The following is a 72,089-nucleotide window of genomic DNA, read 5'->3' on the forward strand; positions in this document are numbered from 1 at the left end:
TTCCTCCTGAAAACATTTGATAAGCGCTATTTTCTCCAGATATGTTCACATTGGCTTGCATCCCTCTGGCTAAGAGCTTAAGATTTTTACCAGCTTCCAGGGCTTGTACACACAAACATTATTCTTTTGGTTCTCTCATTTTCTTTCCCTCCAGTTGTCCATTGTTTACTGGGTCTTATTTTTCTTGGGAGCCATATGTACTGCTGCAATAGGATGATGGATCGACATCTCATCCACACCTTAACTTAGATTTTTTGCCACTAATTTTCCCTGTTGTTCAGTGAAATAAATATTGTGGATGCTAGTTCTGTTTGAGCTGGGCACAAGGTAACTGCAAAAACAGTCACTGTCCATGATACTTTGGGTTTTTCAGCCTTTATATAGAAAGATACATTTATCTTTATGTACAGAAAGGCAACATTTTTCTTAAATAAATGAATAATCATGTATTCTCTACTACTCACGATGGTCTTCTAAGACACAGAAAAAAGATCAGCTATACTGAATAAAAAATGATAGTGCCAAGCAATGCATGGCTCGAAATAACATATATCAATCTTGTATTTTCCTAAACTGAAACATTTTTTTCCCACAGCACCGAAGGGACTTAGGAGTACAAGACACATTGAACGTCACACACAGTCCATTTAATCAAGTTAATTCCAGACCTGACTCAATGACTAGAGGCAGTTGCAATGAACTCCCATGTGTTAAAAGTACTTGAAAAAATTGGAGTGGCTCCGGTGGTGGGTAGAGCTGTGACTTTTGTTTTTCAATCACTTTGCTTGCTGCAGAAGTTAGCTTTGTCGGTATTTTTTAGGCACAAACTGAGGCTAAATGTGGACTTGTGTGACAGAATACTTTAATGGGTTAAGGGACATTTCAGGTTCATTTCTGGCCGTGTGTGTTGGTTCTGGCATTTGTTGGTCCCTTGCTGGGGTAATTTGACTTGCTGAGCTACAAGAAAAGTAACTCCTCCCACCAAAGTGTATAACTTTCTGCCAAATTAATGAGTTGAATTACCTCAGAAAAGTGCCTGACAAGCTCGAAGGGTGGTGCAAAGAATGAAGCTGGAAGAGGTGTCTGGTGCTGGGGCAAGGAAGTGTACGGAGAGGCAGGATGGAGGAGTGGGTCCATTCCTTCAGGTAGCACCAAGCTGTTATGTCAGATTGCTCTCAAACTTTGGCCAAGCAGAACTTGCCTCTCATTTTCTCTTTTGCCAGGTTTCTGCCTTGAGTGTGCCAAAAAAAATGATATGTGCATGAAGTTTGGAGTTTCACGCAGGCACAAATGACTGAGTTTTATTAGTTGTTTTGTAGCGATTTTCATATAACTTTCTTTTTCTTACAACATCTCTGAAGACACCTTCACCCTTCCCCTGCAACCAGACCGACAGGCAAGGCTCTTGCTGTGCATTACTGATTTATTACATAGGATCTTTCTGTAGCAAACTTCAGTATTAATATTTGAATAGAGATCCATCACATCTCTCCAACAAATAAAGAACAAATGATCCCATTCTGATTTCGCTTACCCTGGGATAAAGCTGAAGCAATTTCACTGGATGCAAGCATTACACTGGTGTAAAATTGCTGGAGTGAGATGAAAACTGGGTATGGCAGAAAGTAATTGTATAATAAAAAGTCACAAAGTCATCCTTTGAATCGTGAAATATTAAAAGAGTGTATTGTTGACATGAAATTTTTCGATAATGAGTGTGCGGGCTTGGTTGCTCTCCCTGCCCCCGTCAGAGTGACACATATTTGAGAGGATCTCGCTCAGTCTGTGCCCTGGATTAGAAATCAGCTGTCATTAAGGAGCGTTTCGCAGTGTAAAAGGTTCCTGGGTGCGATGGTGCGCACGAGAGGCAGCCGTGGGGATTAAGCTGGCTGGTGACAAGCGGTTGTATTTACCAGTCTGGTTAACTTCAGATCAGCCTTCTAAACATTTCCATGGAAACAAGGGAAGTTTTGGTTCACTGTAAGTGGCTTATTTTACTTTCTAACTGGATTAAAAATAGAATACTAAACAGAGACAAAACTAACTCTGAAATGTTTTTTTGATAATATGATTTTAATCAGTCGTGGCATTCAGTGATTGCTTTTCCAGAAGTTGCTCCTTGAATCTGCAAAGGCATGAGCAAAAATAAGTCAGGAGAAGAACTGTGGAATAGTTAAGGATCTTAAATCTTTATTTTTGGTAGAAAGCAATTCAATACCTTTGTTTGTGAGCTTTCCTGGTTTTTTTACAAGGCGTGAAACTTGGGAGATTGGAACGTGCTTACATCCTGGAAATTTTTTTTATATCTACTATTTTACTGAAATGTCACATGTAAATTTGGATGTGACCGAATAGTCACCCATCCAGTCAAAGAGATAAAAGACATATTGATGTACTCACAGAGAAAAGTACTAAAAATGTGCTTTCATTTTGCATTGGCATCTTTCAAGTCACATTGTAGAAAGCTAGTTGTAAGTCGATTTTTTTTCCTGGATTTCTAGGAAGACGTTCCCACTTCCGTACAAGTGGGGATGCCTGCTGTAGAGCAGCAAAGTGAGGGAAACGGTAAGCTGGCTCCTGCGGTTCTTGCTCAGAGTGCCTGTCTGTCTCTCAGGATGTGTGCACCCGCAGAGGACTTGTTCGTGTGACTCAGGAGGTGTTTTCCAGTAGAAGTGATTCTTACTCCTGTAATGCTGATATTTCATAAGCGTATGAACTGCTTGAACAAAACCAGCTTTAATTATGCATGAATGCCCATCAGTCTGGAAATCAATTTGGCTGACTCACACTCAAAATTAAGCGTCATCCTCTGAATTTCAATAACTCTGAGTTTTTATCTTCAGTGATATTCTAAGAGCAATCAGAGGCAGCAGGGAAATCGGCGTTGAAGTTTATCTGAGCTTTGGAAATGAGAATAGCCTCGCATCGATAACATCAGGGAGGAGCTTTTGCTTTCCCCCGCGGTGTGGAGCTCGCAGCGCAGTCCGTATAGCGCTGAAGCCCACACAGTGAACTTGTGCAGCTGCAAAAGGGTAAGGTCACCCTTTTACATACAGGAAACTGAGACAGTGAAATACTCCATGGTTTGTCCAATGTCACCAAGGCTTTTTGTAGTTGAGGGAATTAAGTTCCTGTTTCCTGAAAGCTTGATCTCAAACTTAACTTTTCACACTTTTCCTGTTGCTCATCACTTTCATGCACAAGGGATGAGCTCCGTCTATCTGGTCTACCTAGAGAAGCAACCAAATGTCATCTACTAAACTTTGGGGCGTTCTGGTAATAACCCATAACTGAGATTTTCAGTTTTCACAGACAATACAGTCAACCTTAGTTCTTAAAATATGTTGTAACAGGTGGCTGGGCGTCCAGCTCTGTTCCATACCTCCCTGGGCAGGAAACCTCCCTGGGCAGGAAGGCGTGCAGCTGACTGCCAGCAGCTGTGTGTGCACTTGGAGAGCTCTGACGTGCCTGCAGCTCTGCACGGGGCTGGAATCAACAGCAGAAGCAGGCAGAAAAATGCAAAGACAATATGACCGAAATACCTGAACAAACTGGACTCTGATCCTGCTGGCATATGCTTAAAAGCAAGCATATGTTTTTTTTGAGTTTTTGTGTAAACTCTACTCTGGCTGCTGGAGTCTGACTAAAGAGCAAAAGGTCGTTAAGTTTTGTACAAACCAAAAGGTGGGGTGCTTGTCCTCATGAGTGTAAAGAAGAGGTTTGCAAACAGGAAAGCAATGTAGAAAAAAAGCTCAGAAACCTGTAGTGTGCAGTGACAATGTGAGTATTCCCAGATGGGACCACTGATGTGCTCAAAAGACGCAAGCTTACAGGGGGAGACAATATTTTTTGAATAAAACCCCCTGCTGCACTTCTCACCACAAAATATGAATTCTCCTTTTTTTAACGTGTGTTGCTATAGTGACTTGTTCCTTTGTTAAAGCTTCTTTATGTCCTTACAAACTGAGGTCCTAAGCCTTCCCTGATAAGTGTGTGGGTTTGGGCTGGGACAGAATGGAAATGATTTTCTGTGTACTGGAGTCATTGGAGTAGTGCTGCTGAGGTAAAGGAGAGAGTCAAACCGTAAGCTTTCGTTATTAAATTGTGTCAGGAGAAAATCGAGCTAGGGAAATACTCTGAGGGGAACAACAGAGCACTAAAAAATTATAATGGTCCTCAAATAGTTTGGAAATAGAGAGAACAACTGGGGAATGTTTAAACTGCGTTTTTTTCTGTATCGACAACAGGTGCGAGCAAAATGCAAGTCAGTCAGAAGGTAGCTTTGCTCTTGACAATGGGTTTGGAGGCTCTTGTGGTTTTAATAATATCCAGATATCTCCAGCGGAGGCTGACTGTGAAACTATTATATAGAAATCTGAAGTATATTAAGCTCCAAGGGAAACGATACTGTTTCAGAAGTTGCTGCAAAGAGGGTTTTCTTCCTCTTAGCACAGACCACAAAGTGACAACAGGAGCGTTAGACCTAAGGGCTTTTCCATTTGGGCAAGGGGTGTGCTGTCCATTTGGTGAAGAGATGGAGCTCATGTTAGTTTTGAGTTGGACACAGGTGAATATGCAAATGTGGCCAGGGGACTGATGAAAAAAAGTCAAGACCGAAATGGGGGTGCACAAGTATGCATTGAGTGCTGGTTTGCGACCTGCCTCCAGCATGATGCTCTAAACATCTGCAGTCTTCAGAGGTGGTGTGGTTTTGACCCCGGCTAGCAGCAAAACGCCACAACAGCCGCTCGCTCATCCTCCCTCCCTCCCAGGAATGGGGGAGAGAATTAAAGGGGTAAAGGGAAAAGAGACTAATGGGTTGACATGAGAACATTTTAATAACTAAACTACAATAAAATTGAAAATATTAATGATAATGATAATAGTAATAGTAATATATACCAGTATACAAATGAGTGATACGCAGTGATACTGCTCACCACCTGATGACCAAGGCTCAGCTCATTAGCTCATTCCCGGCTAATGATCCCGGAGCAGGGAGAGTCCTGAAACCACAATCCTGGAAAAAGACCAGGCATCCAAGAGATCAAGAGCTGACCAAGAGAGTGAGACCCCAAGAGAGGGGTGACCCCAAGAGAGAGAGATGACCCAGAGAGAGAGCACTTCCAGACAGAACCTCATCTGTATACTGGGCATGATATGGAATAGACCACTGGCGAATTTGGGTCTCAATCCTAAACCTAAGGTTGAATCCTAGGCTGGTAATTGGTGCTGTGCTCCCTCCCAGCTTCTCCTGCCCCTGCAGACACTGGCACAGCAGAGAAGCTGAAAAGTCCTTGACTGTTCTGGCAGCAGCTATAAAAATCAGTATGTTATCAGCGTCCTTCTCAGCACAAACCCAAAACGTAGCCTCTCACTAGCTGCTATGAAGAAAGTTACCTCTGCCCCCGCCAAAGCCAGAACAAGAGGGTTTTGTGGGATCCAATGCCACTGGGAGAAGCTGGATGGGAAAACCTGAGGGACTATGAGGGACTTCTTCGCCTTGTCCTCTCATGGGTCTGGGCGGTTCACCATGGGGCCCCATCCACCAGCTCCTTGGAGACCTTCCAGGACCAGGAGGTGCTTTATCCAGTGTCTGCACTCTGGTCTCCCATCATTCGATTTTTGAGCCTATAATATCTGAAACCTACCTTCCCCTCCTTCCCCCCAGCTGGTTCCACCAATAGTAGTTATTCTTTCTTCTCGTTGTTTCTTTTCTATTTAGCCTTCCTGGAAGGGCTTGGGGATTTTTCTCCATGAGAAAAATGTTCACCAAATGTGACAGGCATTTGAAACCAAGCAAACTGTGGGTTAGTCCTCATTGTTGCTCAAATCACTAGATTATCTGCAAATAAATAGAAGACTGAAACACCTCTCTTTTAACAAATTGGTGTCTGGGATTTTCTCTACTACTGGAATTAGTTTTTGATGGTAGTTATTGTTCCACTTAATTATCTTCTACTTAGAAAATATAAGTTAAGAAGTTTTCTGGCTAGATATTCTCAGGAACACAGGGAAGCTAAACTCACTGGTATTGAGAAGATTTCCTATTTATTAGCTTAAAAACTACTTCTTTAATCTGCCTAGGAATGTCTGGGGAAAATAACAATTTACACTTATAGAAAACCATATATTTCATTTTTTAACAAAATGCATCATTTAATTCTAACTGATCTTAAGCATGAATTTCACATGCAGGGATCCCAGTGCTTCCCCCCCCATTTAAAAAGGCTTTTTGTTGTAGGCCCCTATTTGCTGTCATCAAGTGGAAACACAGCTCTTCCAATTCCCTGCTTCCAGTATCAAACAAACTCAATTGTGCAGGTCCCTTGAATACGTACAAAGTCAACTGTTACAAAAGCTGAGAGTCATGTTCAGGTACTTCAAAGGCTTCTTTCAAATTTGTTTAAATGTTTTGAGAGCTTCTTTAATACAAGAGGAACCTCTGGCAAAATTTATTAACCTTTGATTTGCATTCCTCATTTGATTTGCATTCCTCATTTGATTTGCATTCCTCTTCTAAGTTATCAGTTTCAAATTTAGTTTCTCAATTTGAACTTCCTAAATAGGGAAGGGCCAGACTTTCAGCTGATGCAAACTGACTTGTGTTACTTCCCAACATCTGAGAATCTAGCTTCTTACATCTTCTATAGATTTTCCCAAATGAGATGTTATTGTTTTCATTCTAGAACTTTATTTTCAGTTGTATTAGTAACATCTGGCACTAACTTCATCTTGCTGTGACAGGCAATTGCGAGTTCTGAATGCAGCTGTGAACAAGCACAATATTGTTCACTTCGGTTGAGCTACGTTTGCTTTTAGTATGACAAACTGTCAGCAAAGAGTCCGAAAATGATTTAGACTTAACGTTAATGAGGTGATGCTCTGTATTGCTTCACAGCTGTGGTCTGTTAGGAAGCTCCTACCTTCCTCAAACCCTACAAAGCAACACAGCCCATCCTTCCTTCCTCTGAAAAAATGCCGAGAAACAATGAACTAATACAAATCTGACAAATAGGGCAAATCTTCTGTATTAACCATTAATCCTAATGGTCTCTGCCCACAGGAATGTCCCTTCAAAAGGCATGGCTATACTCGGAAAAATTGTCTTGGGGAAAAAAATCAGGCAGCAACCCTTCTTCTTCGCAGTTCCAATTTTTGTATGTCGGGTCGTATCTGCCAATTGTAATGCCAGTATCTCTTTGTCTTAGTGATCCTGCTTTGAGAGAGGGAATGGAATTCTAGTCTTTTCCATGTGCTGTTAGCAGAATATTTTCCTAAGTGTCAGGTGGGAGGCCAAGCATCGCATGATGCCATCACTGATCTTGTTACTCTAAGAGCTTTTACACCTGCTCAGAGGAGTTATTACGGAAGAGATGCAGACTCAGTTGGACTGTGTACTGAGTTTCAGGGATGACTTTAAAACCAGTGATACACAGTTGTGAAAAGGAAAAAGAAGGAGGACAAAGATGAAGGAGCTGAAGAAACGTGTGAAGTGATCCCATGCCAGGCACTGACTGCTACCCATGAAGTTTTGCAGAGGCTGGGTGAGGCTGAGATGTGGTGGAAAATGGAACAAAATGAGCAAGGAGAAAACCCAAGGGGTTAGAGAAGATGATCATGAGAAAAATGAGAACTCAGATGGGGGCATGTAGATAATTTTGTAATATTATGTTCAATGTAGCACTTGAGGTTTCTTACACTGAGACTTCAGAGGAAAGTGATGTTGCAGCATAGCTGAAAGCTACAGAAAAAGAGCAGATGCTCTGGGTGAAACCCCACTACTGGAGCTGCCATATTTACCATGGATTCAGGTCTCTGTGAGATGGAGTCTGTATCCACTGTTCTGAGCTGGGCTTATCGTTGGCAACGTGGGCTCAGCCTGGAGCAACTGAGCCAGGGTGACTTTTGCCACTGGGTGCTGGGAGAGAAGAGTGAGACCCATACGGCCACCCTACAAGTTCAGAAACGGAGGTTTTCAGCCTAAAACTTATTTTCTCTTTTGCAGTTAGGAGAAGGAAGATGAGTGTCTCCTTCAAGCTGGAGGCCTGGTTTTGTTCAACAGTGGGTTTAAATTAACCTCATTATAAGCGAGAGCTTAATGGGTTTTTTAGTGCAGAGATTTGTCTGTTTAGTTAAGATGGCTTCTTCTGTTCAACTGCTGCTAATTAGCATCCATCATTAACCGGTCCAGAGCTTGCAGCTCTATTCATTTAAATGATTGTTAATGGGAACTACACCCATTGAGACATTGGGTTAAATGCCAGTTTAATGAGGGTGTGTTGGTTATTTCACTGTAACCGAAGCTCTGTTCATCTGTTGAGAAAGGTAAAGGTTTCTTTTCTTTCTTGCTAAATTATTTGCTGAAACTGTGATCCTGAGTATATTCAATTAAAAGAAAGCCCATCAACAGTAGGGGAATCCATTAAGAAAGTGGGAGTAATAGAGAAATAGAATAATAATCTTACAAATTAAGTTAGGAAAGAACACAAATATTTAGCTATTAAAGCCAATCTTTGGCTTTATTACAATTTTTCAAAAGCTGGTTTCTTCTAAAAGGTGCCGTTTCCACAGCTCTAGAAAATGAAGTCTTTATCTACTGAGGCAACGCAGCACAGAAAACCAGCACCGCAACTGCAACAGCCTCTGGTTTTGAATGACATCTTGCATATTGATCCAAGGAGAATCCTCCAGAACTGAAAGCAAAAGTTGCTGTCACACGAGCAAAAGATATTGCCAGCTTGCTTTGCCTGACTTAGTGAACCAGTGACTTACACAAGGTCTCAACCCTCCGCTCCATGAAAATAAAACTTACCCTGGTGGTATGCTCCATGGAGAGGAAGGGCAGTGCTGCTGGCCGGCTGCAGTGTTCCTATAAGGAATGTCAACAAGTGGCAGTGGGGACGTTATAACTGTCCGGTAGCATTTATCCATCCATAGGGCCACAAACCCAATAATTCTTCCCCATCTGTACACTTCCTAGGAGTTATATAAGTAGGAAAATGTAAGTGCATGGAGCCAAAAATGTGAAAGAATACAGAACAGACGAAGTGAGAGATTTTGTCTTAAAATAAAACTTTCTCTTCTGATTCTGATTCAGGCTTTCTTCAGTCCAACTGGCATTCCTTATCTGCCTTCAACAAAGTCTGTGGTGGCTCTTACCAAGCCAAGTCTCTTTATGTGCCTCTGTTTTCATTGACCTTCAGCTGCTCTTGATGCCATTGACCTTACCCCTTTCCTAGGATATTCTTTCCCTTTAGTGGCTCTAATGTCTTTTGAATCGTATTTTGTGATCTTGTCACAATTTGTCATATTTTGAATCACATTTCTCACATTTTGTCACTTTTTGTCACATTTTGAATCGCACTTTGTCATCTTCTGACCCTCCTCCAGCTTTCTGTGAAGATGCCATGAACACCTGCCCTTGATCTTCTTTGACTCCTTTTCTCCTTGTTTCTTGGTATTGTTATCCACAAATACAAATTTGTCTTATCATGAATATGTTGATGGACCACAGACTTGCCTGCCTCTTCCATGCCATTTTTATTCTGTCCAAATAGTGGTCTGGGGTTGCTTTTCTAACAGGTCTGACTGATATATAGATATTGTTTCAAGCCACCACAACGTGTGACTCTTGTTAATACTTTCCAGTATTGTCTCTTTTGGTCTCTTTTTGAGGGAAAAGTAATGAAAGTGAGCTCTTCCATATCCAGTTTGGTTTTATCTTGCAAATCCTTCTGCATACCTTCTTTTAAGGATGTGGTCTTTTTGTAGCTGTAACATAGCCAAAAGTCTTATCCTGGCTCTTATCACCTGGCATCTCACTTACTGCAAGATTCTTTTCTCCAGCTTTCTCCCACTGAAATGAATTAAAAATTCATATGCAGAGGCATTTTATACCCCAGTACATTGACAATTGTCACCACCTTCCTGCATTCTTCTATTAGTTCCTCTGTTTACACAACATAATCGTGTTTTCGTTTTGAACAACCTTCTTGCCTCATCCCCACATGGCTTGTCATCTCTTGTTAGTTTTTAAATGTCAGCTTCCACCTTTGATGGGCTGATGATGCCAGCTCCCTTCCTCTTGTTTTTACATCTTCAGATCATCACCTTTCCCATGCTTAACTTCACGTTTGGAAGGAGCTCTCTGAAACAGCAACAAAGCAACTTTCAAGTCATTTTAGAAGTCTTTCTTTCCTGTGATGCCTTGCAGAAACCTTGACAAGCTGGTAGTGTGCCAAGGCAGATCCTTTTCATGCTGACTGATGTTTCTTGTATTCCCTGGCTGTTTGGAAGCCTCAGATGTTTTCTGTTTCAAACAGGAATCTTCTTTTTGAGTCACCTATCTCACCAGGGCTCTGGGCCGTGATCTGAGGGATGCTGGAATAAATTTTGCTTCACTCTAGGCAAAGATGATGAACTATCTCAAGCCACTCTGTCTTTCCCCTTTCTTCCTCCACCCCAACTCACACTACACCTCTGTTCATCTCAGCTTCATAATATTGGTGATATAACCAAGAGGAGACCGTGTCTCCTAGAAACTATCAAGCTGGGTATCACCTAATGGTAAATGATATATTTTGTTTGGCTACTATTTGCCATGGCTTCTGTTGGTCCTGAGCCAGGTAGAAGTGAAAAATGGGTTTTGCGCAGCAGTGAAGAAGTCTTTGGGGCTTAACTGGTTACAACAAATTACCTCTGAGGGACTGGTTTTCACAAGGGCCTTCCTCTACTTGCCCTCCAGTTGTGGGAGAACAAGACCTAAGCATAAGGACATTCTGTGCAGACTGAAAAATAAGTTTCTTTTCAGAAAAGTCTGTAATTGTCTGGAGCAGTCAGAAGAGCACGAGCGTGAGGCGGATAGATGACATTACCTTGAAAGATTTATTGCAGGACCAGAATTCCTTTTTGTTCTTCATAGAAGAATATAATCTTTATTTTCTTTGTAAACTTTATATTCTTTGTAGAAGAATATAATCAATGTAAACCCCTTGCATTTTGTCTTAGGTTCAAATTAAAGTATTTTTCTTTCCCTTAGATGATTATAGCCAATAACGGATCTGTCCATGGGAATCTTGCGGCAGACCCCCATGTCATGGCAGATGCCCTCAGATTCATGGTACAGTCAGAGCATTCATCCAACAACATGCTGGTGGGTGTCGTGGCTGAGGGTGTCTTGTAAAGGTGTTGATGCTGAGAAAGTCTGAGGTTGAATGTCTGTATGTCATATTTCTAAACAAAGCAGACTTTCACAGGGAGTTGGTTTTATAGGGGGTGTGAAAGAAGGAAGAACACCTTGATTAGGTTGTTTGAACAAAAGAATTAGGAGGAAAAATCTCCAAAATTGATACAGGAATACAGTATTGCAAAATGCAATTAAAACTGAACTATCAGTCCTCTTGCTTTTTTTTTAAAGTTAAGTCATCTCTTTTTTATTTTTTATTTTTTTTTTTTTTTTATCTCCAGAGTGACAAAGCCATTTGGGTTTTATTGACCAGTGTGTCTTGATCTGCCTGATGACATTTCCAAAGATTAATGTGTCTGTTTCTTGACAATGCCTATGCTTCATGATGCATCACAATTAACCACCGCTACTTGGTATGATAAGGAGGGACTCTTTTTATCTGCAACTGCATGACTTCTATCTGCATTTCAAATGGCAAGTAAACAGACAGGTCCCCTATCCACTTCTCTCATCTACCTTTTTGAAGTGAAAAAAAATTGAAATTCATGCTTAGGTTCCCAGTAAGATGCAGTAATATTTTGGAGAGCAAATTGGACTGGAAATATAAACAATGGAAAAACACTAACTGAAACCCACAATGCATAAGATACGGAACACACAAGCATCTCCCGGTATTATAAATGCTTGAGTTTATAGCTTTTATTTGTGTTGGAAGAAATTCCAGATTAATATTTATGAGCTCTCTTTAGTGCATTTGGCAGGGTTCTTTTTGTTTGTTTTCAGTATAAATTGTCAAGGTAATGCTGTTATTTAAGATTGTCAAAGTATGTTTTTTTAAACTCAATGGGAGTTGCACATTTTGACCCAGTTCTGCGGGGATGTACTCTTGTCCTTAACTTGAGATTGTGAGTGATCCATTTGTCTTCAGCATGAATGTTCACATGCATAAAGTTAAACTTGCATGCATTTGCCTGAAACCACTGAGTTTTTGTCATAATAACTTTACAAACATCTCAGGAGCGGGCTCAGCTAGAAATTTGTTACTCTTCTAAGCTCAGGAGCTAAACATGAAATATTAATACAGATTCAAATTTGCCTAACTATTGTAAGTTTGGCACAATTTCCATTTTTTTTCGATATCACGTAGCATAAGATTAATTTTGATTTTATCAATGCTTGGTTCCTCTAATGGGATTGCCGGCAGAAGCTGTGACCAGAAACAGAAATGTCCTTGACATATATGTCTCTTTTCTTGTAGTGTTTTGGGTGCAGATTTCTCCACCCATGTTATGGAGACCTCAAATAGCTAAGAGGTGATGATGACTAGATATCTCCATTATTAAACTGGAATAGACATGAAACAGTGATCTAAAAATGAAATATACTTACATATATGTTGAGAGAGAATCCAAATTTGCAATCCATTTAGTTCTTTATTGGAAAAGTACAGGCAGAGTTTAAGAAATGTTTTGAGCTTCACTTTAATTTATTTTCTAGCTTTGTTCTTTGTTTCCTCCCATATATTCTCCACCCCCCTTGGTAATTTTATTTGTTTTATTTGCAAGGTCCCCTGCTGACAGCTAATTTTCCATTCTCTGGGGAATATTTCAGCTGAACCTTGGTATTCTGAGTGTGTCTAATATATCTGAATAATATAATCTATGTCACAATAAAAACAAAATTAATGTCACAACTGGTATATCTTTAACAGGCAAGGACATGGCATCGTTGTAGGAAGTACAATGAAGACTTCTGCTCCGCGCACATTTGTAGTAAGAAAAGTTGACAGGATGTGAGAATTCCTAAAAAATAGGGTGGTAAACAACACAAAGGTTTTTATAAATCCTTTTACATAAATCAGTTGGTGAAGCTTATTTTAATACTGTTCAGGACTGGCCATTTTATTGCAAAAAAGAGATATCAGAGCTCGAGGAGTGTGATAGAGCTGAATGAGGTGAAATATTCAGACATGAAAAGGGATTGAATGAATTAAGATTTTTAATTTAGGAAAAGACCAATAAGAGGGAAATGGATAAAAGGATCCAAAACCACAAGAAATAAGTTGGATTCTCTTTTCCTTTTGGCATGAAAAAGGTGTTTTACATAATTAGGAACTGAAAATTCTGAAACCATGCAAGCAATTCTTTTTCTAATGGAAAGTAGCCACAGGAAGAAATCCAAGCCAAAAAAAGTAAACATTTTTTTGCATATTTTATGTGAGCATCAAAAATATAAAGACATTATTGAGGGAAGGGATCTGAAATTTCATGCCTAGTGGCTTGAGTCTGCCACCTGCAGAAACAAGGATGGGTACAGACGATGCCCCATCTGCCCATCGAGAAATTCTTATGCTTCTCCCCAGTGAGTCTCTCGTTGGTCACAGTCAGGTCCTGCAAAGTCGGCACTGGACTAGCAAGTTGGTGGTCTGACACTGTATTGTAGTGCCTGTGAATGATTAAACAAGAAATCATAGACTCATAGAACCATTGAATGGTTTGAGTTGGAAGGGACCTTAAAGATCATCTTGTTCCAACCCCCCTGCCATGGGCAGGGACACCTCTGACCATCTTGGTGGCCTTCCTCTGTACTTACTCCAACAGGTCCATAATGTGGTGTGAAGATGCTTTAAATGAGTGCTGAAATTTATTTTCCTGTAGTATAAATTAATAAAGCAGAATTGAAGTGTATGTAAATTATTTATTATTTTTGGCTGGGTGTCAGGATAGCCATCTTCTGAAGGAAAACAGAAACAGACAAAAATCTCAAACCTTCAGTGCGATGAATTAACTTACTACTCTGTTTAACCAATTATTAAACTCAGAAAAAATACTCTAAATAAGTAAAGAGCTTATTTGATATATATTGTCTATCTCTGAGAAGTGGGATACAAAGACAAGAGCTTAGAATCACAGAATAGTTTGGGTTGGAAGGGACCTTAAAGATCATCAAGTTCCAACCCCCCTGCCATGGGCAGGGACACCTCCCACTAGCCCAGGTTGCTCAAAGCCTCAACTTAACCAAGGACTCTGGGATTTCAGTTCTGACTCTGCCTTCTTTGTGCATCTTTTTCTGAGCAAATTGCTTAGTCTCTGGGTCTGTCTCTATAACATGGCTGGTACTTCTGAGGCCTGGAATCCACGATGCTGCTTTTTAATCTAGGCATGCCAGGTGGAAATCTAAGTTTATATCCACAGATGGGTTTTTTTTTTTTTAGCATCCTGTTTTGATAACTTTCCACAGACTGTGGATGATTTGCGTTCAAAGTGGTGTGCTTAAATTTTTGCAAAGTGTGTATACTCAGACCACTCAGATTGTGACCCGTGATTTATCATTAGCACATCTGGTGTGCCAGGTCCAGGGTTTTATATGCAAAGTCTTTTACATGCTTATGTGGGTATATAAAACTCGAGATTTCATTTTCATATTTTCTAATAATTCTATTTTTATATAGTGGCAATAGTCATTCCAAATCAGCGCATGAATATTTCTGCCATGGACAAGCATCTTAATAGCTACATAAATCTGCAATTTCTTGAATTATCATCATGGGGTGTATTGTCAGGTTGTTTTCCTTTTTTTTTCAAGACATCATAGAATTGATTTTCTACCTTCATAAGCTTCTGTCCTACAGCATAAGCTCTCATAATGAGCCTGAGCATATGCCGTGCTTTCAGACCTTGAATCGAAAAAAGAAACAATTACAAACCTTATCTTTTCAAGATTTTCCTTTATCCTTATGTCAAACTCTTATAAACCTACAACTAGAATGATTTCTCCACCGCATTATCTGTGGTTACTCGTCTGTATTCAGTGCAAGTACGTTTTCTCTTCAGATGGTTTCCTGTAACTTCAGATATCACATTAAGCTGCCCAGCCGTAGTCAATTAATCCGTAAAAACTCACTGCGGACATTGGATGCAAATGTGTCTTTGACAATGCCATGGTAGAAATTTGCTTCTTTTTAGTACATTCTGGCTTCTGTTTCTTGCAAGGTCTTTCCAAAGGTGACATATAGAGCTTAGGACTGGTTTTGATCTGTTCTGGTCCAGCCCCCCCACACTGGTTTTGCAAATTCCTTCTATTTGCAGTCTGCAGATTCCTCCAGAGGGAGTTTTCTAATGTTGTCCACTTTATCTTCCTTTCCTTCCAAAACCTACACTTGGATTTATTTGTGGTCTGAAATCTTGGAAATGTTCTCTCTTTTTTTCTGGAGTTTGGATAAGGAATTTCTCACATTCTTTTTCTTTTTCCTTTTTTTTTTTTTTTCTTTCTCCTCAGATTTGCGGCTCTTATTCCCAATACAATCTGATTTCCAGAATTAGAAATTTCACTAACCCTCCAAAATTGCACATTTGCCTCAACAGCATCAAATTGGTTATAAATTATTCAATTATTTTCTCTTTCTTCTGAGTTCTTTTATGAAACAGATCTCAGTAGCTTCATTTGTGTCTAGGAGCTCAATATTCATGTTTGTGCTGCACATTCTGAGAAATTATTTTCTCTGCCTCAGTCACAGGCTAATGTACAATCTAGTACATCTGTGATTGAAGTAATCTAAAGAAAATCTGCCTGTTCTTATCTCTGCTTGCCAAACTCTTGCTTTAACTTCTCTGTTTCCTCCCACCTTTCTGGAGAGCTCCAGTTGCTCAGGAGTTTTTACTGCTCCTTTTCTTTTATTCACCACTTGTGTTAGGTGTAATCTTCAATTTCTGTAGCTGTGCCCCCAATGTCAGACTGCAAGGCGGGGCAGGGCAGGTGTGTATGTGATCAATTTTAAAATCTGAGTTAGGCTCTTAAGTACTGAATCTTGAATAAATAAAGCAATAAAGTTAATAGATGCCAGAGAAAATAGCTTCTGGAGAAGAAAAAAGGATTATATATGGTTTTATTCCATACACTAATCAGTCTGTATCAGAGGTTTCAGGGATGTAATTTCTAACACTGAGAAACTAAAAGGTCTAATTATCACTACAAAACTACAGAACAACAAAAAGACTATTTACTCATCTTTTTAATCTCAATGTTTATGCATGGCTTTATGCAAATATGTTCACAGCACCACGAATGAAGCTCTTATTCTCACAAAGAGAAAAATTTCCAGGAGAGGTCAATAGTAGAGAGCAGACTTGCTGGGAATTTTCAGGAAGGGAAATTTTTAGATTAGACGGGATCCAGATGAGCCAGGTGCTTGCATGGGGTCTGGCTTAGCTCTCTGCAGCTTGAGCAGCACCTCCCTACGCACTCATCCCCTTCCTCACCTTCCGTTTAGAAGTGCCCTGGGCAACAGCTGGTACCTGGCAGGTTTCTGGTTTCCCTGTGCCACCAGCCGGGTTAACTGGCAAGCAGCTCATCTATTATATGGTTCCCACTGTCCTGCCAAAGAAGCATTGGGGGACTTCAGGGAATTGTGCCTCCCACCTGCAGGACAGCAGAGAAGCCAGGAATTACATTTCGATCCTTTACATTTTGATTTTCTGCTACTCCCAGCATTATTCTGGCAGTCAGATTTTTGGTGCCATTTGTGGTGAGAAAACATTACATGTGATGATGGATTTCCATTTTCCAGACAGCTAAGTCTGTGATTGGCTCCTGGAGGCGATATTTGTGGTCTGGCTTTGGGAAAATATTTTGGAAACATCTGTAAAACCCTATTTCAAATGTCTGGGTTTTGGCTCATTAAAGATGAATACATTTGCCAAACTAAACTGAAAAAACCTCTTAGACTCATAATTAGAAGACATGTTCGCAAAAAAGCAAAAAGGATTTGCCTCTATTGGTTAATGTGATTTTTGGAAGAATGAGAGCTTTTTACAGGTATTTCTTAGCAAAACAATATCATGTAAGGTTGAATCATCTTGTTGAATACTCCCATTACATGGCAGAGTGCTGGCTGAGTTATGGACAGTCACTGACAGGGCATTTAGAAAAAGCTGTTAAAGAAAAATCTCTTTTTAAACATGAACTGACGGCAACTTTCGGGCCATAGGTACTAATAAATGAACAGTGTATGTCAAAGATCATGAACTGTTAATAATATCTTGTCCATAAACTTTGCTATTTTTCAGCTGAACATGTTTCCAGTGCTGTCAGTTTATATTTAACTAAGATTTTTGACAGCTTGTCTTTTAGATCACATTATTCTAGAAGAAGCTTATTTATAATGGACATGATCTGAAATATTAAAGGCATGATAACACCAGGAGTTTTGGAGATTTTGAGTCGAGTCTTAAACAATAATTAAGGAAATAAAATGTTACAGCATGCTCTTTGTTTTTTTAATAAACATTTTTCCCCAGTCCTGGCCAGGTCAGTAAAGGGCCACGTTCTTTGCTTGTTGTAGGCAGGATCAAGGCACCCAGGAAATAAATGCAGATCTGCAGTATGAACACCAAGGGGAGAGAAGAGACCACTCATCCCCTCAGCTGACTCTGTGCAGTTTTTGTCAGTGCTTGATTTAATTCCATCTTAGCTCCATTCCAAAGATTCTGGGTTTGACGTGGCTGCTGCTGTAGTGGTGACATTTCAACTTCAGTTTGGAAAAGCAGACTCCAGTGTTAATTAAATAATTGCCATTCCCGTACTCAGTTACACCCCCTTGCTGTCCAGCTTCTTTCCATCCATTGTGAATGCTTAATTTATTCACTCTGACTCCTCTATAGATGGGTTCTTCTGCGCTGAATGTATATAGCACTGAGAAGACTATTTACTGTTATTTTTAATCTGAGCAGAACAGCTTTGCAGCCCTTTCACAAGTGGCAGGGTTAGCTGCATCCCTTATGCATACAAATGCAGCTCTGTGTGAATTAGCCTAAGGTCGTAATATAAAGATTCTCCGTGGTTTTACCCGGACACCACTGTCATATCGATATTAATCTCCAACACGATGGGTTTCCTCAGAGTGAAACAAGATTCTGACCAAAGAACAAACCAAGATTTACTTCTCTATTTTTACGAGTTTAAGCATCACAAGCCCTTTGCATGAACACCAAATATAGTCTGAAGGAGCTCCCATAATCTTAAAATTTATGTCTAAAGCCATAGTTTAGTTTGCTTCAGCTAGTCAAAAACTTCTTAACGATTTTGTCTCATAAAAATGAGTTCAGGCTGATCGTATTACTCACGTGCACAAATAGCTGTTATAACTTTGCCTTAAGATAGTATCACGTTAATCAAATGTGACAGTTTCTGTTATTCACGTTATCTATTATGTCTGTCTCTCGTGGTGTCGTTCACAAATGCACTGTGAAAGTGAGGGGCCCAGGTTCTGTTATGATTTGCTTAAAACAAACCCCAACCCCCTCCTTTTATCAGTTTTAAATTTCTCAGCATTAGGGACCGCAAGCTATTCCCTTCTCTTAGCAGGAGAAATCCATCACTTCATTAATCATTCAGCAACCTGAGCGCGGAGGTGGCTGCCGGCAGGCTGCTCTGTGTCCGACCGTTCTCCCGCTGCCCTTGACTGTTTCACCAGCAATAATAACCCCACTAATATTTGTAGGGAGGGGGGATGTGGTTTCTTACAAGCATCAAAAGTCCAATTCTGGGTCGTATTAGAGCAGTCTCTGCAGTTTAGCCTCTCTGTCAAAATATCTCAGGCAGGGATAACGGGTGTAGATTAAATGGTCACAGCCTGCAGGCACGTCCTCCTAGCTCTTGCCCCAATGTTTGGACCTTCTAATGAACATCTGTGGGGCAGCAGGGTGGGATCTGCTCCTCATGGGCAAGCAAATGGAGTTGGCAGCCCCTTCAGCCTCTCTGGGTAGATCTTCCCTAGTTCATACCAGAATGGCACGGGGTTTTCTGCTGGACTTTGCATACATGGTCCTCAGGCTCAGAAACTTGCTTAACAGCTATGTTGCTGTTCTGTCCCATCAGTCAAGGCTCCTGAGCAGCCATGTGGGTTTTGCTGATTGATCAGTCGAGCTTGTTCCTGTGACTTAATGACCCGGATTATGTCACTCGGCGTTTGGCTCACCAGCATCAGCCTTCAGCCACAGCTTCTTTTGGGAAACAAATCGCTGAGAATAGTAGTCCAACGTAACGCACCGCTTTCTGTAATGTCCATTAGGTGTCCCCACATGCTGGTGGCTCCTGGGTACTTTAATTACAACTCCTCAATTAACAGCGGTGCGCTCTGCATGGGTTCATTGAATGGAGTCCCAGATTTCCATACTGAACACAACGCTGTAGCACTTTTACTTTGCACAGGAAATTCTCATTACTCGGAAGAACTTGTATACTTGCAGCCCGCTTTGTCAGTTGCCGCGTGTGAACCTTAATTAACGTTGCATTTGTAAGTAGATAATATATCCAAAATGGTAATTCTGAGCCCATAACCACCTGGCATGTTCCTTCCTACTACTGTGCAGCTACTCTGTTTGCAATGCAGAACCGTAAGAGAAATTATAAGTAAATTAAATATACAGGCATAATGCCATCTTTCAGCTTTGTTGTTTGCAGCCAAAGCCGCTGCTGGATCCCTTGTTAGAGCACTAAGTTTTCTCCAGTTGTGTAACTTGTTCTGTCCTGGGTTTGTAAATATGCCTATGGATTATTTGCTGCCTGAATCATTATCCTGCAATTTGACAGAGTCTCACAGGGAGGAGTCAGCTTCTCACAATACCAAGGACAGGTTTTTCTGTGCATGGGTGGGTGGTAATAGGAATAGTCTCAGTCTCCTTTCCTCCCCTCCTCATTTTTGTCCTCACTCAGCCTTTACCATTACAGTGTTGACTAGCACCTGCAGACCTCCTGGCAATACCCCATCTGCACTCTTCTGGCCTAACTCACCTTTAAAACCTGCTTTCACACGGCAAGCTCCATTTTTCTTAGTTATGATGGACCTTCAAGGTAAAATGACAATCACATCATAAGCAGGTGAATTAAATCCAGACTAGGTCCTATTACTAGAGCTTGGCCTCAATTTTCCATGCCTTGATCTGTACGGTATACCTTTGAGACATCCCCTTTTTGAGACGCTGCAACACGAAAAGGACTTAGGTGTCCACCCTGGGGGTTTTCTGGAGTCCATTTTGCAAAACAACCTGCCTTCACCTTGGCAGGGCTCACATATTAGCCCAGTAAGATCTTGTAAAGTGTCTGCACGCTCAAGGAGGTTTGAGCATGGCTAACACAATCTGCAAGGATAACAGCCTGTGGGGCAATAGCTCTTTCATTGCCAGTCGATGGTGATGCATTTGGCTTTTCTTCTCTCAGGACAGTAGGTGAGAGCACTCGCCCAGGCAAGAGGAGGTGAAATATTAGTTAAAGCTTAAGCAGGTTCTGTCACTGGGGGAAGCTCTCGCCTTCCAGGCTACAGACAGTTGCAGAAGGTGCTGTAGGTATAGAAGATCTACCTCTGTCATTGTCAACAAAGGAGACAAAAATCTGGTATTGCCTTTAAAATGTGTAACCTGAACATGGTGAATTTGAAGCTGGTATCTGGAGACAGATTTGCAAGTCCTTGTTATGTTTGTCTGCCTTCAGAGAGCTTTTCAATAATTTATTTCAGATGGTTAGTACTTAGTAATTCTTTCTTTCTTACGTCCCAGATATAATTTGAAATCTTTCCCCTTAATTTTAAAAAATGAAGTTCACTTCCTGACATGATTTTAAATGATGGATTGAATTGTACTTTCTGACATGATTTATCATTCCAAGAACTGATGGAATATCATTATCTTATTAGAACAATGCCTGACTTTTTCTTACAGCAAGCTTAGCAAAAGGTATATAATAAGACAACTTAGCCTATCATGTTTGATTTCGTCAAAGCATGATAAAAATACTAACAAATTGATCTTCACAACCTTAGCATGCACTAAATAACTGTGTATAATATGTGGAGTGAATTACCAAGGGCAATATAGTGAGTTAGTAGCAGAGTCATTGTTAAGGCTCTGTTTCCCTAATATCTGTCTGCTTTGGTTTTTTAGGGACAAAAAGTATTTTTTGTATCAATGTTTGCATTTCTATAAACAACACTCAAGGAAAGCTCATTGTCTTCCAGCTTTTATGAGTGTTTTTCATGTTCCACTCCACGGTTTAAGATTGCTTTAACAGCAAAAAGAAAGCAGACTCCTGTAGGCGCACAGGCGCTGTCTTTCTGTACTGTCCTCAGGCTCCAACTTTGACTTCAGATAATTAATTCAGAAGCTCTCTGCAAAAATTGTTTTGAAATAAAATTTGCAAAATTAATTTTGTTCAGTCATCTTTACTGAGACGTTGATGTTTTCAGAAGGCTTGTTAACAGCGCAAGTTCTTTAAAAGCTAATCCTGTATTACTGGAGAACTATGGAAAGAGAAGACCGACAGCACTGAAATCAGTCCTAGATCTTTATCTACCAACAGACGGAGAAAACGTACCAATAAAAATATAAAAAAATAGTGCAAATGCAACCACCAGGCCTTTGCCCAACAGTAAGTTTTGACTGCAAGGAAAGAAGTGCCATCAAAGTCCCCAGAGTCGACTCGGGTTTTCAGTATTACCTTCTCATATGAAGGATACTCAGACTGAGATGTAGTGCCAGGTTAGGACACTTGCCTTTAAGTGTTGACACATATGCTGCCTCAAGCTCCCACTGTCATGAATAGAGGTTGAGTCAACATACTTGCTGGAGCAACCAAAGTGGCTGTGTTCCCAGAGACGCCCTCTACTCTCCATGGAAGTCAAGGGTCTCATGCCATCAGAGATGCCTGTCCAACCTTCATTCACATCTCCAGAAAGGCCCAGATCTGTGCCATATCTGCCAGCCCTGTGGGGACCTCTTACAGCAGCAGACGTTTAGGGCATTGACACTGTCTATGGGAGCTCAGGCACGTGGCTCGCATAGGGACACAGAGGTAGCTGTGCTTAGGTTACTCGATCTTTGACTGAATCCATCTCTGAGCTGGGATAGGATCGGGAGGCATGTACAGAGCTTCGGTGGTGAGTGAGTCCATGTGTGCGGTGTGGCATTGCTCCTGGGAGCCTGCGGTAAGCTCCCATCACTCTGCAAGTCCTGAGTTGCTCCATGTTTCTGGGGATTCTCACAAAGGGCTTTAGCACATACAAGGGCAAACCCGCCTCTGCTGGTCCAGCTGTCAGCATCCTTGATAGCCAGACCAGCCTGTGCAGCTGGGATATGACAAACTCAGATTATCTCCAGAACACATCTTCATAGATTAATAGAAAGGCTTGGTGGAAATCCCTGAAGTCTGCAAACTGTGTTTAACTCACCAGCTGTTTTATTGATGTTGGCCTTGTCCGTGTTCTCTGAACCCAGCTTGATTTACCATTTCTGTGTCTAAGATGGTCGTTCTGAGCCCCTGCTGTGCCTTAAGTTAAGATGGGATCTTCCTCAGGCAGCAGCCCACCATTATGTGGAGCTGTACTCATTTTTTCTTTGTTTTCTGTGATAAGACACTGGGGCATGACATGCTAATTCACAGTCTGTGGGTCACTTCCTTCATTAGCATTTATATAATGCCTTTTAATTAGCATGTCCCTTTCTGCTTCCTTCAGTTTTGCTGACAGACATTTTTAAAGATGCTGCAGTAAAACTTTACAAATGATTTATCTTGAAAAATTACATTTTATTAATAAACATGATACTGTGCTGATAACCTGAATCTCCTCATGCTAAAGATAAAAATTGGTATAAAAAACAGTTAATTGGGAAATATAATTTTTTGTAAAACATTTCTTCCTGCTATCCTGATGCCTATTGTAAATTTTAGGAGGTGAGAGGCCGTCTTCAGGACACATCACAGAAGTTGTTCACTGGAAGAGTGAGGTGAAAAAAATTTACAAAATTATTTTGTTCCTCTCCACAGCAGGAGGCTTGGACTGGATGATCTTTAAAGGTCCCTTCCAACCGAAACCATTCTGTGGTTCTATGAGTCGTGAATAAATACATAAGCTCATCTTGAGTGAAAACGCAAATTACCGAAGTTAAAAAGAACTTGTATTGAGTCCATAAAGCAATCAATTACATGAGAATGAAGATAGTGAGAGCAGTAAAGAGATTCTAGACTTGCAAGGACTTGTGTAAGGGATACAAGATTTTCTTCTTCCGATGGGGACCAGCAAATGTCAATGAATTTACATGAAGTCTCTTAGTTGTTACAAAACCCCTGAGAACATAAAGGGAAACAAATTCAAGCATGACCAATGAAGTCTTTTGATGTTCATGGAAACCTGCAATTCAAGGTTAGACCAATTAGTGCAGTGACCGTAAATGTTAACTGTAGACAAGTAAAGTCACGGTCACTCCAGTGAAAGGGTTCATTTCAAGTATAATTTATGACATCAGAGTAGCCATCTTAAGGGTTGCACTAGACGTTGTGGCAAATATGTTCAAGGGTCGTAAGACAGAGTTTACAGAAGTGCAACCTGTAATAATTTAAACTTGTACAGAAATATTCATTCAAAGTGTTTAACAAACATTAATTAATTAAGCTGTGCAACGCCCCACTGTGAGCCGATGGGTAAGTCAAAGCATTCATATCTCAATTTTACAGAAGGTTAAGCTGAAATGCAGAGATTGATTTGCCTGAGGTCACACAGCAAGTCAGTGGAAAAACTGCAAATAGAATCCGCAGCCTGAAGTTCTCCTTTCCCTGTTTTTACCACTTACATTACACTTCCCACTAGTAAAATGAAGGGGAAGAAAGAGGCGGCTGAAGTGAGACTTGGAATATAGTTAACCCAGTTTTCTACATGTGTTCTTGCTTCTTTTTTCTGCGGCTTAGGCACATATCAAAGGGGTAGGATGGTCTTAAATAATTTGGAACTTTATTCCTACACCATCTATCCCTTGCATGCTTTTTGCATGCTTTCTTTTTAAGTGCAAACATTGAAATACTTGCATCTTCAGAACTAATGTAGCTGGGCAGTAAGAAGCAACCTTCTTGAGTTTCAGGCATGTAAGTCCACACAGCCAATCTCTGTCCCCTGCAGCTCATGTGATGCTCTGTGTTTGCTTGTTCCATGGACATGGTCCTTTGGTGTGCTCATTGCCTCTGCTCAGCCTGGCTTATGGGGACGCAACCAGGGGCACCAGGAGTGTGGGTGGGAGATGAAGATGGAGACTGCAGCCCCGTAGTCATGTATGTTTGCCTTTGCAAAGCACCTCATGAAAAACAAGGTGAAATTGGGGTTGTGTGCATTGGGATGAGAATAAAGTTGGTTATGGAGTACAGAGGGTGGTGCCCCGCTAAAAGGCAGGGCTGAGCAGACAGGTACTGTTCCACCAAAAGGAGACTGTGAAGTGTTTGCAGGGAAAAGGTAAGAGAGATGCAGAGGGGAAGATGTTCCTAGGTGAGACCTTGACATGGAGAGATTAAAGGAAGAGCTGCTCTGAAAGGTGAAAGAACTGGGAAGGAAGGTTGTATTTCAATGCTTTGTCTTAACTTTATATTTAAGGTGATGTTCAGAAGGGGTTGAGTATGGAGATGGTTCTTTGCAGGTTGAAGGAAAAGTCCAGGAAGCAATTATTACTATTTCCTTATAGATTGCCACAGGGTTTTCCTAAAAAATGCTCTTACATTGCTTTGGGAAAGTATATCTGATTTGGATTTTGTGCTCTTGTGGTTCACACCCTGAAGCCTTACACAAGAATAAACCAATTTACCATTACCCCATTCATCAGCATTTCCTTACGGTAAGGGTGGGTACCTGAGATTCCCACACCACTCAGTGACAAACTCAGTGGAGTGAAAGAGCAAAAATGCTGGGAAAGGCATGAGACCAGCATGTGACGTTTCTTGTGCTTGGAGGTCACATCAGTTCATTGTGACATACTACGTGTCCAGCCTATCCTCAGCACAGACAGCATCAATTATATAAGCAGTTGGAAAAAAATATAGTTTACCCTGAAATACAAGCCCTGTGCAGGTATCTGCTTTATGATGGCAAGTTTTGCACGGTATGGGATTTCAAATTAGTTTGGAGAAAGGAAGAATGATGCTAACATCCATGGTAAATGGGAAGGCAGAAATTCAAAGCGTAGAGAGGCTGATGCAGCCATTCCTGTGCTGGGTTTGTTACCAGGCTGGGCTATAACAGCAAAGTTGCAATATGCCACGGGACTGCAAGTGTTGGAAAGTAAAACATGCAAGTACCTTTTGAAAGATTGGGTCCTCAGGATATAAAAGGTGAATGATGTGCATTTAGACAAGCCACACTCTTCTTGGGCTCCTTGGATGGCAGCTAGGGCACTGTGTCAGGTAGGCTGGAGGGATGTCCTTGCTGTGCAGTTTTGAGGGCCTTTGCATCATCAGCTATATTTTAAACTGATCTGGAAGAGCCTCTCAGGTTCCTGCCAAGCTGTTGGTACCTGCATTAAAGCTGTGGTAGTCTTCATGAGGCAGAGAGGGACACGGTGGTACTGCATTGCTGTGTGTCTGAATGCTCTCCTGCAAGGACAGACTCATCTCTTTTTTCTGGCAGTGGCCAGATCTGATTAGAAGAGATGTATATATATATGTACATGTATATACTCCATGCTCCACTTCTCTTTTCCTGTTCAGAAGATGATGCTTTAGTTCTTTTTAAAAACAAATTGCTTCCAGCAGAAAATATTAAGAATGAAGGGAATGCATAGGAGGGATTACAGTCACTGAGTTGAACCTGTGAACAGCTATGATTAATCCTGACGTGCCTTAATTGCTCTGTTCCTAACCCCACCCAGGATTTCTGTGCTTGCCCTAAGGCTGCTTCAGCTCTCCCTGGAGGAACCCCAGGCATGCATGTTGTGTGAAGCTGCTGGACAGTGCTGGCAACCTGGGCTGGCACCCAGGCTGCGAATCTGGTCAAGTGCCATAACCTGACCACTTTGCCTTCTGCACAGCCCCAGCTGCTTGTGCTGCCTCGTGCATTGGAGCAAAACACCTGTGGGGACAAGATGGGGAGACAAATCTTTCTGGTTTTTAGAGTTTCAGCAAACTGGATGCTGCTGGGAGGTATCTAATGGGGTGACCTCTGCACTGATGAGTATCTGCAGCTACCCCAAAGCCTGTGCTCTAAGCACTAGATCTTCCATTTACCCTACCTACTCCCAACTTATTTATGTGCAGCTGCAGTGGACAAGCCTATCTAAAAGTAATCTGATTTAGGATTATAGAATGATGCATCCTTTTCTGGTTCTGGTCTGGTATATAGTATTTCCCCTCCATGTTCTGTGGGAGATGATTGGCTTTGTTACTGGTTCCTTTCCAAGATTTAAAAAAAAAAAAAAAAAGTGAGGAAATATATTTTTTTTTCCTATTAGTCTTGATTCAGAGATGAAAATGAACCTGCAGTCTTGATATCGTATTTTACAGTCAAATGCTGACAAATTTTCCTAATTATCCCTATTTAAAGAAATCATATCTCGAGCACTTGAGCAACAAACGAAACCACACAATGAACAAATGATATAACTGAACATCTTTCCAGTACTGAACAGTCAGTTGCCATTGTTTAAGTGCATTTTGGAACCGTTCAAATGAAAGTCTGTTCATAACTTCTGTGACCCACAGCGGGGCTGCGTGGTCCTCCGACAGGATCAGAAATGCGCAGTAATAACTGTGAACTGCTGCACAGAAACAAGGGAAAATCTCTCCAGTAATGGCTTTGCAACCAACCCTCCACACAATGAATAAGACCTCTTCCCGGAGGTATACATTATTGTTGTCCGTAAATAACTTCCACAATCCCTGGCTGCTACACGCAGAGCAATACACAGGGCTGAGAAAAGCTGAAGGTTTGTATTTAAGCTTATAGGAAAAGAACTTGAAACAAACCGTCATTTTTCAAAGAAAACTGTCATTTTGTGAAAGGTTTGTTCTGAAGCATGGGAAACTTTGCCTTGGCTTCTTAGTGCTTCCTTAGCTGTCACTTCTGAACACTTAGTCAAATTAACAGCACTTTCTGTTTATGTAGATCTCTATCCGAAAAAAACGAAACCTCGTTGCAGGATTTGGCATTTGCTGCCCTGCTCTTCTGCAGCTTAATCTTCAGAAGCAGAAAGAGCAGAGCTGAGTGCGGTGTTTACTAATTTAATCTACTGTCCCCCCTTTCCACTGTGTTTCTGTGCGTTATTGAACCTGTCTCACTGTTTTTTTTCTTGTTCCATTGGAAACACAATTAGCAACCAGACATGTTAGCCGTAACGTATGGTCAATGGCGAATGCTCAAATGCAGGCTGTGATGCTTATTTATGAAGAAGAGGTTAGAACATATAGGCAAACCTGTAGGAATACCGTCAATATCATCACTGAACAGGCTTAAACACTGACATTACTGTCTGACCTTCGTTTTCTAGTTTTCACTTGTTAACATAAACCTCGCTCACACAGAGAGGGCTGCAGCAATTATTTTGTCTTCTCCGTGCACAGCAATCTGTGCTGAATATTTTATTCTCCCTGGATTTTGGACAGCTGCCTTTGAGGCAGATATTCCTAGCTGAGAAGTTTAGGAGAACTCTGATTGTATTTTGGGTATATTGCAAAAAATAATCATGATACTCTTGTAGAGCAAAGCCAGAGTACTCAAAAATGTTTCTTTTATTCCATACATCTAAATAACTATTGCAAAGGTCATTAATTACTAACCATTTAGTTATTACAGCATGTAGAGTGTTGCAGAGCTTTTTTGATAAAAAGATATAATTTTGCTGAGGTATGCACCTTCTTATAAGGGTTCCTGCCTCAAAGTGCTGACAACCTAAATGTGCAAAGGATCATAGACTCCTTGGATAATTCAGGCTGGAAGGGACCTCAAAAAAGTTATCTAGGCCAAACAGAAAGGATTTGCTGGAGCTCAAGAATCAAGACAGGTTAATAACAGAAACTGTATTTCTTGCTGCCTACATTGGTACATGTTCTACCGGAGTATGCTGCTTTTAATAGATTTAGGAACATTTATCAACTGTAGGCATTTGGCAGAAGACTGCTTCCCTGGCTTGCACCGCACCGTTTCGCTGCCTGCATGGAATAGGGAACCTGCTCTCTCCTTCTGCCATTACTCTTGCTGTTGGGTTGGCACCTCTGTTTCTCATGCAGCAGAAACTTCTGTTTGAAAACCTCGCCACAGGGCTCCTAAATTTCATTTTGACTTGACGCATCTTGGCATTACCCCTGCCAATTGGAAAAAATAAGCCTTGAGCTTTTCTGTTATTGTTGAATCTCACACCACCTTTATTAGCGCAGACCCAAGGCAAGTATGTGTGTGGAGCCCCCGGGATGAGATACAGCTGAAATGGGAAAGGCATTCTTGACTGCTGCTGCACCAGAGGATGCTAATGGGGGCAGGTTTGAGCTCACCATGACCATTAAGCCGTGTACCAGCTTGATAACTGGAGATCTGCCATTTCTCACATAGGGTCTGAGCCATAAAAACTCATCCAACTTCAAGTTAAGTTTTTTTTCCTCTCTTACTTTTTGTTTTCTCTCTCTTATAATGGCTGTTTTACTCAATATGGAAACATTTTGCTTGAAAAAAAAGACAAAACATAGTCGTGTTTGGTGAAATATGTTATTTAACCTTCCTTTGGACTGCTTCTATGGGCAGGACCTTTAAAGCCCTTTACTGGCAGGGTGGTACGATCTCCGATCACCTTCCTGCTACTTCTACTGCCTGAATCAGTCTTCCTTCTTGAACAACATCCTGCAGAATCCTCCTTACTCCTACCTAATAATTCAGACCAGATGGCTGAAGCTGACCCAGCATAATCTTCTCCCCAGGATATAAATTATGCCATTTAGACGTACGCTGTAATGCTCCCTTAGTTAAAAAAAAGGACTTGCAGCGAGAGCCTGTAACAATTGACTTTGTTTCGATTCTCGGTGTTCTGCCAGACAATAACCATTCATGCTGGGTTACACAACACTAAAAGGTACATATCAGACACTATCCTACACAGAGAAAAAAAGACTGTCCCACATTTCCTGGAAAGGAAACAGCTTGTGTTTGCATGTTGCCATAGACCCCCATTCCACCTTGTCCCTGAATGCCCTGGAAAAACAGATGGGAGTTATACCGCAGAGCAAGTCAGGGCACCGGCACAGCATAGGAAAAACGAATTGCATAGCTAAGGACCTCTAGAAGGAGGAGGAAAAAAAAAAACCCTTTTCTTTTTATCGTACAGAATATTAGTTCTAATTCCCAGTTTGGGTCTATAGAAATATGATGCACAGAGAGCTCGTGTCTCGGATAATGGGATTCTACGATGTTAATGACGTTACAGTTAATTGCAAAAATGTACAGCTATCTGCAGAAGCAACAGACGGGTACTGCAGATAGCAGAATATTGATGCCATTTCTAAATGGTCTCAAGACGTCACCTACACAGAGTGAAGAGGGGTGGCAGCAAGATGTATGTCACAAGGAAATCCTCTCTCATTGCTAAGCACGGATGAAGGTAACAGCCTTTGGAACAGCTGTCAGCACAGCGTACTCTCTTCCTGGAGGTCAGAACATGCTGTGGTGGGTAGGTGTCCACAAGTTCAGTGGACTTTGGATAAGGTTTGGTGTGTGGAATAGTTTGCACTGCTCTGTTACAAGTGGTCGCATGTATAATCGAGTTACTGGGGAGGCAGCATTTGCTGACACATGCAGCACAACTTCAGGCTAAGCGATGTACAAGATTATCCTTTTAAGCTTAATTGTTTGTCTTCTATAAAATATAGATGGTATCAGAAAGCCTGGCATCAGCTTGTTTGTCACTGAAATATAGACTTTCCTCTTCCTCCTCTCAGTTTTGTAAATGCAAAAGAGATACAAGAGATTTTTCTCTCCGCTCCTGCTCTGGTTTTCTTTATGACCTCCTGTCTTCTGCATCCTGAGTTTGGCACCCAGCAAATCTATCCTCACTGTACAGCTGTGCTGTAAACCTGTACCACCTCCAGTTGAGCCTCTCTGCGTTTTGCACCCTATTACCTTGGAAAACCCATCTTTTGATATTCTTGCTTCCTAAATCAATCATCAATGAGGTACATGCAAAGCGCAGCTACAGGTCAGAGATCCACCGAGGTAATCCCAGCTGCTCAGTGCACTGGGATGCATGTGCCTTGATGGTTAAATTTCTGAATCCTGAGATGAATTTGGTACCTGCCAGTGTTTCTCTGTGTAGGTGAAAATCACACAGATGCCAAAGCTGTCTCCTATACTTCATTGAGCCCTGGGGCTACCAGCTGGATTATGCTGATTTATCACAGCTGAAGATGGGTCAGTAGTAAAGAGGGCACCAAGATGCATAAATAGGAGCAAATGCTGACCTCCTTTTTCTTCTGACTTTAAATCGCACAAGTGAGTTTCTTGCACAAAGGAGAAAGCTTGTAGGAGTGGGTGGCTCCTGCCTTATTCCTAACACACTGGGGAATCATTCCAGATTTGCTCGTGCAGCTGCATCTGCCCTTCCCTGCAAAAAGGACTTTTTAAAATGGAATAACATTGTCCCGAATCCACTGGTGATTCTGAAGCTGCTGTAAGTGGGTTACTGATCACAAAGGGGTGGACCCACCTGATGTGCTTGTTTGTGGGCTTCCACGGCTCAGCCCTGCTGGTTTTCTTCTCTTTGAGGTCTTGTGCAATTTTCTCAGCCAACACTATATGGTTCTTAATGTTTGTTTTGCTTTGAAATGAAAGGAAATATGAAAGTGTATGTTATTATTATTCTCTTCCTTTAATCTTTGCTCAAAAGTTAGTCCTCTCAGACCTTTAATCATCTGTCTTTGTCTGAATTCCCTTCAATTTACTTCTGTCTTTCTGGTGCTGAAGTGCTTACAGATGAATGAAGAATTGTATTGCTTTATCTTATTTTTTCCTCATTAGAATGCTGGCGAAAGCCCGTGGTCACAGAAGGCAGACAGTAGTTTAGGCTGTTCAACATTTTTGCCTTTTCATATTGTTTAACCCCTTTGCTATGAGAGTTGTAAAGCGTTCCTATAAGGAATGGTTACTGTGATGCATATAAATTGGAACAGAAACTGCACTGGAATAATGGTCGTAGGGCTGCAGCACCAATAACTCGAAAGTCAGGAAATGGCAGAGTCCAGGCAGGCTGTTTAGCTTTGTCTGATCACAGGTTTTTCTTTTTATGTAGTTCTTGTCTCAAAGAAAGGTTGCTCTTCTATGTGAATATGACTTTGTGTCTTCTCCAGTTCTCATTTTTTGTCCAAATTATTTTTAAGTTTTATTAAAAAAAAAAGACTGAGCACAGCTCAAATTTGAGCCTAAATAATTAATACATATTTTTTAAACAGTAGTAAAGAAAACAAGGCTTCACACTGAGAAGTGGATCCAACTCTAATAAGAAAAAATGCTCCCTGGCATGTCCATAAAGGTTAGACCCTGCTCACTCTTGCCCAGGTCTGTAAGACAGGAGAGGTGGGTCCTTGCAATTTGCCTGCAGGGCACAGACGCAGTGATTTATGGTGTACTTGTCCATGGGCATTTGCAAAGTGATACTGATGTGTTCTATACCATGCTGATGCAGAGAAAATTTGTTTTCCCACTTCCCCGGCGATGAAATTATCCAAAATAAAATATAATATGGTATCTAGGGTTATGCCATATTAGAATATCTACAATTTCTTGTATGCAATTTATCTTTATGCAGCAAAACTGACAAAACATTTGGGCTAGGCTAAAGGAAGAGCAAGAGGAGTTTATTAAATAAAGTAAGTAATCTCTTAAGAAGTAAATGAACAAATTCAGCTGGACTGAAAATCCAGTGAGGTTCAGAGACACTTTAAACAAAACATGAATTCATTGCTTAACAAAACGTTTGGAGTGGTACAGAGATTCAAACAGTTCATCTGGAAAGATGCTTTGTGCTTGCGGAGTTAGTCAGTAGTGATATTGCCATTTCTATATGAAATCTGAACTTATTTTCATGGGAGGGAGGGAATATAGTGCGGAGAAATACTTGGTACAGATTTCATTTGTGTAAGATTTCAGTCTCTTTGTTGAATTATCTTCCCTACTGGTCATTTTACATAACACTTGCTGTGCTCTCACAGCTACTTATGACCTTGGCTCCAAGTTTGATTCCACAGCTGGTTGATCCCATCACCTCCTTTACACCTCTTTTCCCACCCTCAAGTAGCATTCAGCCGTTTTCCCCTCCCAGTATGATTGCACCTCTCACGTAATGGAGAGAACTCGATAGACCAGGTTTTGCCCAGGGCAAATTACAGATCCTATTTTCTGCTAACCTTGATTGACTGCAAGTTGCTGGCAGCCCTTGTTCCGTAGAAATGGCAATTTTAGCGTATGGAATAACGAAGCGGCCAACTAAGTGAATCCTCTGTGCTTTCTTCTGTAACCGCCCAAGCACACTGCAATGCTCTTCTCTGCACACCAGTGATCGTTATTCCGGTGAAGGCAGCCCACGGCCGCCTTGGAATAGATAAAGACCCTCCATATTTAAGTTTTAATATTTATTTTGCACACGTGCATACACATGCAAATGTGGCACATGCATTATTTTTTAATGAAAACACTAGGGCAAGGCAGTCTTTAAAGTTAAAGCATGGTTCTGCTGTCCCTTGACTGACTACTGTCAACCCAATTAATACTCCGATAATGACAGCTATGCCAGCTGAATGCCACTGCCACAGGGCAATTTCTAGTTTCTAGTTCATTTCTGCAAAGTATTTATCTAGAGATAATTACATATTAGCCTGATATGTTTTACTTGCCGTCGCAATATGAATTGACCTGGCATCGAACCATATATTACAACAGTTTGAAATTTTACTGTGAGCGTTCAAAATGACTATAAAGAATCCCCTCAATGAGAATGGAGAAACTTCCATTCTGATTACAATTATCCTTTAGCTTCTAATATTAAAAGTAGGTCCCAGTTTTAACAGTGGAATTAAATGTTCTTAGTAATATGAAACAAATTCTTACAACTATTTCTGTGACATAGAAGTTAGTATCTGCTTCCTATGGAACAAAGTTATTGATGTTAAAATTAAAATTTCTGATTATTTTTTCCCATTCTACATGAGAAATAGTCCATAATGGGTCGGTAATTTGTAAAAGGAGTTAGAAGAAAAGTTCAGTTTCAGTTCTTACTAAAGAGGGAAGAGAGGCTCCTAGAAATCTGGCCAGACACTTCATGTAAGGACCAGCACAGACCCAGTTGAACACTTTTGACTGGCCCTTGAAAGATGCAGAAAATCAGGGTGTCCCTGCTGTGTGCCTCCTCCTGCTCCTTCGGTTCAGCTGTCGCATGCAGTCCAGTGCAGTCTCCTGTTGTGTGAGACAGCACACAACTGAAAATGCAGATGTACCTCCACAGCAGGTTATTTATTATAGTTAGAAATGATGTCTTCCTGGCCCAGATGTGGGATCTGACCCTGGATGACAATATCGCCAGCTTCCTCTGGACTTCAGGCATGACCCCAATATTTTCCTCTTTGCCAGACAGGCTCTGTGGCTGGCGCTGGAAGAATTTTCTCTTCTGGTCAAAGAAACTTTCCTGGGGAGCATGCTTTTTGCTTTTAGATGTGCTGGAGCATCCTAGGGTGTTTGGGCTCCTGCTATAGATTTATCACAGCTTCCATTAAGAAATGTTTTCCGATTGTCTGGTTACCTTTAGGCTATTATTAATTCAATCCTATTTAAGGTAACGTGCAAACAGAATATTGCTTCACAAAATACAAATTAAAACACAGACACAAATGTTTATGAAAGACATTGTGTAAGTACAGTAAGCTTGATTTTCCCCTCTAATTTCTTAATCTAATACCAGAAAGGTTTTTCTGTCCCCTTCTCTTCCTTCCCTGACACCCACCTGTCAAGGGTCACGCCTTCCCACATTCTTTACGCCTTACGTAGCACTCATTAGAGAGAGCCACTCGTTAAAGCATGGTAGTTTTTATAACCAGTCCCTCCTTTGAAGTCCTGGGGGGTATCCAGGTAGATGCAATTTTTCTCCCTGAAATGGTTTTCTTTCGTTCTTATCCAGGAGAAAGTTCTTTCCATTGTTCTTAATTAAAATAATGCGTTTTTTTTTTTTCTTTGAGTCAATGATCTCTGTTAGAAAATGTGTCACCTGCTGTATGTGACTATCTGACTAAAAACTTCATGCCCCAGAGAAGGGAAACACTTGTTTTTTGTTTTGTTTTGTTTTGTTTTTGTTTTTTTTCTTTTAATCCCCACTTCTTAGGACATTACATGCACAGGTTTCAGTTAAAGTGTTTTCACTGCTGGATCTTGCATCTGTTCATACCCCATGGAAATAAGTGTGATAGAAACATCTCAACAGGATATTAAGACCTGGCTTGTTACTCTTGTTTGAAACCAAACACTAACTACAACTTCTGAATGGCGAGAGGTTGAAATGAGGAACCCACAGTCTTCCTTCAAGCTGTGCATCTCAGTTAAAAAAAATTCCCAAATGTGCCTGCAGATAAGGCTGGGAGTGGCTCAGGTGCCTGGGATGGGTGTCTGACAAGAAGCTTCTTTTTGGGTATTTTACATCTGCAAATTTCTAGTTTTCCGGTCAAAATGATCTGTGACTGACTTCTCCCTGTATAAGGGTCTGTTCTACCTACATTGTTTGGGTGTGCATGTAACATTTTCTTTGAATCTCTTATAAACATTATTCCTTTACTTTGAAATTATTTGTAAGAACCTCTTTAAAGTGAGAATATGCCTCAAGAATCTCATTGGCATTTTAGAAAACAAATTTATATACCAGTGCTGCTAGAAATGTAATGTGTGTTTATCATTATGATGATAATATCTAACTGCATAATGGCCAAAGAAAAACACCAGGGATTCAAAAGCCAACATGTCAAATAATGTCTTTTACTTGTTCCTTTTTACGAACAGATATTCAAGAGTTTTATGAAGTGACACTGCTAAATTCCCAAAAAAGTTATGAGCAAAAAATAGAAGAAGCAAATCAAGTCGCAGAGAAATGGGAGAAGACAACATCTGCCACAGACCATGAAAATCTGCAGAAAACCCAAGAGGTAATTTAACAGATTAAGAATTAAAATATATGTAATGAGTGAGATGTCTCAAGCCTGAGGAAGGCATGCTATGATTTATAAGATTGAAAGAATGGTCTTAAATTAAGGAATTAGGTTAGGATATGGAATACATATAGTGTTATCTCTCTGACCTTGAAGATGTCACCAACTTCTTCATCCTTTCAATTGCCATCTGTCAAAGGGGGAGTAAAAAACTTTCTTTTTCTCATCCTTGGTGGACTTCACCTGATACTTGGTGTCTGTGATTACCCCCAAAAGAGGATATATCTCCTCTACTTGCTAATAACCACTGAGGTTATTAATGCTCCAGGGATTGCATCCGGTGTAAAACTCTGTAATCTGCCTCTGCCTGCCTCCAGATTATGATTAACTGAATTAGCAGTCCAAACAAATTGCCTCCCACTGCATTTGTACTTTGAGAACAAAACCAAACCCCACAGAACCGAGCAATGAATTGCTCTGCTCTTAAACAGTGAGACAGAAATAGAGTGGGCACAGACTACAAACTGCAGATCTCCAGACCAAAATCAAAGATGAGGGAAATGTATAAAAATGTCCATTGTTGTTATGGTTTGAAAGGAATTTAGAGTTTTACAAGTTGTTCCAAAGCACTTTCTGTAGGCATGGCTATTTTTAAGAGATTTCCACTTTTCAAAAAAATGTAAAACCCAGAAACAAATTGCAGTTCTACATGACATTTTATATGTGCTCCTTTAAAAAGATAAATCAGAATTGCAGGTGGCTAGAACAAAACTCTCAGAAGAAATGAAGAAATTTATTGTAAAAATTAATTAGCAGAAGAAGCTTGCAGAATTAATGAGGACAAGCATTCTGATTTTGAGTGAAATCAGAACAAATGAATATTAACATTAATGCAGGATCTATCCCATGAATGATTTAGTATTTGAGTCCCAGCTTGAAGACACAGCTAGCCAATCTCTGTCTTTTTTTTTGTACAAAGCTATATGCTTTAAAATGCTGAAAGTGTATACCAGCATGTTATCTCTTGAAACATCTGACAAAGACAGTGGATCACAGACTCTTTTCATTCCAGCCTCATCAAAGTATTTGACACTCAAGCCCATCTTCCGTAACCTCACTGCTGTCTGAGAGGTGTGCTGCTGGTCTTGGACACGGGAATTCAAACTCTAAATTCTATGCTGGGAATAACAGAATATGTAGGACTAACTGTAAATTTTGCTCATCTTATGAAAATGGCATTCTGACTTAAAGCAAAACAATATAAAACCATTTCTTAGAAACTGCAACAATTTCAAGCCATAGTGCTGGCAGCTGAGTCCAATGTTCCCCCATTTTCAATTTTTCTCTCTATCCATAAATTTAATCAGTGTAATGGGAGCACAAAGTGTTTAGTCCCTTTAAAAATCATATCTATATATGTTTTAAGAGTGCAACTACAGGCAAAACAGGCTAGCAATATAGGCTTTTGGTTTTTTTGGTCTTGACAGCAGAACATACTACCAGCAGTTCCGAGTCAGAACTAGTTAGCACGTGCTGAATGTACCAGCTGCTGTACAAATCCAATATAGTGCTTTGCTTTCCATGAGAAATTGCTCTATGAAAATGTAACTGGATAATCTAACACATCACGTAAGTTCTTATTCATGGCCTATTTCTTATGGGATCTGATGGTTTTGTACTTTCCTTTTCCATCCTCAATCACATGTCCCAAATGTGGAAAGAAAAACCCTCCCCTCTTTCATGCAGTGTTTCTCTGCAATGAAAGTCCAAGGATGATCACTCAGTCCAGAGGCCATCCCCCTTTCACGCCTTCCACTTGAAACAGTCCTTGGCTGTCTATATGTTAATTTTCTAGATAAATTGGATATTTTTGTGTATTTATGTTCGAATTTTAATTGTTGATAAAAAAGGAAAGCAGCTTTCACTGTCCGGGTCAGGTGTCCTGTGAGTGCTCCTTTGTACTGATGTACTTGCTTTTCCGAAAGTGTAAGACTTTTAGATAACAGAAAAAGTTTTAGATGGTTATTTGCAATACTGTACCAATTTCCCATACAGAGGAAGGAAGAGGCTGGCCTCTGAAGTCTCTCATCTGGCATCTATGATCACCACAGTGGTTTGTAATAAACTGCTGCTAGATCTTACAGCATACTGGGACTGGATCTTCATCAATTAAGAGAGATGAAAGGGTTACGACCCATCCTGTAACCTCCCATCATTCTTAGAGAGTGCCTCAGAAGAGATACATCTCCCAAACTCAGAGACTGTCATTTTGAATGGCTTTTGCAAAAGTGAGTGAAAAGTCAAGGAAATATATTAGCTGACCATATACAACAGAACCAGCTGAATCCAAATTTTCAGTGTTAATGACCCCACTCAGCACCCCACGGCTACAACCAAGGGAATGAATAAAATGGGTTCAAGGATAATTACTGCTGTTGGTATGATTTCTTTTTTTTCTCTCTCTCCAGTTTCCTTACTTTAATGCTTCTAGTTAAACTCTGTCCTGTTTGGGCATTAACCATCAAGGAGCTCCTGGTCCTCATGAAACGGATAAATGTTTTGGTATGGCCTATGCAATTAAAAAGCATGTTCTTGTTTTTTACTCCACTGTTATCAGCTTTGCTGATCCTTAGGATGACAGGTGATATTAATGTTTCTGGATGCAAAATGCAGTATTACCTATCATCATATTATTATTGCTTTTCACCCTGTACAGAAACTAAATATATGTCGCAATGTATCTGACAGAACTGTAAATATCATAGACCAAAATAAATTCAGTGGGTGGGTGTTGGTGAATAAGGAAGAAAGGACATATATGATTTTTTGGGGTGGAGAATCTACCCCTGCTTTTTTCCCTTCTGTAAATCCAACTGGACAAAATCAACTTAAATTGGTGAATAGTTTCCAAATCAATAAAACAGTGTTTGGGGCAAGTTCACTAAAAATGTTTAGGCTCTCCTTGTGAAGGCTCTTATTTGTTTCATATATTCATACAGCAATCGGAGAATGTGACATATCAGGTTATAAATGAAAAAGTCCAACATGTAGTCGTGATGTAGGAACTCTAGAATATAGCTCTGAAGAAGACCTAAAAAAGTCTTGTCCATTCTCTTGCCCTGGGGCAGATCAACTGTATTCGAACTGTTCCTGACACATTGGTCTAACCTGTTCTTTAAAACTTCCCCCAGTGGAGAGTCAACAATTTCTCCAAGTAACTTTTTCCCTCACTTATAGAAAATCTTTCCTGATGACAAACCAGAGTTTCTCTAACTGCAATTAGAACTCATTAGTTTTTGTTCCATTTGCAGTAGACATGGAGAACAGTTTATTCAACCCTGTTCCAAAAAGCACTTAAACATGTATTTAACTAATCTTATATAATAACAGGAGCTTCCAGCTGCTCTGCCTTTCTTTCTCTCACTTTTTTAAAATGACCTTTGTGACCTGCTTTTCCTTAGCAGTGCTGCAATTTTAGGTAATATACCCATGTAACCACAAATTCTGGGTCCTAATGAAAAATCTCATCTTTGGGGAAAGAAAATATTTAGTTGGCTTAGACTCTTCTCAAAGGAACTGTACTTAGAGATAGAAAATATTTTAGTTTCCAAAACAAAAAGCCTTGCAGCACTGTGGAAGGCAATTAGCTTGACAGCACAGGCACTATATATCTCTATATCTCCATGTGTATATAAAAATAAAAATCCTGGAAATTACACTGCCAGATTTGCTTATTAGTGAAAATTCTAACTCAGGATTTGGGAACTGCAGGGTTTAATTTCTTGCTCTGCTAGGTACTTCCTGAGGGGCTGTATGTGAGGTTTGAGAGGAGGACTTAGGAACTGAGTCACAGAAGAGAATTGGGAATGAGAGTGTCTGAGGTAGCTCATCATCATGTCCAGATATCAGTTAAGGACCAGATCTTGTGGTGCACTGCATAGGAAGAAATTGATGCCCAGGATTAAGGTCCACAGAAACCAGAACACACCTATAAACTAATAAGTAATAAATTCCAAAAATGGGGCAAGATGTCGTTCCCTTAAGATCTGCCTCGTTAAGATGTCAGTACCTTATCCTAATTCAAGTTTTAAATCATGACCTCTTTTCTGTAAAGAAGACCATGGCTAGACTTCTCTTGCAACATGTGTAAAGGCACTGCTGATAGAATTTTCCTTATGAAAAAGCTATTTGGTTGGGGCATTTTCCAAGGATGTGGAAATCCATATTCAGCTCCCTTCAGCAGAGAAGAGCCAATAGTGCTTCTCACCTATGAAAGTACACTATGCATTATGCTGGCAGGTATTGTTTTGCTTTTTCTCATTGGGGTGTTGCCAATTTATATGGAGCAATTAAATATTTATTGGGATAGTGCTGACACATGACTCTATAGCCTAGAGTTTATAATTATTACTGCTCTGATGAGTATTAAAGTATAGCATAGTTTGTCTTCTTTGGCGTATCCAAGGGTGGATTCCTCCATCCCCAGCAACTGCTCATACATCAGTGTTGAGGAGTCATAGACGCAGAGCCCTTCTTGTGGTCTCTTAACTCTGCTCCACCTCCCCATTGTCGCCACCACGTAGATTCAAATCTGGAAGGAGGAGAATTTAACAGATGATATTAAGAACCCCACTCCAAATAGCTAGTATGTGGGGTACTGTCACAGGAGTCATGCATTCATTCCTCTCAAACTGCATTTAGGGGATGCAGGATGCTGTGTTCAAAAAAATTGGTGGCACATAGCAGAGGACTTGTGTGCTGAGATCACAGAATTGTAGAATGGCTTGGGATGGAAGGGACCTTCAAAGATCACCTAGTTCCAGCCCCCCTGCCATGGCCAGGGACACCCTCCACTAGCCCAGGTTGCTCAAAGCCCCATCCAGCCTGGCCTTGAACCCCTCCAGGGATGGGGCATCCACAGCTTCTCTGGGCAACCCGGGCCACTGCCTCACCACCCTCACAGGAAAAAATTTCTTCCTAATATCTAATCTAGATCTCTCTTCTTTCAGCTTGAAACCATTACCCTTTGTCCTATCCCTATACCCCCTGATCAAGAGTGCCTCCCCATCTCTCCTGTAGCCCCTTTCAGCACTGGAAGGCTGCTCTAAGGTCTCCCCGGAGCCTTCTCTTCTCCAGGCTGAACAACCCCAACTCTCTCAGCCTGTCCTTGGATGTCTTTGACGGCTCCTCCAGCCCTAACTTAGCAGGTTGTGAGGGTGTACCAGGAATGTGTACGTTGTGGATGCTGACAGTGCTTTGGCATTGAGCTGATTGGTATGGTCCTGACAAGATCCTTTTAGAATCATAAAATCACAGAATGGTTTGGTTTGGAAAGGACCTTAAAGATCATCTAATACCAACCCCCTGCCACAGGGCATTTCTGGAACAAAGAAATGCCAGATAGCTACCTTGAGAACATAACTGTGGAGAGCTGACACTACAAAGATAACCTGTCCCCAAGAGGTCTGAGGATCTCAACTGCTTTTAAGCTGAGTCATTTCAAGTTGCAGTAATAAAGCACCCACATTGCCTTAAACCCAGGAATAATTATCTTGCCCGTGTAGCCTGGTACCTGGCTTCCAGTAGGGCCAGGAGCAGATGCTCAGGGAAGAGTAAGAAAAGGACAACCCTGTATAATGGGTGCTTTGGCTGTTTTGCAAGTCTAATCTTAATTTGTTTGGACTAGAAGTACAGAAAGTGCTCAGTGCTGGGAAACTCAGCATTACCTTATTTTATAAACATTCAGCGTGGCATTCACCGCAGCTAGCGTGCTGGCTGGGGATGTGCCCAATCTGCTGAAAAATCATGAAGACAGGGCTTGTTTGCAATTTTGCCTCTGCCAAAGAGCTTCATTACTTCTTTGGACCAAGCTTTATAAGACCAGCATTCACAGCTTGAAAGTGGTTTCTTGAAATTAGGGCTCTTGAATTGTCCCTGTTGGAGAGAGAAGACTGATTTCTTTTCACCCCTAGGAAATGCGAGATAGGGATTCAGCTGGAAGTGGTTTAAATTCAAGTCTTCCACTGCTAACAGTGTTCCAGATGAGGCTGGGGAAGGGTACTCTCAATCTCTGCTGTCAAAGCTTTGCAATTCTGCAGCTGAGTTAGTGGGTAACCGGAGTCTGAGAATGGGAGTGTGGGTCTGAGCCCAGCTCCTCACCTTAACAAAGGGTCATAGAATCACAGAATGGTTTGGGTTGGGAGGGACCTTAAAGATCATCTAGTTCCAACCCCCCTGCCATGGGCAGGGACACCTCCCACTAGCCCAGGTTGCTCAAAACCTCATCCAGCCTGGCCTTGAACCCCTCCAGGGATGGGGCAAAAGTATTCTTCCTGGGAAGCCTGGGAAAAAGTATTCTTCCCTCCCTGGACTCCCTGCATTGCGTTAAACAGTCACTTAGATAAAGGATGCCTCTCACTTAAACGTTGTGTAGATAGATACAATTAAACCTGTGAGATGCTCAGAAAATACAATAATGGAGAACATAAAAGTACCTAGACGGAGGTATCCATCTGGTAAAACAAAAATTGAATTGCTCTTTAGCTGCGACAATAGTAACACTGCTTGAAGCTATATGCTTGTGCTCAGCTCCAGACACTCATTAAAAGACATAAATTTACCCTTGTTTTAACCTCTGTTTTCATTAGTTTGGTCTCCAGTGCTACTTATTTCTGGTCACCAGTGTTTTGACCTTTGTTCAGATGGACAATTGAGGTGAAGGAAAAGAATACTCCACTGTCCAGCTTATATATGAATCTGGTAGCCAGAGGTCTGTTTGTCCCTGTATGAAAAGTCTATTTACTTACATACAGGGCATATGGTGCAAATACTTCTAGCATATTGAATGAGAATCATTTGCAATTACTGAGCAAGTTTGGTCGTCACACACTGATCTCATACACACAATCTACATTCAGCGCGGTGTGGTATCATTGCTTTAGGATGGTCCCCAAAGACTCCAGTTCTTCATTTAATTCCTGTTGTTCCATGGATTTCTTATGTTTAGAGGCTCATATTGCAAAGACAGCCAATGGCACCGTGTAAACCAAATCCTTTTTCTGCTTGCTTCAGGAATGTCTGCTTTCCTAATACCCAGCTGTTATAAACATTGTAATTACTTCTCCGTCTGTTAAGCGCTGGCTTGTTCAAAGTTCTAATAGTAAAGCCCTTACTTAGAAATCTTCTGCCTGGAGCAATTATCAAACCATTAATCTGTTTCATACTAACAGCTTGTGTAAAACATGTGGACCTGCAAGACCCTTCTACATCTGCATATAAAAATTCAGTCTCTTCTCTGGATTTTTGTTTTTCTTTGTTTCTATCTGGGTAAAGCTTAATTTGTATGGCTTGGTTTACTCCCAGGAGCCAAATCTGACTCTGTTTAAGTGATTATACTTAATATGCAAGAATCATTAGGTATGATCAACCATAATGTTTCATTAGAAGGGTTCAAAACATTCAGTTTTATGTGTCTGTTTCTTCACTAGATTTAGCTCCTACAGTATACGTTTAGCTGATCAAATGCAGTTTGTGTCTGTGGGTTGATTTTGTACTGGAGCCAATTCCCATGTAATTCTGTTTGGCACTAAGTTCTCCCTCAAGAAGGCAGCAGTCTTTTTAAGGGGTATGGTGTAGGTGACATCTCGGTTCCTGTTTTGCTACCGTCATGTCCCTTTTGCACCCAAGGATGTGTAAAAACCATAACCAGATAATTGTTAACAACAATGCTGAAGCTTGGCTTCATGGCTTGGTTTTTTTTTTTTTTTTAATATGCAGTAATTTTGCAATTTTATTTTCTATGCATTAATAAGGTCTGCTTTACTTGCAGAGATTATTTTACACAGTTGCCTTCTCAAATGGTTTGACTAATGTTTAGAGATGGGTAACTGCAAAGTCACTGTGTTATTAAAAACCTTATTTATGACTAGCTGCAGCTAAATGTCTTACCCATCCTGGGTATCTATGCTGGGTCTCTATTTGTAAATTTGTTATTTGTTCTGTAACTTGTCAATAATTTGAGTGCCAGGGCGTCTGTTAAATGTCACTTCGGAGTTGCTTCTGAGTGTGTTTAATGTGGTCAGGCTAATGTTTCCTTTCTAAACCAAGACTTTGTGTGTATGCAGAACAGTGTTGTCCTGTGGACAGAAATGCTCTGGGTGCAGTATTTTGGCCTCTATATCTCAAATCACTACAGAAGGAGAGTTTTCTGGTGAATCCTGATGCTGAGAGTAGGGCAACACGCATGTCATTGCACTCCCTAAACAGACAGTGTCCTTCACCCTCCGGGCAGTTTAGTTGACATTGTTCTCCTTTTGCCATCTCCTTGTGCTTGCATGGAGTTAAGACATGCTCACATCAAAAGCCTTTGCCTTTGTTGCCTCTCACTTTTATTTTAACATTACCATCATATTGGTGTGCTTTGCATGAGAGTTTAGAGGACTTACTGGTCTGATAGGTCCTTTCTGACAGGGAGATTTGATTTAGTCTAATAATTGTTTATTTAGTTTAATAATTGTTTTCTACTCACATCGGTGGGAGGGAGAACCAAACTGGGATCTTGACATTAAACAAACTAAACCAGACCAACAATGATGAAAGAGTCACATCCACCACAACAGGTTTATTTGTTTTTATTTTTTTTCACTTATGTATAATATGCCTGTCAAGCAACCTCTAGGCAGTTTTCTGATCTGGGATTTGTTATTACATCTGCAAAAGATTGGGAGCAGGCCAGAACAGCTGCCAGGGACCAGAAACAATAATTTTCCCCAATGAAAATGTGCCTGAATATTAACCAGCATATAGAATTAGTTGAACTTTTAATTAAACAGCAGGTGTCTATTGTGATGAGCATTGAGGTCAGACTATTGTGTAAATTCCATTGCTGTGTAGCAAGGTCAAAAGTGGTAGATCTAGTACTTAAAGATACAATTATTATGTCACTTAACGAAAAGCTCTTGCAATTGTAACATATGTTTTCTAAAATAGTTTTTCTAAAACATGATATGTTTCAACAAGGGCTGTTGTCATACCGGAGTAATCTGAAAAAATTACCTACATAAAAACATCAGCATGTCCCAACAGGCTTCTACCGCAAGCTTGCAGTTCCTCCGAAGAATATGTGATATAATTCATTGCTTCTAATAAGATTCTGAGAAGTTATATTTTAACCACCTGCAAAAACAAATACATCAACTCTTAAAAAGATATTTCTTTGCCCTGTAAAACTGTAAGGGTTCTGTAAAATTGATATTCAGGGATGAATGTACTCTAGTTAAGGCTCCCTCTAAAAATATTTCAGGGCAATTTGTCTCACTTACGTGTTTATTAACTCTGATCATTCACTAATCTGAGCAACTAAGCAAGAGAATTCACTGCCCTCCATGTGCAAAGGACACAGGTCTCCATAGAGAGGTTTAAGAGCCCATTATATATTTCTGCAGTCTACCAATACATCTTTATTAAAATGCTTCTTAAATAGTTCCCAAGAATAAAGAAAGATATCACCCCAAAACTTCTGGATCATATAAAGGTCACCCTGGAAGTGATTTCTAGGATAGGTGCATATATCTTTGCTCCTTAAGATAAATACATATGAAAGAGAAAATATCCTTCCTGCTTTTTTTTTTTTTTTTAGTTTTTTAATAAACTGAGACAGGTACTTGCAGGTTTTAACAAATAGTAAATACAGTCCCAAATGTATCAACCTGGGAAATTAAAGGGAAGCTGTCAACTTGAAAATATAATTTCTCTCCGTCCTTTATATGTATAATATAGTTACAGATGTCATGACTGGAACCATGGGACTTCGTGCATTTTCAGCTTGTACATTTTTCACATTTGGTTGTGCTTAACTGTCACCTGAACCACTTTAATCTGTAGTAGGTTATCGTGAAAACTGCCCCTGGTTTAGAGATGAGACAATTCTTTCCCCTTGTAATATTTAGGTGGATCATGAATAAAGCATTTATCTAGACCTTTGAGTTTTGTGAGGGAGAAAATTTCACTCTTGGCCATTCTTCTTCTTGAAAAGAGCCTTTGGGAACATGTTTATTTTTTCTACATAATCTTGATCCATTTACCCATCCAAACAGCCTTGTATGGAGATCACTTCGTGGACTTATTTCTCTAACTGTATTTTGTTTGCTGTTGGAAGCCTCTGACTTCCACATTTCCACTGTGTCAACACCACTTGTGGCCTGTCTCCTCTCTGCATGTCTTGTACTTCTCTAGTGATTGACCTCTACATCTGCTTCCTCAGCTCTTCATGACATTTTCAATGTGGAACTTTCCTGGACTTGCCACCTCCAGTGTACAGCAGCTCTTCAGATAGCTGTGAAACTATCTCATTTCACCTTGAAAATTTTATTTTGCCCCAAAGAGAGGTGGTTGCAACCATAGCAATCATTCCTGACATGACGTTCTCCTCCCCTTGGTCAGTCTTGCCCCACTGTTTGCTCATGTTTCTCCAATTGCTATTGTCCTGGACTGAAATGGGCAGTTTGATGGAGCAGAACCCCCACATAGTAGCACAAAGCAGATGTGATCCATGGCTGGACATCTGTAGCCTCACGTCTCTGTGAGGTGACTATTCCCCCCCTCCCCAAACCCAGGAAACTAGCTTTACAGATGAGTTCTGAAATGGAATTTTTATTATATCTGCAAATATCTTGTGTTTAAAAGATGTCAGGTTAGCTGAATCGCACACTCTCCTCAACCTGCATAGACCCCCGCAATGCCGATGGCTCTCCACGTCTGTGAGAGATTCAGCACTCCAGCCTCTGCTTGGCTGATCTGTATGGCTGCTTCTGCTTTTCTTTCAGGAGGTCAGCCTTGTTACTGCATAGTTATAACCCCGACAGTTGTGTTCGGTTCATTGCTGCAGCTGTGTAAAGTTTTTTGGCTGAAAGGACAAACCACAGTGATGAAGCTTTCCCAGGAACTCCAATTCTTTGCATGAGTGTAGAGGACCCTACCTGGTTTTCTGAAATGCTGTGCCCTGTTACTGTATATTATTATTATTATTATTTTTTTTAATCTCAGAACTTTCAGGTAGTCAAAGTGTCTCTTTCTGAGAAGAGACAAGGCAAACAGCTGCTGTGCAATCTGGAAAAAAAGTCAAGAGTAATAGACATAGTGGATCTGAAGTCCACTTTCTTGGAAGAAGAAGTTTTTGAAACTGGAAATAGCAATGGTAACTATTAAATTGTTGTTTTAATGAATGACTAAACAAGTTTGATCTGTGTGTTTTGGAATCTGTTAATTACAATAAGAAGAGTTCTGCTGAGAGATTTCAGGTCATTCATTACGTCAGGCTGGTGTCTTCTCTCACACATTTTTTGGTGTTGTGGTAGTTTGTAGAAAAACAGAGGCAACAAAACAGATGACTTTGTCTTTCCTAAGGACTAGGAAGATCCATGACAGACATATGCCTCCACTTATGTAATCAGTATCCTTTTTCTGAGATATCTTGTACTTTTTTGACAGTAAATGCTCCCAGGGTACCCAACGGCATCTTTGCTAGGTCAGCAGTGAGCCTGTAACTAGAGCTTTCAGTATTCAGGGTGCTGACTATGTTGTTGCCTTAAACAGTCCATCTTCTACAGTTATGGGCATATTAATGCTGTTTCTTACCTCAATATCACTTTATTTCTTAGTTGCCTTCCTTACTTTTGTTTCCAGCTAGGGAATGTGTCTGACACACACACATCTTTGTACTCACAGTGGATACTTCTGTTACTTTTGAGGATTAGAATTGTCTTGTATTGCTCTTTATTTGCAATTTGTAATGATTGTTTTACCCTTGGACAAAGGACCAAAAAACTCCTTGCATTGGTGGTCTGTCTATGTAGAGCCGTCCCAGAGAGGGGAGGACTGACCTGACGTCCTTGCTCAGTGATGAGCGGAGGGAGGTGCTGCAGCTTTCTGTCCAAATCGTAGTAAACTTGGAAAAAACGAGAGACTTTGTGCCTAACTTCAGTGTTTTGTTGCCTCTGAGCCAAAAGATGAAGGCATGGATTGTCTTTGTGAATTGTGACCAGGTTGCTGACCACAAACATGTGGAAGAAGATTATCCTAGTTAACCATAACTAAGCAACCAGGCAGTGTGATGTTTCCAAACGGTGAAAATGACCTCACTGATTGCAGATAGTTGTCTGCAAAAGGAGAAGGATGTATCTAAGCTGCCTAGACACATTTCAAGTGCATAAAGTAGCAGACAGCTTTAGCATGAGGTGTTGCAGAGTCAGAGACAGTTTTTGTGAGCCTGAATTTATTGCCTCATCCAGGCTTCCCTTCTGGTAGTGTCATCTGGACCTCGCTGTCAGTGCAAGGGCACTGTTTCTCAAGTAAGAAATATCAGCTTCAGCTGGCAACTCCGGAGGATTCTGGGTCCCTGTAGAAACCCAGAGGGGGACATGAGCCACAGGGGCTGCATAAGGTAGTACACATGGCAGGAGTCTTTCATGGACTAGGAGACTTCCTCCCTGGTGCCCTTGGCATTGCCTGGCACATGAGGCATTTGCTCCTTTTCTCACGATGCAGTTGACAGGGATGTTTATTTAATGCAGCTGCCGCTGCCCGTACACTTCTATGCTTCTACAACCACAAGTTCACAGAAGCCGAAATCCCTGTACGGTCCATAATTTTTTAATAACCTTGATCAGTGGCTAGTGTTAGTAGTTCTTGGAGTCCTCATATGAAAGCACAAGTTTCTGCCATCTCTCCATTAGGCAGTGGCAGGTTCTTATCCGGCATTTAGCTCATGACTGTTGTCACAAAGGAAATTGTCAGACCCGTGGAGTTCCAACCTTCTGAAAAGTATTTAGGAAATGTTTGTTTTCCCTTTCATTTTGCATCGTCTTCTGTTTACCAACATTTAGGAAGCGTGGTGATGGATTCTGCAGTTTAATGACCTGAGTCATTCCACTTAACTTACCTTTTGAGTCCTTTTCCTTTTATATATATATATCAGTGCAAAGCATTTTGTAATGCTCTGTAGGAGGGAAGCTGAATGAAGAGAGATGGCACTGTGTTTTGCCAAAGGTTTTGTTTAGCTGCAGTATTTTTGAATGTCAGCATGAGTATATATGATTGTGTAGCTCAGCAGCCATGACTTAGCAAGGCAGCCTGCCACTGCAATGACAGCCACGGCTTACTTCCCCTCCCTATGGCTCTGGCTGAAATAAATATTTTTGTATACCAAGGTTTAGAATGCTTCAAGCAAAACTCTCTTGAGAAGAAAAAGTCTGTACAATATTCTCCAGGGTTTTGATTTTGTGGTTTTGTTATATTTGTCTTTTCTTGTCTTTAATACTGGCTTTATATCCTTGGATTAGTGTAAAACACCTTTGGTCTTCCTAAATTTCACTTTATGACATATAAGTCCTGTTCTCAAAATGGGACTGGTTTTATTATTGCTATTGAGTAGACTGACTTAAATTCGCCAATTGCATCTCAAGGGAAATGTGGGTAGTTTCCTCCTCCGTAATTTCTCTGGGGGTGTGTGTAAATAGGAAGAGACTGTATGGGCCAGTGAGGGAGACAGAAGACTGGATTCTGTTCTTGGATTTGCTATGGACTTGCAGTACATCATGAAATAAATCAGAATTCAATCACATTATCTGAATAACTTCTTATTTAGATGTATTTCCTACAATGTTATCGTGCAGTACCTAGCACTGTTGGGCGTTTCTCCTATTTGTAATTGTTATAATTCTATTACATATTTTTTTCTTACTCTAACACATATAATTTTTATAATGAGGAGTAGTATGATCAGAAAGAAAGAGAGATATGATGCTTGTAATAATAAGAATATAGTGCTAGAGCTGTGTGTGGTAACACGTGCACATTCTCAGAACTAAGAGGAATACAGTCCTCCGAAAGCAATTGTCGTAGCTCTCCTGACTGAAGTGGAGGCTGTTACAGTTAGCAATGAATGAAGAGCTGCCCCCAAAGGCCAAGGCAGTTCACAGGAGCCATTGCACTAGCTCTTTTCCATCAAAAACTCTAACCTTATAGTCATAAATGCCCTATTATCTCTAATCTGAGGTCACTCCACACCAGCTGCATGGAACAATGGTTACCAAGGAGTTCCTCATTTCGCACCATAATATAATTGTTATTAATTAATACAGTCTCTCTCATTATGGCTGTTACAGGGAACCAGGCAGAAATGCAACATCAGCAGTTAGGTAATTGCAATTTAATTGAAATGGGTCCATTTGTGGGGGCGCAGGGCTGGGAAAGGTGAATGGATAACAGCAGGCTCTGCTACGCCGCACAGCAAACTGGAGGTGGGGAGGAGAAAGGCCACCCTCATCCTCCCTGTTCCTCCCATCATGGTACCATTTGATTGTCGTGATTTGTAAAAAAAATTGGGCCAAGTCCTTGGAGGCCTCAAGAGTTTAGGAGTCAGTTCTACTCCTGGATAAAAGCAAGTGCTACACCAGTATGTATGAAATATGGAAACTGCTCTGTAATATCCTCCTGGACTGAAGAGCACCGTAGAGATTTACTTAAATATTTTGCATCTCTGCAGCTACGTTTGCTGCCACTGCTGCCTCAAATCTACTGTAGCGATGCACCTTTCTGAAGAGTCTAGCACTCATTCAATTTATTTCTGGATTTCAGAGGAAAATGCACCAACTGGGGGCTGTTACAGTGTAGGTCTCCTGTTAAGATCTTAACCTCAAGGCACATGATTGGTGTCCTAAGAGGGACTACTGAAGTAGCAGTTTGAGCTAGAGGGCTATACAGATCCTTGGGATTTCTGGCAAACCCAGCACTGAGCCCTGGAACTGGCAGTGAAATTCCCACGCTATGCTGTGAACATCTTTGGAGGGAAAGTATATTGGTTTCAAGAAGAACTAAATGTGAAAAGAACAATTAAAAAATGTTATCGTAGCAACCAAAGCAGTTGGGTAGTTGGGCTTTTTTTTTTTTTGTTGTTGTTTAAAATAAAAAGCAGCACTGAGGCAATAAAAAATAACACAAGAGAATAAATGTATCAAGTTGTTATGGCAACTGAAATATGTAGGTTGGAATGTATGTATCCAGAACTTCTATGTAAGTAAAATAAACGTTATCCTTGCTAATTAGAATATAACGCAAATATTATTTAATTTAAAATCATTAATCATGTTTTCTCTTACAATTAATGACTTTCTGTTTCTGCTTCCAAGTATTTGCATTTGCTTCCAGCTGTGGTCTGCTTGTGTATTCAGGGCAAGATTTCACTGATGGGGTCTTAAATGGGGAGGGACTCCACTGAAGCTAATGAGTAAAGTGTGTGCAGACGGGCACGACTGGAATCAAACCGTGTGCTTTAACATGTTATTCTTACTGCAGCCAGTTTTTCTCCTCTGAGGGGATTTTGGCAGGTGTCATCGCTCTGTGCTTGAAGGGACCTCCCTGCAGCCACAGCTCCCCGTCTTTCCCCCCAGCTTGACACAGTGCACATGGAGCTCCTTCCAGAGCCCGTTTCTGCATATACAGCCTGCCTTCTTCAGCTGTAAATTTAGCTTCCAAGATGTTGTATGATAGCCAATTCTAAATGAGCGCTCATTAATTATGTTCAACCTTTTAATTTTTCTAGTCCTTTTCCTCCAGCCTTCAGGAGAACTCAGTAATAGCTTCTGCTTTATTTGAAGGAACTAGATCTTTAATATCCCAAATTACTTTTCATTTTTCATCTTCTATGTGCACAGCAAAGTGCAGACGGATGGCTGAAAGGTAAGGAAGGAGGAGAATGAATGTCAGGATCTGACTGAATCCCAGGGAGGGGAGGTAAATGCCTTGTCGTATTCCGAGGAGTCTGAATTTGCCCTATGGCATTTGGTAACGCTGTTGCGGAGAATGTCTTGGAAAACAGTCTGTCAGGGTAAGAACTTGGCCATACATTAGTTAATTGTCTCCATTTCTTATGTGGATAGCTGCCTGGCATGGACCTGCAGCAAGGGTAGGTCTTTGCCTGAAAGCTGTAACCAATCTGTCTAGCTTTGAGTTTCATTCTCATACAACTGAACTGTGCATCACTTATCTCTCCATTTTTACATGAGGGTTCATCTTTACAATGCTGTTTGCCCAGTTTTCCTATGTGTCCCATGCAACGGGTCACCAGATCCTTCCAATCACCAGTATTTGGTGTGACCAGCAGGTCGAGGGAGATAAGTCTCCCCCTCTGCTCTGCTATCGTGAGACTCCACCTGGAGTGCTGTTTCCAGCTGTTGGGCCCCCAACATAAAAGAGACCTGGACCTGTTGGAGCAGGTCCAGAGGAGAGCCACGAAATTGGTCAGAGGGCTGGAGCACCTCCTGTACAGGCTGAGAGAGTTGGAGTTGTTCAGCCTGGAGAAGAGAAGGCTCTGGGGAGACCTTAGAGCAGCCTTCCAGTGCTGAAAGGGGGCTACAGGAGAGATGGGGAGGCACTCATCATCAGGGGCTATAGGGATAGGATGAGGGGTAACGGTTTTAAACTGAAAGAGGGTAGATGTAGATTAGATATTAGGAAGAAATTTTTTTCCTGTGAGGGTGGTGAGGCAGTGGCCCAGGTTGCCCAGAGAAGCTGTGGATGCCCCATCCCTGGAGGGGGTCAAGGCCAGGCTGGATGAGGCTTTGAGCAACCTGGGCTAGTGGGAGGTGTCCCTGCCCATGGCAGGGGGGTTGGAACTAGGTGATCTTTGAAGGTCCCTTCCAACCCAACCCATTCTATGATTTGGTGTGCCGGGTGTCAGCAGGGGAGAGAGACTGTGCCTGAGCACCAGCCCTTGCATGGTTTGTGTTTGCCAAGGGCTCTGTTTGCTGCACAGTGTCATGGTCCCTCCCCTCTTCATGAACCATTGCACTTGCCCGAGTCCACCTCTGTGTGACCTTAGTGAAACTCAGCTCCCTGGAAAAGGAGATGCGTGAGTGCTTCAGTCTGTAGCCCAGCAGAAAATAAATCTCTGCCTGAGCAACACTGGAGAGATGGAGTCTGGATCAGCGAGATGAAGCTCCTGGGTGTGTCTTCTGGTCCGTCACAAGGCCTGAGTTTGTGGAGCCAGCTGACTCCAGCCAGCTCCAGCTGAACTCTTTGTCCAGGAGGAGAAAAGCTGAAACATGAGCTAGTGCCTCCTCCCTGCCTGAATTTCTTGCTTGGGAAGTCAATTGTCTTGCCCCAGACCAGAGTTGCATTGCAACTGGGTAATTGTGATATAGATAATTGGGGAGATCAGCTTTGAGTATAGACTTGGTGTTAGCCCAACCGAAGTGACTACTGAGTAACCGGTAGCTTGGACGATAGCTTTTAGAGGGGTGGCCAAATCTCTATAGGGGATGAGCAAATGCGAAGTTCACTACTGGCATTCTGACATCCAGAAACACACTGAGAGCAAGACTGGCTTTCAGGAGGGTGGAGCAGCCTTAAATCAAATCCTGACCTTTCTGGAATACAAGCCTGCAGCCACATAATTGTTCCTGAGCTCTAACACTCTTTAACTCTGTCGTAAAACCTTCTGAAAGGTTGAATCCATATTAACTCAAGTGGGAGCATAAAAATCCCAGGTTAAAATAAACATTATTGTGATATTTATGCTCACCTCCAAACACAATAACTTTAAAAAAAAATTCGAACACTCGTGGTGCAATTTGTACGGTAAAATCCATGCCCAAATGTATCTTTTTCTTTTCTCCATTCACATTTACTGGTCATATTGGGAAGACCAGTGCAGAAGGGACTGTAGTGATATTCTTACAGGGCTTGGCCATGAGGTCTCATAGCAATCTGCAACATCACCCTGACTTGAGACAGCTGCAAAGACTGAGCTAATGCAATGTGATGTGGCACAAAACTTGACGTCTTCAAACAACGGACCAGAAACCCCGACATGCAAATAAAACCAAAGTCCTTTCTGACTCCTAAATCGTACAACTGGGGATACTGAGCCATGCTTTTCTAAAGGGCTTCAGAAACACTTGATTAGGCACCTTCTTTTTTAAAGGAATTTTTGGTCATGAAGAGATCTCTGCTATATTATTTCTGGACTGCAATTTAGGCTCAGCTTAAGCAAATGAAACTGCATTGCTTATGTGGGATTATATTTCGGATTTTAATTTCTAGCACAGCCTGGTTTGGAACTGTCTGATTTTCAGTCATTTGTGATATCGGTGAAAGTTAATTCCTGCCAAAAAAATTGCTGAATGACATTTCTTCCAGTAATAAGGACTATAAGAAGCATAGAAATAGGGCTAGCAGGGTACAGAAAAAGGAAAGCACGTCTTATGGTCTCTAGGATTATTTCTCTGCATGGCACTGCAGGAAAAAACACTTCAAGTCCCCACTGATGCTTTGTCTCTCACAAACTGTCCAAGACACTAAACTTCTTTTTTTTTGTGGTCCAAGATTGTCAGCAGCAGGGGCCGAACCTGAGATGCTCACGATACATTTAGGAGAGCTGTCACCTCTGCCTAGGGACAGGCAAAAGGTGCAGCCCTCAGTGGAGGGATCACAGGCACAGAAGGTGTTCCTGCTGTTGCTGGCACGTTGCAAAGGGTGGACTTGACGTGTGTCCAGATTTAGTACACACATGGCTCGAGCAGAGCGTGCGCGGGGTTGTACCCTGGCATAGAGGTGTGCTGTGTTCTTTGCTGGTATCGATGTCCTGCTGTGCATCTCGGTTCAGCTCAGGTTGCTTCCTGTTCCAGCATAGCTGCTAAATGAATTAATTTACATCAATGCCCTGTAAAATGGATAATTCCAGCATATGTCATGTTGCATTTTACTTTCCTCCTGTAGCTTTTTAAATATTCTAATGTTTTTTTAAAAATGCTTACTTTCAAAAACGTTAATTAAATTAAAGCAGTATCTCTCAGCACTACATATTCCTGGGAGCATTTGATTACCAAGATGATAGATTTTTCTGACACATGTTGGCATCCAAAAGTTAAAGATCACTGTTTTTTTGTACCTTTCCTCTCTTAATGTAAATAATTTTGGGCAAACTGGCATTTATCGACAGGCTCTCATGGGACTGAAGCAGAGCTACCACTTCATGATCCAAAATGCCAAAAGAGGTCTCAGATCAGCTTCTGTTTTGAGTTTTTCTCTGTAAAAGCACACAGGAGAGCATTTCCTAGGCTGCTGGCTGTAGGTGCATTAGCTCTCTGAACCCTAAGGCAGGTGCAGATTTATTTCGGCTCGTGGGCTGTAGCTCCCACACACTCCCACCAGCGCTACTGGTCCCTTTGCAAAAAGTTGATCAGTGTTTTCTAGACATAAAGTGGTATATGTGGCCTAGAAAATATCCCATATAGGTGTGTGTGTAAATAAATTCAAAATCCTGTCAGCATGGAGCATGGAAAAGTAGAATAATGTTTGTGTGTATGTTTCTTATGTTTTATATTTTTTTATTCCCAATGTTGGACCTCACTCTGAGAGGTAAACGTGGTAACTGTCATGGATGGTTGCAAATATTGATCTATTGGGTATAAATTCTGGAGCCATACAGTAGACTGGAGAATTCATCCACTGTTACAGAGTTTGGCTGCTATAGGAAGACCTCCTGTAGGAACTCTTGGAAACATCATATCCCATACTTGTCTGTGAAGGCAGATGCTCCTTCTGGCTGGTTGCTGGCTCAGACATAAACTGGAACATGCTGCCTGCTGAAAGTGGAACCAATGACAATTCTTTCATAATCCATAACTGTGTACTTTGGCAAAAAAAAAATCAGCAAGAATTTTGTTGACAGTTGACTGTGACAATTGTGCGTGTTCCTAATCAGCTACAGGAAAGATGTGTTATAAGCACAGAAAAGCCATGCTGAGCACTGTTAAAATTAGAGAAAATTAATAAGGTAGCTAATATGATTACTATTATATTAATAAACATTTAAATAATGCTGTAAGCTTGCACAATGAGAGAGATATTGCCCTGAAGAGATTACAGTCTAAATAGTCCCTGTTAATTATAATCTAAATAGATTAGCATTAATTATACACAAAATTGGAAGATTGCTTTTGGTGTGATCTGTGATTCTCGTAGTTACTACCCATGTGAGCAAAGTTACCAAGTGAAGTTTTAATCTGCTTTTGCAACATTTGCTTGTAAAATCTTTTTTTTCTGACCAACTTGAAGAGAATAAGACATTTTCTTTTGTGAAGAGGAAGGCAGAGTTGTTCCGACTACCAGCCTTCTAGATACGGGGGTCTGATAAAAAGTTTAGGCTTTGGTCAGTGGCTTTAATTCAAGCTTGAAGTTATTTCCAGAACGTCCTACAGAGAGGTACGAGCAAGGTGCACATGCTCCACTACATTCGTACTGTGTCACCCTGGGACTGCCAGTTCTGCTTCTCATGGTGACCTGCATGGTTCAGGAATAATGAAGTGTTGCTAAGAATATGTATTTTGCATGAGCAGGCAGCTTTTGGATATCAAGTGTGCAAATAATTTAGACAGTCTAGGCTTTTGGTTTGCCTCGAAAGGGAGGATTGTAGGTAAGTCAAGAATAAGAAAAGACTCAGATCCAAGTATGCTAATTTTTAATAAATCTAGCTCCATCCCTGGAGGTGTTCAAGGCCAGGCTGGATGGGGCTTTGAGCAACCTGGACTAGTGGAGGGTGTCCCTCCGCATGGCAGAGGAGATGGAACTCGATGATTTTTGAGGTCCTTTCCAACCCAAACCAGTCTATGATTCTATGATTCTATCACAACACACAGCAAGTATGCTTTTTGCCTCTTGCATTATACAGTTCCATGTATTTCATAACACAAATTTAAATGACTGTTGGTTTTCAGACAGATTGCTAACGTATACTTTGTTCAAGTTTGGGAACCGTATATTATTCTGCTAATGCTTATTGAACCTTAATACACTGGAACAGAGAGAGATTCCAGATTTATTACAATTACTCTTGAGCTGTTTGTATCCTCCTAATGTCCTTGGTTTACTGCTCTTCACAATTAATCTGTGACCCATTTCCCTAAGAAAAACAATTGAAACATTTCATAGCATCTTGTGACATTATTTTAGATTCTTTAAAAATATTGGAGTCAGCTAATGGTGAAAAATTTGAGGAAAATATTATAAAATATAAACAAACTGAAGTTGTTCCTTGTCCAATGTTGCAGCTGCACTTGTTTGATAAATGCCACTGTACATTCTAGTTTCTGCTGAAAATTGTCAAACCCCTTTTGAGAAGTTGCAGAAGCTAAACCCCTTTAGGATCAGGCAGAGTTTGGTCTTGATGACTAGAGTGAACAAATAATACATTGATTTGCATAGTTTATGTTGTTGCCTGTAACTAATGACAATGGAAACCACTTATGTCAAGTATTCGAAGAAAACAAAGGTGAAATGAAAATTATTTTACGTCCTTGTAAAACCAATTTTCCGTTCCTGAAACAAATACTTTGGGAGTTGCTTGGATTTTCTGTAGGCTCTGAGGCAAGATGCAAGAACTGGGTTCAGTTCATTGCTCTCCTGACTCATTTTGGCCCGGTCACCTTGCTCTCCCTTCCTTCTTTCCAGATTACAAATGGAGAATGTGCAACACCCTTCAGTGATAAGAAACAAGAGGATGCAATGCATGGTTCTTCGTGACTGTGAGCGTGTTAGAGAAGCTAAAACTTTAGAGGGGACACGCATGGAGTCCTTTGTGCTCAGCCCAATGGAGCGCTGAGCTGCTGGGCCTCCTCCAACATTTAAACACATTCTTAACGGGAACACAAGACTAATGCCATTGGTTCCAGCGAAGTTAAAAGCACGTGTCTAAGTAGTTGGCTGGATTGGGGCCAGCATTCAGTCTTTTGCTGGATGGAGCCCTAAATAAACAATCTAATATCAGAGGAGAAAACATTTGCACATGTGGATGTAATTTGGCTGTTTCTGTGGCACTGGCTTGTTGTTTTCTAAGTTGTGCTGGCAATGGTTGGTCTACTTAAAATCCTAGCAATTTCTTGCCTGTTGTGTTAAAATTGACTGCACTCCTGGCGCACAGGCTAAAAAAGGGTGGGCTTAAATCACTCACAGAGTCTGAGACGCTCAGTGCCGACAGATACAAGACACTGTACTCTGTTTGAATTCACTCTGCCTTCCTGTTCGTGCTCTTGCAAAGTTCCCAGAAATTTTCTGAGATCTGAGTTAGTGGCAGTCATCATGTTTCATTCAAAAGCTCACTCTTCAAGCACTTCTTTGCAGTGCAGAGCCTTGTAAACAGAGATGTCATTTATAATATTTATTGTCTTAAGACAAAATCTGCAATAATATATTAGATTTCCAGCAGGAAAATTGAAACACAAAATATAACCCTATACTACATCTTCTGTTAAAGATATTGTTTGAAAAAATACTGTGCATTTTAGGAGGGTTTTCTGTAAGCAGTGTAGGAATGAATTCTGCGTAAATGAAGGAAAGGTAACAAAAAAGCATTTGAATTAAAAATTTGCAAATATGGCTATTACACAAGCATGAAACCCTTTAAAAATATGTCACTTAGGAGAATGCCATGGATTAGAGATGAGAAAACAAGCCAGGTAATTCAGTTGGTGCTGTAAGGAGATCTGTTCCTGCAGCTACTCCCGAAGAGAACCCCATTACTGTCCGTGGCCCTTTTTGCCAGGGCGCTGATTTCCTTCCTTATCTCTGTGTTCTGATACTGAGAGCTGCAGAGCACCTTGAATGCCTTCTGAAGTCAGCTAGAGCTTATGATAAGTATCATCTTGTAGCCTTAGCCTATTTAGACTTTCACAGACTTCATGAGAGTGGCTGTGAGATTGAACGCAGGAATGTTTGCGTGACAAAACACTGAGGTGGAAATCTCATGTATGAGCCACCTGATATTTATCTGAATTCGGGCTACTCTCTTGTATGTGCATGCTGATCTTTACATTTAAGTGTAATGGAATGATAGCACACATCTCAGCTACTTTATTTGACTCTTTTTCCCCTCTTTAGTCTGCAGCTTCCAATGGATCAGAAGGATCTGGACAATGTGATGAACATGATAAGGAGAACCAGACTTTGGAAAATTACGTGGTAGACGTGAAGACAAAGGTACGGTTGACTCTTTCATGATGGAGGATTAAATCCTGATTTAGTCAAGTTTTACCAGAGGTGAAATGTGTTGAATATATTGAATTTGAGCTCCTCCAGCAATTTTTTTTTTTTTTTTTTGCTGCTTAATGACTGCATGTACATTACTGCATTCAAATGAGGCTCATGGCTGCAATTTATTGCTGCTTGTTGCTAGCCGTGTGCATTTTATGCTGTCCTAGGCAGGATTTAATTTTTATTTTTATGTAAAAATGTTGTTAATGTTGGAGATGGTTCTACAGGATTGCTGATCTCAAGATGTTTTCATTTCAGGGTATTTTTGAAGTCAAAGGTGTTGCACAGTTAGTAAATTTTATTCAAGATGTTTTCACTGTTTCAGTGAGTGTTGTAATTTATTTTTGGTCTGGGGTCAGCATGGAGGAATAGGAATGTCAACGAAGTGATGATTTCTGTATGGGCAGCCTAATGATACCTACCATAAAACCACACTGAATAATATATGAAGCAATATGACCTCATGGCTGTGGTAAGGGGGTATGTTATAGTTCTCTTTTTAACAGTCTTGCTGCTTGCATTGGTGAAGATATAAGTGTTTCATTATAATATCTCCATTATTTTCATAGGTTCACAACTTGGCTGAAACTATTCTCTTGGGCTTAGATATTATTATGTAGAGTTTTATCCTTGAAGTTATTGTGTATTTTTTTCTTTTCTAAGTGAAAGAAAATTATTAAGTTTTCTTTTAAAGTTAGCAAGCTGGAAACATGATGAAAAGAAAACATACATTAACTGAGTTGGCGTGCTTATCTGATACCTTGTAGACTTTAGCAAAAGTTGTTTCTAACAATGGAAACTTGCAAATTATTCCTCTTGTCTACGGCTTTTCCATGGGCTTCGTTTGTGTTTCTGGCTCGATTTTCCTGTTCGTTAACTTTTCAAGATCTAAAGAACTAATTGTTTGGCATAAGTTTCTGAGTTCCTCATGTTGCTGTGTTCCCAATTGAGCAGAAATCTTTTGTATCTTATAGGACCATGGTGCTACTTGAGAGCTGAAAAATAAGAACATAGATAGTTATTGTAATTTGCCTTATATTTATGCAAGAAATTATTTCCCCAAAGCAAGAAATTATCAAAAATTTGATATATACACTAAATGCATTGTATCTGGGAGGATATTGCAGAAATCACGGAATGGGGTGGATCTCACAATAGAATTTCCAGCCTAAATGTCCAACTGAACAATGCACCATCTTCCCTACTTAGAGTCATGATACTGTGAACTCCTGGACTCTATGTTTGTCCATCAGCAATCTATGGCACTCCATTTTTGGGCTGTTTGTAGCTCTCCAGCACGAAGTGTACATGAGAGTAAACTCCCAAAATTGGCATTTCCATTGCCAAACTCTAAGACATTTTGAGCTGTGAGTGGTATTTTCTTCAGTTCTCTGTACCATGGAATAGCAGCTAGCAGATGTTTTGTTTTCATTTCCTGGAACTTGTGGTTTAGTGTGTCAGTTCATTTGAAAGAGTCATTTTGTCTGATTCCTCTTTCAAGTGACTGTGCTTGAGTGTCAGTGGCACGCTGCTGTGGCAGTGACACATAGCTTTTTAGGACCGGCTACATGTTTAAGCATATGCACCAGAGCTTTTCAGTTGCTGATGATCAAGTGGTTGTTAGATTTACTTCCCCAGGCAGAATGCTCAAGAATGAAAATGAACACTTCATTCACTGTGGATCTTGAGAGCCGAGAGCCACTTCAGGACATATTGCCCTTGAGTACCGCGTGTTTCTGTTGCAGAGCATCCCAGCTCACGTAAAGCCAGCGGAGCATTTGTAACTGAAGCACTTATTTTCATTCTGAACAAGGGAGTTGTGGGTAGCAAGAGAAAACACTTATGGCTTTGTATGGGAAATAATAGATTCATAAGTTTTAAATTAATGAAGGTTGCAGAGCTTTCAAAAGGCTAGCTTATCCAACACCCTTTAGAGCTGTAGGAGGGCTCGAGGACCTTTCCCCATCCTCTGCTCCACACCCTGTGATTATGGACGTGCATTTCCTACCACCCTACGAGTCATACTCTGTTCCCAGCTTGCCTCACCATCATCTGATAGGACCCTAGGCTTCTGAGTTTGTGGGAATGAGACTCCTAGAGAGGTTGCAGAGTCTACATCTTTGGAGATTTTCAAGACCAGACTGGATAACGGCCTGAATAACACAATCAGACCTCACTGCTGAAGGGAGGTTGGATTGAAGACCTCCTCAGGTCCTTTCTGTTGTCACTTATCCTGTGGTCCTTCGATTGCACTGACTCCTGGAGAGGAAGGGAGGCAGCCACCATGCTGTCCCATGGAGTGCCCTTGGAGGCAAATGGCTTTGCACACTACTGGATGCAGCAGCCAAAGACCAGGTATTGCAACAGGGCTGCAAAGTGCATGTTGTCTATTAAAAAAAAAACAAACCCCAAAGTAGCTTTTTTTCTTGCTTTTGAGTGCTGGGACAGTGCCTGGCTAAAGTGGTGTAAGCTCCCATGTATTGAATAAAAGGATGGCAAGCTGGGCATGTGCTTGGGGCAGGAAGAGATGGGATTGGCTCCATGGCTGTGAAGCAGAAACCAAACTTTTTCTGTGGCCATTGAGCCTGGGGCCACCGTGGCCACTTGGGTGTGGGGTCCTTGTGGTGAAGGAGTGGAACTGCCTGTCCAGTCTTTCCTTCTCCCCGCGCCCATTTTATATAAATCTGCAGGGATCAGAGCGACGAGGTCTGCGCTACCCTATGGAACAGAAAATTGGCTTTTTCTTTTTTCTTTGAGAAAGCAACCAGCCAGGGAAATTGGTCAAGATTCCATCGATTATGTTAAATAGCAACGAAATTTGCCATGCATGGGAGAAGGAATGATTCTTGTTATAGCTTCTGTCTGAGGCTCTCATGGGCCTGAGGCCAGTTGCAGAGCTGCTGTTGTTAGGGCTGCTGCAGTCAGGAGGGGCAGAATTGCTAATTTGTTGATCTTTAAATTAACACCAGCACTCATGGGCTTCTGGTTCAGCCTGGGAACTGCATTAAAATTCTTAGTGACTAAGGTATACAGAATTTTGTGCCTTCTGAAATTTGTATTAACTTCTCTTTCTGGCTGAAGCAGCATTTATTGTGGCATTTCATCTGTAATATAGCTGCTAACTACATATCCAGGATCTGCAAGATTAGTAGTTTCTCATTTTTTGTGAGTTTCTTTCTTTTTTTTTTTTTTTTTTTTTTATGTGTGGCACAAAACAGTCCTAATAAAGAGGCTGTCTCATGAGATTTTCACTTCTATCATATAGTTACTCAGATAACTTGTATCCTGGTGTTAACCTACTAACCAATTGTGATGCACAGCATCATATCTGGAACTGGGATCAAGTGGTATAAATGAGCTCTGGTCATATAAAGATGTAAGTTCATGACTGCATCAATTTCCCTCTTGCAAGAAATGTAACCAGGAAAGTATTTATTTGTAGCTTATCTGGGTGCAATATAGGACCTGAAAAGAAGAAAGAGAATATAACCCCATGAAAAAATTTGATATCATCAGCAAGTACTCCATAGTACACAATTTAAGATACATTAGGAGTAAATAAAACTTTCTCCGCATTTGTAAAAGTATATTGTGTGTTTATGTGTTCTCCGTGTAGGAGCGTAGAGCTCTAAATAGTCACTGGTTAAATTTTGCAAGATGCTGACATTACTGATGCTGTGTTAGCAGTTTGGTAGATGTCTTCTTTCTTGGTGTCTGTTACAAAATTTAGAGACCTAGTAGTCTTTTTTTTTTTTCTTAGTGTCTACTGTTTGAATTAGAGATAATAATGAAGCCAGTTTTGCCTTTTTTTTTTTAAGTAATAAGTTTCTCTTTACAGGTTTTGCTCTATAGTATTTGGGTTTCAAAAGAATTTAAGAAATGTTAAAAAAGGTGTATCATGAAAGATTCAAAAAAACCCCATAGAATCCTTCCTATTGGTTTTAGGTTTTACAGAAGCTTGCTTTTACAAATATTCAGTTCAGCTGGATGTTACAGGCTCTGGTTCTAAATATAACGGCCTAATTAAACCCCGTGCTTTGGTTATCCAAGTGGAAGTACCTGGATACAGGGAGGATTTTAATGCATTAAGGAGCATTAAATTGTCCAGTCCAAACTACTGCATTATACAGACCATCACATTTCACCTACTCATCTCATATTGTTTGTTTTTGTATAACTTTAAAATAGACATCTTGGTAAAATTAAAGGAGAAGGAAGCCGTCACCTGGGTAAGTGGTTTTCATGTGGTGGTCCACAGAGCCACTGGTATCACAGTGGGAAATAGTTGGTTTTCTTCCTGCATTAAGGCTTCCTGAGAGTCAGAGCTCATTCAAGAGGCTATTTTTGACCATCTAAATCAACTACGTGCAACTGTAAACCATCTCTTTTCACCCCAGATGTCTGCTTCTCAATTTGTGTGGTTTTTGGGTCAGGTCTTTCTATAGTAGATTTCAATCATGATCATATGTAGAGATAACACGAAGGCTGGAAGAGCAGAGGGAAAAATAGAACTCAACAGCAATTTGACCTGCAGAAATTAGAGCAGGAGGAGATGTTGCTAATGAAGGGTAAAGCAGTGCCAAGGATTTGAAAAACCTTATACTTGGGGAGAAAAAATGAATGGAAAAAGTATCTAGTTGGAGGATGAAAATGAAGCAGTTCTTCCCAGCCTCTTTTTTGGGGGTTGGGATGGGTAGGTAGTGAAAATGAGGAGCGGCATGGTTGGGAGAAACACTGGAGACCCGTTGTCAGTCATCTATTCCCATACTGCAACCCTGACTTTATTGAGTGATTGAAAGGTGTGTGTTCGAAGCTACAACCAGGAGCCTTGGCAACCCAAATGAGCCTGTGGAAGGATGGAGCTGGGGTCTGTGTCCCCAGAAACATGAGTGTCTTCTGTCTGGGGCTACAGGAGATTCCAAGGGTGGCAGTACTTCAAAGACAATGCCACTCAACGATGCACTAAGGCTGGGGAGCACATGGGCAAATCCTGTGCTGTTAAATGTTCCTTGGTGCATTTTGTGTCAGGAGGTGACACGCAAAAATTGGAAGAGTGCGGGAGGAAGCTTTTAGGTATAGTGATGGAGCTTGATTTTCCCAGACACACACATGAGTCATGTTGCTAGCGTAAACAGCCTCAAAGGGTTCAAACCCTCTGTTTTTCATATAAATTGTAAATAGGATCATGAATTCACTGGGACCAGCTCACAGGAGTAGAGTTACTTGCAAGTAGAAGCATTTGCTGATCACGCACCTGGAGACCAATTTCAAAATATATCCCCATATGCCAGTTTCAAGTATGATGTGAAATTTTACAGCCAAGTCATTAGGTAATTATATGTATGGAAATGTTTCACACCTTGCTAGATCAGCTTGAATCTACCAATTGGAAGAGAGCAAACTTTTGGATGCTTTACATCTAAGTGTTAAAATATCTTCTGATTTCAGAGTTGACTGAATTCCCTTTTACCCTATCATGCTTAGAGCACAAGCATGACCATCTCAATGGGTTAATTTGTTCTTAAGTAGGTGATTAATTGGTTCTTACTTCAAGGATGTTTGAAAAGTTCCCTGTTTCATATAACCTATAGTTTAATAAACTTGTCTGAAGGTTTGGCTACTGGACTAAATCTCAGTAGGGAGAAAACATGCAGGTTCCAGTGCAGCCCGTAAACACAAATCAAGTTTGGTTTGTGCACATGTGGTTGCTCAGAGTCAGTTAAAGTTTTGGACACAGTCGAAAGTGCTCTGGAGACTTTCTCTTTAAGATGTTATATCCACCAAGACTTTAATAGTTGGGGGGAGGGTTGGTTGCTCTCTGACCACATATCTGATTCACTATGGATTTTGTAACTTTGGTAGCAGTGACCTCATTTTGGCAAAATAATGTGTGTCATTTACTGAGCCTCTTGCTGCTTTAGCAATCACAAGAATATTAGGGTTATAACTTGAGTAATTTATGGAAGAGAGATGACTCTTAAATATCCTTTTATTTTCTTGGAAAGGCTTATTTTATTGAAAACATATTTTAGCTCTGAGTGAGAATGAGAGATCCTCAGCAAAGCACCCAGGGGGAATTGTGCTGTCCAGTGTGTTGAAAAGGTGAATTGTAATGTATGGGTGTCTAGACGTTTCCTCTTGTTGCTGTCAACAGTCCAGTTGGCTGTAATTTTTTTTTTCCAGTGAATAGGAGCATTGATTTTTCTCTCTCTTTGGCCAGAGCTTTCATTTTACATATCTTTCCCCTTCTGTGTCTCTTTCTCTCTCCCTCCCTCTTCTCTCTCTCTCTTCCTCTATCTGTAAGAGAGGGAAGACTTTAAGAGCTGACAGCAAGCTTTCTAACTCAGAATGATTCATGTAAGACACCTGAAAGGCAAGCTCTGCACCAGCATCACTGCAAGAAAGGTAGGGCTTTGGGGGCTAAACAGTCTGAAAAACTCTGAGCAAAGCATACAGAACATGAGATAAATCGATTAAGTCTGCGGATCTGTCGAAGACGCAGAAAAAGTTCAGGAGAGAACTTGAAGGAGTTTTTAAGCTCTGTAGTTTGGGGTGCTTTCTTTTAGTTAAAACTTGGAGGTATTTTTCGTAAGTGGGGGGAAAAAAGGGGTGCCCCTCTTTAGCTTTGAATAATGTATATAATGTGTTTTTTTTTTTTTTGTGTGGATGGTAAACTATGATTCTATCACTGTTATGCTTCACAGACCTGTGTGCATGTGTAAATATGCAATTCCCTTTCTTTCCCCACCCCGAGTGATAATTTTCTGCTATACTTTCCGAAAGTTCGCCTTATCCAGCTGTTATTTATATTCACTTCTTGCATCCGAATCTGACCCAGTAATTCCGAGCGATTGTCGATGTGACGCACGAGCTCTCGCGCACACCTTAATGTTTCAATCGTGCACTTCAAGCAAGATGCGTTTGTAGGAATCGTGCTCTTTATGAAAACCCTTTACAACCCAAAGCGGTCGTTTTGGCAGAGAAGTGACAGCGCTTTGATAGATGGGCCCGATAGTTGTGTGTGTGTTGTGCTTCCTCGGAGTTAGTAGAAAAGAGGAGGGAGAGAGCGAGCGAGAGGGGGGAGAAAAAAAAAAAAAAAAAGACAGGGAAGGAGAGAGCGAGAGGGAGAGAGATTGAGAGAGAGAGAGAGAGGAGAGAGAGACTTGGCAAAGGAAATCTTATGGGTATACTGAAACAGCAGATCAGAATTGTGAAACCAGAGCCAGGGCTGAAATGTGATTCTCTTGCTCTTTTGTGCTTGTTGTGGTTCTCATCTTCCCGTTTAGAAGGCTGCATACCATTCAGCAGAATATTTTGATCACAGATTGAACAATGCAGCAATCAAGCCTGATAAGCCACCTGGAAGTTTTGCTTGAGACGATTTCTAGTGGGTTTTCTGATCCCTGTGAGCATCATGACTGCCTTTAGCGTTGTGGAGGAGGACTCGAGTTTCTTATGAGGGCCCCACTTGGAAAAGCAGGCTGTGCAGATTCAAGCCTCCGGTTCTGTTCATGCTGTTCAAAAGCCTTTCCTCACCCTTGCTGATTTGTTTTTATGATTTACATACACTCCTGTGGAGATTTACAGAATGGATTGTCTGTGCATTGTCACGACCAAGGTAGGACTGGAAACATTGCTGTTGTGTGTGCATATTTCTCTGCTATTTTTCTGTTCCTGTAATTAAATAGATTGAGCATGTACCGTGTCAGGTTGCAAGATAAAGTGATAAATAAGCTTTGCTTCAGTGAGCATTTTATTCTCTTTTTCTGTAGATTATGCAGTTTGCTTCTCTATCACTTCCTAAATGATATGTAATTTACTTATTTTTACTAGCAAAAGGAAAACGATTTCATGTTTTATCTTAGCCTGTGCTTGTGCCTATTAATATCTCTGGCTACTAGAGCACTTTCAGAATACATGGTATAATGCACATATTCTCTCAGCTTATCAGTTTATTCTGTAAACTAAAGAATGAAAAAAAAAGGGGGGGGCATTATATGGGTCCTAGGATTTTTAAAGAGGCCAATCAGATGTAGTGTAGATAGTCATGATGTTTCTGATTGGAGAGATTCAAGTTTCTCATGGCTCTTTTGGGGGAAAAAACATAGCTTACTTCACATCTCTAGGCCTGAAAATTAAAAATGCCTTGGTCCCAATTTGCCACTCATATATGGATGTTAGATCTAACCTGACTGTTTGGGAATGGTCCTTCTAAATAATTATCTCTGAACGTGCATATAAACAATTTTTTATCCACAACAACAGCGGCAGGCTGTGGACTTTGGGGTTAAGGACACTTCCTGAATTAAGGACAATTCCTGACTTAAATTTCTAGGGTAGGGATAAGCTGAATGATTCTTTGAGATGTCCTGAAACTTAGCAAACTAACTTAATATTAAATGTCAGGAAGGTAATCAGGGAACTCTCCTTCTGGTGCTACAGGAAAGGCAGCTCACTGCTTGCTGTATGTAGCTGCATTTGCGTATGGTGATAGTATTTATGAGTAGTACCTGGGGAAGTCCAGACATTGGGGTTCACCACAGTTGCTCCCTGTTCTGTTTTATTTTTGATGAATTTCATAATTTCCATAGGACTTGCAAAATGCACCTGAAGGCTGTGTAAATGAGAAGGCAAACCAATGGTTAGCACTGCCATCACCACTGCTGTCATCTTCTGTGTCATGGCCAGGCAAAATGGGGAGCCCCATCCTGTGGCAGAGAGAAGGGCAGGAGGGAGGGTTGGCGGGTGGCTGCCACAGAGAGCAGGGAGCGTGTTGGAGCCGTGGAAACAGATGCGAGCTGTCATTCCCATCTTGCCAGTGGAGAAGCTCATATGGGGAAAGAACAGGAGGTGAATGAGGCCACAGAAGGAGTGTACGCGAATGTGGCCTCATTCACCTCCTGTTCTTTCCAAGTCCTTCTGGCTCCCACAAGCTGTGCTGGGTCTGAGACTACATCCCCAGCCTGCCCTGGAGAAGAGCAGAGGTGCCTGCGGGTGCCCGTTGACTCCATGTCGGTGAGAAGCACTCAGCAGCAGTGGTGCAGCACCACTGAACAAAGCTTGGGTGCAAGATCATGCTAAAATACAATTTACACTCCCAGACATTGCTTTCCAATTGAAAATAAGCAGGAAGGTTGAAAAAAAGAGCTGTGATTATCCCTACTGCTGGGTGCCTAGTGGTGCAGTGGGAACCTGCAATCGCAGCCATCCTTGGCCTTGAGAGTTGGGCGAGGTGTGTAGTAACGGGATGTGGGACAGGGGAATAAGTCAACTTTTAAGATGCTATAACTGGGAGAAGAGCATGGCCCAGTGCTTCTTTAATATATATCGAGACACCACTTTATTTATTTTATGAGTTGGTGGTGAAAGCTTCCACTGAACATTTTCCCAGGGCCTTCTGGGCAATGACAAATGTGGACTCACCATCGTTCACTATGCTGCTGCCCTGAGCAGGGCTCCCAGCTCCGTCTACACACAATATTTTTCCTCCCAGCTTTTCTGCCTCTTGAATCTGCCGCTAAATGTCTGAAATGAACTGAAAATCAAGCATATGAGGCTCAAATACTCAACTCCAGATATTCAGTCTTTGCTGCCAGCTTTGATGTCCAGTCCACTGAGAAGGGACTGTGAATTGTAGGTGACCTGCTATTCGGAGGCGTGTGGGAACACCATTTTAACATATGTAATGGAGCTGAATAATGGAAAAAAATCTAGGTTCAGAACACTTTCGTATTGCAAAGGCTTGAAGCCAAATAAATGACAGTTGCTTTCCTCATCTTGTTTTGGTGCTATATTTAAATAGATGCACCAGTGACGTTACATTGTATTGATCCTTAACCTGCTTTTACTTGCTTCATTGTGCGTTGGAATAACTCTACTTCCTTTATACCTACCAAATTTTTATAGCAACTGTTTATGCCAATTTTCACCAATATAAAAAGAGTAGACCTTTTTTCAGAACATTTGAAATTTAAAAAAAAATAATTTCAATAAGTTTGAATTCTACGGAGCAACAGTATGGTAATTTCTGGCCACGGATGTAGTTATTATCCTTATCTGACTATCCATTTATCTGACTTGTGCAAATAATTGCCATTCTCCTTCTTGGAAAAGTGGATCTTACTGTCAAGAGGGAGAAAATACACCAATTTTATTCTTCAGTTCTTATAAATAATAAAAAAAAGAGTAAAAGATGAATGCTATTTAAACTGCAAAAGATGAACACTGTGTATAAAGTTGACGTTTTTAGCACATGGTCATTAAATTTACTCTGGAATTTGCAGTATTTCCAGTCTATAGGAAATGACATAAATGTGGTGGAGTGAATATGCCCTTGTAGATGATGTATGATGGACCTAAAGATCCTGCTTTGAACTCTATATGGCGAAAGTTGCCATCTGATGCAATTAATTTCTGATGTGCCTCGCCAAACCTTAAATCCTACTGACATTATTTTTTCAGCCAAAATGTAAGATACGTTTAAGATAGATTTAAGATCTTAATTTGTACAGATTCTTCCTCTCCTTTTTTATTTCCTTCATGTTTCCATGCATTTCTGAACCCAGGACTTTGGGAAATGCTGAATCAGCCGAGGAGGACTTCTTACAGTCTCCTAGTTTATTTTAATTGAGCGTCTTCCCAACATAGCTTCTTTCTTTTACTGTCGCATAAAACACATTAATTTGTGGCATTATTTTATCATTAGGAAGAACTCAGTATAAATAAAAGCTTAGGTCAAGACTCCATCCCAGCGGGAGCACCAGGAGTTTTTGAAAAGGAAGAACAGCCTCCCAACAGTCAGAGGCAGCATGCTGTCCTCTCCCCTAGCTCTCAGCTCTCCTTCCATCCTTCTGCCTTTTGCAGAATTATAAATACAACAGTAGCTGCTGCTGGTGAAAAATAAAATAGATAGCTCTGTGTTGCCCAACAAGACTCACTATAACAGGGACTGCTTCAGTGAAACCCCTAGTTCTTGGTGTCAGGTGGTTTAGAAAAGACAATCAGCTTTCCCTGAAAACAAAACCAAAAAAAACCAAACCAAAAGCTTTCTGGCCCTGGTTGCAACAAAGGAGAGATCAGAGGTGGAAACTCTAAAGGTTTAAGTTTTAAAACCCAGAAGGCCAACGAAGGAAAATCAAAATATAGTTTTCTTTTTAAACTCTCATTATTTCAAGGTGTCAGATTCAGGGTTTTTGATTCTTGCAGCTGGCAATCACAGCACCAAAAAGGAGGGGATTGAATAATACCACAGGTGGCCATCCAGTCCTCTGTCACAAGCAGGGCTAGCTAAAGACCTCCTCCTAGGACAGAGACCTTAAAACTTCCTGGGCAGTCTAGTCTAATGTTTTGTTATCCTTAACATTAGTAATGGCCCTAAGAACTGTCCATGCTGGTTGCCACTGGCATCACCTCTTGTTTTGTTTGTGAGCTGTATTTTGAGGTTTGCTTAAAATCCCAGACTTTGTCACCTGCAAGCTTATGTGTTTCGAGAAGAGCTTGCAAAGATGTACACAAAGACTAGACACCAAATAAAATAATCTCAATTTCTTTACAAAACCTAAGCCACTTGCTGTTTGTCGCCCGACTCCTAAGCTCTCAGCACTGATCACTGGCAGCTGCAGGGTGCCTGTGACCCAGAGCTGTGTCATCCAGCTTGTAAACCAGAGAACTGTCCGCCTTCAGACCCAGGGAGAATGTCCACCTTGAACTTGTTGGTTTTGTTAGCTACAAATCAAAATATTGAAAATTCTGCAACAATTGTTCCTCCTTAGAGATTCTTGTTGCCAGCTTCCACTTAACTCTGTGGTGGTTTAAGATGGATCACTCACCACACAGGTTCCATGTTTAATTCAAGTGTCACTGACCTCTGTGGGATGAGACAATTAAATGAAAATGTGATTATTCATGTGAATGAAAAAAAGATCTTGTATACTCTGTTGGTTTTTTTTTTTCTTTTTTAGAGTTAATGGATGACTCTGTTCATTACACTACTGAAGAAGTTTGGGGTTTTGGTTTTTCAGTTTAGTGTTTTGTTTTTTTTTTTTTTTTTTTTTTTTTTTTTTTTTAATTCTGTGTTAGTCTAGTTTGGCAAATTAACAATATCTCTCATTTCATGGCTGTCCATCCAGCACCTTTTCTAAGGATTTCGTTCAAGCATTTAAAAGAAAGAAATAAGGATGGAAGGAGAAAACTGTTTCATAATGGTGCTGGGAAGCATGGTGATATGTATGTATGTTGTTAACCCATACCAAGGTTGAACATGTAAAATTCTGACTGGTGAGGTTGCCAGGAGCCAGCAACATCTGTTTATCCTATTTTCTTCTGCTCATCCAGCAATACATTTGGAACAGGGGACACTGATGTATGGACTTAAGCTACAACTCTGACAGAGGTGTGAGCATATGCACACATGGGCATGGAAAATAAGAAGCCACTGTGGTCCAGTATGGGACCAACATCTGGCTTAGACCTTAGTTAAGGGTAAAGCCAAGAAGAGTTATAAAATTTGCACCTTGTCTTTTTGTCAGCATTAACTTTCCTTTTGCCATAGTCCCAACATGGAAGACAAGGCAAAATTCAGAGCTCATCCTCCTCAATAGCATCACTGTGAACCTGAGTGAGGAGTTGGTGTGGCTTGGCAACTTGACTTTGAAACTACCAGTCTACATTAAGTACATCATCATAAATCCCTGTTGATAGTGTGCCATGCTTGGGAAAGGCAGGGGCAGGTCTGGTGTCCCAGTGGGGTGCTGTGGATTCCCCAAGTGAGGAGGAAACCCTCATCAGTGTTCAGCCAAGACAGTTGACTCCTAGTGCCAACCCAGTTGATTTAAAGGGTGTGTTGCGCACTTGGCTGAAGAATGGAAAAGTGCAGAGTTGATGCCACTGGAGTGACCTCACTGTTCCAGCCTCTCTAATTTAGAGTAGTGGAAAAACCAGCCCCAAGATGGTCTTGGAAGGGCAGAGTGGTAAATCAGATCAGGTCATCTGCTGGAGGTGGAGAGCAGGTCCACACGCTACATGGCAGCTGTTGGTCTCACTTTGCGGAGGTGAATCCACAATGATGGTAATCCACTATGAGGTTATTTGGATTATTGATTATGGTGGCCTAATGCCAATGCAAATAGCTAATACTTAGAATATTTATTTGTGTCAAAGTGCTTTTGTAACAGATCTTACTGAAGAAAATGGGTCTGTTTCCCCAGACCCCCATAGTTACATTGCGTTAATCTGAAAATACCTCAATATAGAGTTTTAAAAAGGTTTATTATGACAGAATGAGGTTCAATTTATTTTGTGGGACTTCCTACAAGAGCAGCTGTGTGTATCTGAGAGGCTGTAAGGTCAGTCCCAAAATTCAGAAATGATAAAGCTAGGTATAAATACTGAGGTTGAACCAGTGCCTCAGGTATTGCAAACTAGTATAATCCTACCAAAACCAGCAGAGCTGTAGAGAGCTACACTACATGAGGAACTGATTTAAATTTAGCTGGATATGAAACAAAAAGCCTCCCACATTTCTATGTGCCCACATATTGTTGATAGTGCTAAATAGATCTGGGCAACATTTGTTGTTTTTTCTTTGCAAGACTTCAGGCTTTGAATCATCGCAGTTTGAAATCATAAACCGAGTAGCTAAGCCTCTTGTGCAGAATTTCCTGGCTATAACAAACCTGAAACAAAGGAAACGTAATGATTTTCCCCTTGGAGATTCACATTTAGCTAAAATCAAAATCTTTTTCTATAGTCATTATTAGGTGCTGATGAGCACTTCAAACTGTGGTGTTTTCCTGCCAGAACCTAAAAGTGTCATAGTGCTGAATCCATGCAATTTACATGTAATTCAGTAAACTCTATT

At 40.9% G+C, this 72,089-nt stretch overlaps 1 protein-coding gene across 1 annotated transcript; it reads left to right on the plus strand.

Moving 5' to 3' along the window:
- Positions 1 to 1,840: 1,840 nt before the first annotated feature.
- LOC104469906 lies at positions 1,841 to 58,851 on the plus strand. Its single transcript, XM_010084644.1, has 4 exons — positions 1,841 to 1,980; positions 35,001 to 35,143; positions 58,079 to 58,177; positions 58,801 to 58,851. The coding sequence occupies exons 1-4, from the start codon at positions 1,953 to 1,955 to the stop codon at positions 58,849 to 58,851; spliced, it is 321 nt and encodes a 106-aa protein (XP_010082946.1). The 5' UTR covers positions 1,841 to 1,952.
- The last annotated feature ends 13,238 nt before the right edge of the window (positions 58,852 to 72,089 follow it).

This window comes from Pterocles gutturalis, unplaced genomic scaffold, assembly GCF_000699245.1.
Source record: "Pterocles gutturalis isolate BGI_N339 unplaced genomic scaffold, ASM69924v1 scaffold3020, whole genome shotgun sequence".
NCBI lineage: Eukaryota > Metazoa > Chordata > Aves > Pterocliformes > Pteroclidae > Pterocles > Pterocles gutturalis.

Bases quoted from the DNA above. Each gene is read 5' to 3' on its own strand.
- LOC104469906 (XM_010084644.1), top strand. From the start codon at position 1,953: ATGGAAACAAGGGAAGTTTTGGTTCACT. The intron at 1,981-35,000 runs GTAAGTGGCTTA...TTTTACGAACAG, and splicing joins AAGGGAAGTTTTGGTTCACT to ATATTCAAGAGTTTTATGAA. The intron at 35,144-58,078 runs GTAATTTAACAG...TCCCCTCTTTAG, and splicing joins ATCTGCAGAAAACCCAAGAG to TCTGCAGCTTCCAATGGATC.